Here is a 72,089-nt window from a genome sequence, read left to right as displayed (position 1 = left end):
CAACAACAATAAAAAGCAACACTCAAAGAAACGAACTGTAATATAACAATGCCCATTGTCCTGCCTTGGTACAGGAAATATTAAGAAAACAAACGACTTCATGTCATTATCATGACTTGGTACAGGTATTTTCACAGAAATAGGTCTGCTTTTCTAGCTAGATAAACGTTTCAATTGTACGACAGCGATTTTCCTTTTGAATTGATTAAAGATAACTGCAGTGATTTTATCATTAATGAGAGTTTAATTACAAAATTTGTTTAGAGTATGACCAATAAAATGTTCCAATTAGGGTTGCCACAGTGCCATTCCATTTATCCCGAACTTGGATTGATTGAATGCGACTTAAACCTAGCATGATCAACATAATAGTAGAAACTGCTGCTTTTAATTTCTAAACGATCGATTTCAAACCGCTATGGGATGCTTCTGTTTTGTCTTTAGATATATGGGTACTTTTTTATTGATGCCTGTCCTATCGTCATTATTTTGTTGTCTTAAAGGATATATCAGTCCTGATTGTGTATTTTGGGGATATGTGAAAAGTTCTAACATTTTGTCTAAGGTTTGTCTACCTCAATCCATGGATAAAAGGAGTAGTAAACCGCTGTTCGACAGTCATAAATCGATATTGAGAGAAACCCAATCAGTGTTACAAACTAAAATCGAGCGAATATAGACTGCTTCCAAACTAGTTGTTTAATAACTTTGTTTGCTGTTATAAATGTCCTTAAACCTCGTTACTAATTTGGCAGTTTTAGCTCCGATCTACATACTACTCTAAAGGAAAAAAGTTCCGGAACGGAAACTATCACTGTACGGAGTTTATTAAATAAGTTCCCAAAACGGGTGAAAAATATCATCTGGAGACGTAAAACTCGTTAGTTCAAAAGAAATTGACAATATATAAAAATAAAAAGAAAGTAGATCAAAAACACACACTAGCCTACAGAACACAACATAGATAAATAACGAGTGACAATACATAGAAATCACAGAATCTTCACGTGATTCTGCTAATAAGGTGACACCAGTGTTTGTTCTGCTAAATACAAATTCGTTGATGAGTCTAATTCAGTGAAGTTACATTCTTGGAAAAAAGAACGGGATGAATGTAATGGCAAGTTTATTCTTATTATCCGTTTCGTAGTAAAGGTTTGTTTCTATCCTCTTTTATTGTCAATGTCTTTATATATGTTAATATATCAAGCATACATAACACGATTTGTAGTAACCATTTCTATTGGCAAAACCGTTTGGAATTGACGGGCTTCAATGCTCTTCAACTTTGTACTTTATATAGTTTTTATGGGGACTAACTGTGCACCACTTATTGCGGACCTCTTTTTGTATTGTTATGAGTCAAAAATAAGCAAAGACCCATCAAAACAACATCTGATAAACAAATTTAATAATACTTTTAGATATTTGGATGATATTTTGGCTCTCAATAATGACGATTCAGCATGTATATTAATGAGATTTATCCTGCTGAACTTACTTTAAATAAAGCGAATACTAACAATGACCAGTGCCCTTTCCTCGATCTTGATATCTATATCACTAACGGAAAGCTGAATACTAAAACTTATGATAAAAGGGATGATTTTTCATTTCCTATCGTTAATTATCCGTTTTTAGATGGTAACGTTCCCTTGTCACCATCTTACGGTGTTTATATATCTCAACTTGTACGATTTGCTCGTGTATGTAACAATGTTTTAGATTTTAACGAGAGAAATTTATGTATTACTGAAAAATTATTACAACAGGGTTTTCGATATCACAAACTAGTCAAAACATTTACTAAAGCTTATCATCGGTATAAAGACATCATTCGTAAATATAGCTCAACATGCAGACTTCTAATACGTTCAGGTATTTCACATCCAATTTTTTATAGAAATATTCTTTGTAAAGCACAAAGTTGTCAGTATTCACCTCAGAAACTTACAAAACCTTTGAATAGACTTATTAAGAAGGGATATAATTACGATACTGCTGTCAAGTCATTAAAGATTGCATATTTGGGCGTTAATATTGAGTCACTGATAAGGTCTTTGCGTCGGAACTAAACACATTTATTCTACAAACAGTTGTTGGCATGACACGGGTTATGTTCTTCTCATATATGTTATGATGTTATGATACTAAACCCCTAACGGGGAGGATTGTGCCTGATGTTCATATGATGATTACATAATCTTTCAGTCAGATTAATTGAAGTCTGGAGCTGGCATGTCAGTTAAAGGCTAGTAGTCTGTTGTTATTTATGTATTATTGTCATTTTGTTTATTTTCTTTGGTTACATCTTCTGACATCAGACTCGGACTTCTCTTGAACTGAATTTTAATGTGCGTATTGTTATGCGTTTACTTTTCTACATTGGTAAGAGGTATAGGGGGAGGGTTGAGATCTCACAAACATGTTTAACCCCGCCGTATTTTTTGGCCTGTCCCAAGTCAGGAGTCTCTGGCCTTTGTTAGTCTTGTATTATTTTGATTTTAGTTTTTTGTGTACAATTTGGAAATTAGTATGGCGTTCATTATCACTGAACTAGCATATATTTGTTTATGGGCCAGCTGAAGGACGGCGGAGCGAAAATTTAAAGTGTGATTATAGTACTTTTTCCAGCCGTTCTAAGATTGTTAAATAAAGTAAGCAACATATCAACAAAGGAATAGTATTGCCGTTTATAGCTCATTGTGTGTTATTGGTTTTATCATTGGAGGCCGAACGGGAACTTATAGTTGTTAACTTCTATGTCATTTAGTGGTGGAGAAGTGCCTCATTTGATATTATACATGTAATACTACATCTTCTTGTTTTAAAATCGGAGAATGAAAATGATATGAATTCAAGATGCTGGAATGCTCTTTTGTGTTTCGATAAACATTATGGTAACCGTTGAAATGTCTTTATGTTGAAATAAGGCACTGTTCATAACAAAATGCCTGTATGTTTGTGCCTGTCCCCAGTCAGGAGCCTCTAATTCAGTGGCTGTCTTGTGCTGTGTTACTTATTTGTTTTTCGTTAATTTTTTGACATTAAAAAGCCGTTAGTTTTCTCGTTAGAATTGTTTCATTTGTGATTTCTGCGCCTTTTGTAGCTGTCTTTGTGGTATAAGTTACATTCATTATTGAAGGCCGGTCGGTGACCTATGGCTATTATTTTCTGTGTCATTTCTTCTCTAACCCCATATCCTTTTATAGATTATCGGCAATTATTTCACAACTGTGTTTTTTTTTTCAGTGACCAAGAAATTTTTGTCGATTTAAAAGATATTTTTAATTTCCTTTTATATCATTTACTCTGTACTAACACATTTCAATTAGTATAAAAATATAAAAATATAAAAAAAAACAGATTGAATTATGGATGTACACCTCTGAGGAGCCAACAATTTCTAGAATTAAACTTGTTTTCTTAACCTGATATTTGGGTTTAAAAGATTATTACAAAATAATAAGTGAAGAAAAATCATATGGTGGTGCACTTCTTTTTGTTTGCTTCGGCCCTTTGAAAATGTCAAATTTTGATGATTTCCCCATTTTACATCGAGTTTTACCTATTTTTGGGCTATTATCGTGAAAAAAATCACAGTTCCACAATTAAACTTTTTTCATACTTTCAATAAAAATGAAGTGGACCAATCTGAATAAATTTTACATAAAAAAAACTATAGGTAGGTTTTGATTTAAGAAAGTTTTATCATATTTTGACACTTTTTTATGTAAAATTTACCATGCTGACAATTTTCTATTTTTGTGATTTTTCTCAGTTTTAAGAACAAAATGCATATCATTTCAACTTTTTTGTTATAAATGATTGAAACATAAATATCTAAGAAGTTTGAAAAGACCAAAATGATATGGGATGTACAATGTCATGATTCTTGTAAAATCATTTTTTGTATCCCACACCCATGTTCTCAACATTTTGGCTTAAAATGCTGACCTGATTAGTCGTAAAATTTGAAAACTGAATTACTCAAAAACCGTTCATTGTAAATACACAAATTTTTTTCACAGAGTTATGTTTGATTAATATACTTTTAAAATTCATTGATATTTTCCACTTGTATCAAATGTTTTGGGAATAATTCAAGAACGAGATTTCAACGAGACTGAACGAGACTGAAAAGTCAGAAGAATACTTAAGACCGTTGGAAAAGTGAAAGGAGAAAACGCGCCTAACTGCTATATTGAATACTTTTTTTAAGACCAGACTGCAACCTGTCTGCTGGGTTTGACCTTTATGTCTACATATTCGACCATCATTCATAAATTCGTTGTCATTTCAGACCCATTGGTATCCTTTGGTTGATTTAGAACCCCGTGCCTCACTTCCCTTAATTTTGTTGGGTGAAACATATCAACCAAACATTTGGATGAAAATTTCTTGTTTTGTTTTTTTCAACTCGTGTCCGTCGTATTGAAATATTCATCGAATAGCCCGACGTATATATCTGGTTTACAACCAGAAATCTGCGAGAATTGTCCATGTCTATTTTAGGCAGTTAAGCTGCCTTATGCGAGCGCCCTTGATTTTTGTGCTACCCAATAAATGCTGAAAAATGTGCCATTGTTATCATCTAGCTGATTACTATATTATTTGTAACTTATTGGACAGCTTTTTATACTTTTCATTCTGGATTACAAAAAATATTACCAGAAAAACCTTAAATGATCATCGGTTTTCCCAAAAGTCTTGAAGTTGCACATAGGAAGTAGAGCACATTAGGAATCATTATGTAGTTAATTATTCCCTGAGCTTTTGGCTAAGATGTAAAGAACAAATGTATGAAATATCTTATCGCCGAAAATCTCTAAAGACAAGTAGTTAAGATTTCCCAAATTGCAAAAGTCGTAGGAATATTGTTTGTCGTCAATACCAGAGAATGTCTCTGTCAATACATATTCAAATACGTATATAATTATAACTGATCACGCTGCTGGCGGCAATTTGAATTTAAAAAAAAGACGAAATTCTTTTATCTTTTCAATTTAGGCGCAGGGGTTAAAATTAGCGGTGGTCCGAGGTCTGCAACCTTCCACTTTTGCAGTCGGACTTTCTACTTGGTAACTAGTTACGCACGACATTCCCGACGGACCTTGAAATAATATAAAAAAATAACTTTGTAAACATTTTTACCAGTTTCCTAATAAACGATCTCAAACTTATTTTCATCATTACTATTCATGACAGCGATGTTCAATTTGTTAAACCGCTAGCTTTATACATAAAATCGCCGATAAATAATGAGAAAATCCGAGTAAATTCGTATCTCACTATCTGTCAAAAACAGCATTGAAACAAAAATGTCTGCCGCGAGATTACAATAGCGGATCTGATTCCGGACCCGGATAAGGGTAATCCCGGATTTGGCTATCAACTAGAAAAATCCAGACAGGTGACAAAATACATCTATGCATGGTAAATAAATATAAACACTAGAATTGAAAACCAAAAGACATATGTAAAAGAAAGAAAAAGCAGAAAATATTTTGTACACCAATTTTAATGTGAAAATCCAATACATTGTGTGACAGCTGGAAACAGTTTATCTAACAATATATATATTCCTGGTAACAGCATAATTTTTGTTTATCAGTGATAAATGTTGGTAATGCATATTAAATGCTTTTCAAGTTATATATTACTGCAATTTCAAGGGGTATTTTTTTCTTCTCAATTTTGGTAGGTCACTTAAAATAGCTGGAAGTTTCTTATATAAAAAAAAATGTGGTATAATTGCCAATAAGACAACTATCCACAAGAGACAAAAATGACCAACACTTGGTAACGATCACGATCCCCACCCCTAAACCATATATATTCATTTATGGGACAATATAACGAATCAAAGACATATGAAATATAGGTGGTGTTCGTGGGGCCACTCTACCCCTTTCTGTTTGAAAATTTCTAATGGTCGAGATCATCAATCTTAAAATATATATATATTTATGAATGGGACAATATTACAAATCAAATGTATTATAAGGGGGTCCCTATGGTCACTGTGCACCCTCCTGTTTGAGAGCTTGGAACAATTCGAGATCATCCGAGTGACCCCTTAACCATATATACTCATGTATAAGACTATATAACAAATCAAATGAAATATAGGGGAAGTCCCTGTTGTCATCCTACCCCTCATGTTGAAGAACTTTGAAACAGTTGGGATCTCCAACTCTCAATTAAATGAAATATAGGGGGGAATCCCTGGTTGAGAAATTTGAAACAGTTGAGATCCCCACCTTTTAGTTAAACCATATATATTCATGTTTGAGAACTAATCAAATGAAATATAGGGAGAATCCTTAAGGTCACCCTACCCACTCCTTATCTATAACAAAGAAACAGATGAGATCCCCACCCCTCAACCATATATATTCATGTATTGGACAATATAACAAATCAAATGAAATATAGGGGATGTCACTGTGGTCCCCCACCCCCTCCTGTCTGAAAACGTGATAACGGCCGAGATCCCCATCCATAAACCATATATATTCATATATGGGACAATATAAAAAATCAAATGAAAAATAGGGGTAGTCCCTAGGGTCACCCCACATCCTCTTGTGTATGCTTTGGGAACTTGTTAAAGATTGAGATACCAACGCCAAAACCATATTCATTCCTGTTTGTCATTTAAAAAAAATGAATGACATACAAGGTCAATCTCATAGGCGACACATATGCAAATGCATATCACTTTGCTAGACCCTAACACCTGTCATTTTATTCCAAACTTAGACATCATGGACTTGAAGTGAAGGTGGGAGTCATTTACATTTACTAAGAACAGTTCATTCAGACCTTACCATTGATCCCTGTAGTAGTAAACATTTGTCTGATTTGTGTCTCATAACTTTTGTACTGTAGAACACAAACTCAGTTGTCTTTCCAGGGAAACAAGTCCATTCATACTTTTACAAGCTTGTACTAAAGTCAACATTTACAATGGACAGGTTAGTCAGACCTCACCATTGATCCCTGTAGTAGTAAACATTTGTCTGATTTGTGTCTCATAACTTTTGTACTGTACAACATAAACTCAGTTTTCTTTCCAGGGAAGCAAGTCCATTCATACTTTTACAAGCTTGTACTAAAGTCAACTTGAACTACTAACAAATTCAAATTCAAATTCAAATTCAAATTCAAATATCTTATTGGACAAAGCACATACGATACAATGCGTATTCCAAGATATAAGCACATTAAACATAACAATTCATGCAAATACAACATAAAGAAAACATTTCAGGTACCAATTATATATATAATATCACAGTATTACATAGTATTATACTTATGGTAGACCAACTGACATTATATTTTTATTACAAGCTTCAAAAGCTTGACTTAAATAATTACAAATTTGTCTGGTGTCAACCAGATTTACTGGGTTAAGTAAATAAATCGTTGATTTAATATCATCATCATTATTAAGGTTTTTGAAAATATCAAACTTCTCTCGAAGGTCTTTATATAGAGGACAATATAAAAGAAAATTAACTTCATCTTCCACTTTATCTTTACAAAGTTTGCAGTATCTTTCACTTGCTAAAATTTTTGGTTTGCTATACCTCCCAGTTTCAATTGCAAGTGAATGTGCACTTATTCTAATTTTTGTAAGCAGTGACCTATCATATTTCTTGATATCAAATCTTAAGTAATCTTTCAAGTCAAATGATGAGCACATTTTACTATAAAATCTTAGTTTACCTGTGTTATTAGATTAATTATTCTCAAGTTGACCCACAATCAACTAACTAACAGTCAACTAGTAGGAACAATTACGATCAACTAGAAGAACTGCAATCATTGCAAATAAGTACCACTGCTGACCCATGAAAGACTCATGACCATTCGTGGTCATGTGCGTTGCTATTGAAAACCTTGATAAAATATGAATTATTTGCCTTAATAATTATTCATTAAATGAACATAAATCTGAGACTTCTTTAACACAGTATAGTAGTCTTAGCATATATAAATGTACAATTATGTATGAATGTTTAATGTTTGTTCTTTTAAATCTTTAAAAAAAAGTTGAAGCAACATTGCCACAGTTTTCATAATTATGTTTGCCTTGGTTTTTGGTTAACTGCCTTCAGTGCTTACAGCGCTTTGATTTTACTGCAAAGTCCCCCATCAAATTTATTAGCACATAGCTTTAAGTCTGTACTATCATTTTATGAAAGACAACTGATAGGAACTTCTAATACAGCATCGCAAAAGTCCAACCCTTACACTTTACAGAAAAATATAAATGCCCCACGATGGGAATCGTTTAAAAAGTGCATATTACACTTATTTATGTTTTTTAGGCTCAAAAATGGTCCCAAAAGTTTTTCGCCTCCCTCTGCAAGGCGATCTTGTGATACTTCCCCCCCCCCCTTTCCAAAATCCTGGATCTGTCCAGGGTTTAGTTTATTTTCTCTTCTTATTACATCAATGGACTAACAGTTGTCAACAGTGGCGGCAAAATAGCATTTTTTTTCTAATTTGCCGGTGCCGGCTAAATAGAAAATTTGATATCCTGCCCGTGCCGGTCAAATAGCTACTTGGTCAATAGTTGAAAAGGCCACGGTAAAAAAAAATCAATTAATCATAACTGGAATATGTTTCGATTAATTTATGTGAAAGATTTTAACTTATTTCGTCATTAAAAACGATCCGATTCAAGCTCAAATATGAAAAATCTAGCAAATATGCGAAAAAATGTCACTTTTCATATGGTTTTTGTCAAAAACGAAAGTGGCCGCATCCGTGTTCATCCTCAACCTTTATATATGTTATGTATTATCATGAAATACAACTTCAATTTCAATAGTTTGTATGAACACGAATGCGGCCACTTTCGTTTTACACGGCAACTGTCTAAAATTTAAGTAAAATACTGGAATTGTTAAGATTTCAGTAATTTAGCATGACTTCATGGTGCTAGTACCCAATATATGTGCATTGTATTGTCAAAAACAGCCCATATTTATGTAGTAGAATCATTTTAAATTACTATCCAATAAATAACTAAAAGTTTACATTTTAACAATTTTGTAAAACTGCCATATTTTGGGGCCAAAAAAGGGTCTTACCGGACCTTCTCCTTTGAGTTACTTTTTTTTTTAGTATCCTATATATACATTTTTCATTTTGATATCTCTTTCGAAAAGTATTCATATATTATTGTTAACATTGAAATATTCGTACTTTTTTTTGTGCATTATTACAAATGTCTATTATCTAAATTTGCAAATTACTTGTCTAAAATATAAACAGAATCAATGTTCATAACTTGACAAAGTTGTCTCATGCCAATAGAAATGTTGATGGTTTTCTGTAACTAAAGCCGGAAGAAATATCTATATATTTTCCCCGGGCGCTTTTCTGTTCCCCGGGCGCTATATTTTTTTCTCCAGGAGCTTTTTCTTTTCCCCGGGCACTTTTCTTCACCCGGGCGCATTTTAGTAGGACCCGGCTATACAGCCCTTTAGAATCAAAGATTATATCATCGTATATATAGGGAAAACGGTAGTATTACATTTTCCCAGCATTAGGTTGGCCTTTTGTGAAGGAATTAAGTCACCTTAGGAGCGCTGTGATTGGATGTAAGGGTAGAATATATTTTTTTATTTATCAGGGGCGGATCCAGGAGTTCAGATTAGGGGGGGGGGGGGTGCAAAGTTTGTTGACTAGCTCGAGTACTGCATATTGTGAGCTGCCGATTTAATAAGACAAATGATCAATATAAACATATTATACACTATACCATGTGAAAACAATAACATCATTGTTCAACAAAAATATATACTCATCAATGTTGACCTTTTGTATTAGAATAACTGAATAAATGAATGTTTCGTGGCAGCCCAGGAAAAACCCTTTTAGGAAACCTGTGTCCTTTTGTCCATGCCAACGAAACTCTAAGTGTTGGACCTCACTTATCAAATGAGAAAAAGAAATACATAATTTTGTTTGTAAATATCAAAATAGAAAAGAAAGCGAGTCATTAGGACTCAAGGGCTATGAAAAGTTTTGGTACAAAAGTCTAAATACGATTACGTTTGTATAGCCAATCAACCTACATAAAAATCAATATATTTATCAAATACAAAATTATGTAAATCTTTTTTCCTTAAAAAACCCTTAAAAGTACGATGTTCACAGTACGAAGTACAGGCTAGAATTAACTATATAAAACAGTCACTTTACAACCTAATTTTTTGGCGCCAAAAATTCCTACGCCTACACGTACATGTATTACACATGCGCAAGAAGACAATCAATTCCCGTTATACTTATGTGCCTCGGGAATTTTTTAGTCTTCTTTCCACTTAATTACAAACTTCTTTTTGAAGTTTTTTTTTTGGAAATATTCTTCTAAAGGGGTGCACTGTATGTATTTCGAACTATTGTGAGGTACAGTCAGCAAGAAATTAAAGTTTCAAGTAGAAACCACCTAAATCCAACCGACAACAATCTACAATCACTAGTATCATGGACGGACAGATGTAAAACAATATGTTCCTGTTCCGCGAAAAACCTCTCAGTTACGATGACAAGGTCTCCTACAAACTTGAAAAATCTTCAACAATCTCCTATCATTCACCAATAACTTATGCACTACATGTAAGAGATTCATTCTGCATATCTATGATTGAGTTTATAAAGTTGCAGCCAAAACAAAAGCTGAAGATCATGCGAACATTTTATTTTGATTCTGGGTTCCTTTGCAAACCAATCTACACTCAAGACACCAGCACTTCTAAAATAATCTATTTATCAATATCAGGTCATAAATATATGTCAACCAATCCTTGAAAGACATTGGTGCTGGTAGTTGTGATAAACAGAAAAACAGAAACATCACAAAAATAATAAGCCCTTGTTTGCAGATCGTCATTGTGTCTTAGCTATTCAACATGGTTTCAATTATGTGAAATGAAACCGGTTCACTTAAGAATTACTTTAACACTCCATAACACCATCCTCGACAAACTTGGTTAGGACGATGGAAATGTAAAGAGTTGACAGATAGATGGGCGGATCGACGGAAGCAAAGTGAGACAAGACAGATCACATCAGACCAACGACCAATACTAGATACTAGAATTAGATTTTGCAAACGAAAATTTCCACTTTTTGCCGTGATTTTCAATTGTCCGTTCATAATATGTTTTTACTTTTTGGATTTTCTGAGGTTGTGCCAGACTTTATATATACTGTGTTCGCCACAAACCACTAAAATCAGAATGAGATGCATTTACGAAGTTATTTTTATTTTGTGGGGATACCGGCCATGCATTTAATACGGTATACATAATTCGGCACTTCGATTATCAAAGAAATTGATTATAAAAACGGAAAATACAATGTAACAATTTTTTGTACTTTAACTGCTAACGTTTTGTTTTTCATACAGACACCTTCCTTTGAAGCATATAATATTTATAGAACTTGAATAAATCGAAGGTCAGTTGAATAGTAAACACGTTGATTCTGTTACTAAGTTACTTAGTATAGAAAGTCCCTGGTTAAACTGACTGTTTTATATACTTTGAATGTTAAGAAGGAATGGTCTATTCTGATACTGAAACAAGTTAAAAACAACCCATACTTTGCAAATTTTAGGGGGGGGGGGGCGCACGCCCGCCACCACCCCCGCCTAAATCCGCCCCTGTTTATCAATGAATAACTGCAGTGTGTAAATTTACAATATAAACTTTAAAACCTATTGAAATATTTTCTAGAGAATTATTCGATAAGGCTTCCAAAATTTCATAAATTTGGTGCAAAATGACGGTGGGCATGGATAACATAAACCAGCTCCGTTGGAAATTGGTCATGATACTATTTGGCTTCAATTTTTAGAATACAGTAATAAAGTACTAACACCACACATAACTGTTTTATCCAGGTTTTTATTATAAAAACTGATAATTTTAGAAAATGTTAGTATTGTCGCCTATGGCAGAATAAATAGTACCGTTTTCCCTATATTATACAGTCGATGCCGTCTTTGCCCTTTATTCCCTTATCACTAATTCTTTGAGTAAAGGTAAACGTTTATACTGTTGCTTTGTAGATTACACTAGAGCTTTTGATAGTGTCACACATTACAAATTGTGGCAAAGATTAGTCAGATGTGGTGTAACTGGTAGACTTTTAAATGTCATTAAATCTATGTATAGCAAATTAAAAACCTGTGTAAAACTTAATGGAAAATTTTCTGAATTTTTTGAATGTACAGTTGGTCTAATGCAAGGGGAATCCTTATCTCCTCTGTTGTACTCATTATATGTCAATGATATGGAGATAGAACTTATTACACAAAATTGTAAATCATATGAACTTAAAATGTTAAATTTGTATTTGTTAATGTACGCTGACGATATGGTTTTATTTAGTGAAAGTATTACTGATCTACAAAAGATGATCGATGCTGTAAATGTTTATTCAAATAAGTATGATTTGTACATAAATTTTTCAAAAACCAAAATTGTAATTTTTAGAAACAGAGGGAAAATTAGACCAGAAGAGCAATGGTATATTAATGGAAAGGCTATTGATGTATGTAACGAGTTCATGTATTTAGGAATTTTATTTTATTATATTGGTAACTTTGCAAATACTCAAAAGAAACTATCAGAACAGGGTAAAAAGGCTGTGTTTAGTATATTCAATAAAATACATGATGATTATTATAATCCTGAAACTTTGTTGTCATTATTTGATACTTATGTAGCAAGTATACTGAATTATTGCTCGGAAATATGGGGATTTCATATGGCACCAAATATTGAAAAAGTTCATTTGTATTTTTTAAAACGTATTCTTAAAGTCAAAATGAGTGCTGTAACTAATATGGTTTATTGTGAATTAGGTAGATTGCCAATGTACATTGAAAGGCAGTATAGAATGGTCAAATATTGGATTAAGATTTTGAGTACAGAAAATTGTATATTAAAGAATAGCTATGATGAGATGTATGACAGAAGTTTTATTAAAAAGAACGATAAACACAACTGGTGTTGTAAAATTAGAGATATTTTGTTAATATATGGATTTAATTATGTTTGGTTGAACCAAAGTGTAGATTGTAAAGATATTTTTCTATCGCAATTAAAAGAAAGAATGCTTGGTGCATTCATTAGTGAAGCAACATTTGTATAGATACATGTATTGTACACACACATTGCAATTTTATTTAGATAGACCTGTAAATTATATATACAAACCATACATTTGTAAATATCGTATATCAGCTCATATATTAAGTGATTATTGTATTTTGTCACCTAATTTGTTTTCCTTTGTTTCTGATTTTCACATTTTACCTTTTGATCATATGATAAGTGATGTGCATAATGCTTTACACATTGAATTACTATGTAATCCAATTGTTACATGTGACATTGAAAATTTTGATAAAAACAATATTGTCAAACCTAAATGGGATAATAATAACTGTCAACTGTTTAATGATGCTTTAAATGCTGATAATATCAATGACTTGTATGAGCGACTTGATTCACTTGATGTTACATCTGTTACCAAAGATATGATTAATGACTTTGTTGTTGAATGTAATGATATTATTATTCATGCTGCTACTGATAGTAATATGTTAAAAGAAATAAATGTTAGTGAGAAGAAATGTAGAAAAAAACCTAAGTGTAAGGTTAATAAACCATGGTTTAAGGCAGATTGTAAAAGAAAAAGGAGTGATTATCACAAAGCCAAATGTTATAATTGGCGTGTCAAAACTGTTGATAGCATGAATAACTTAGTCAGATGTAGTAAAAATTATAAAAAGGTATTGAATTGTCAATATAATGAGTATAGACGAAACTTTGTCAAGAAACTCCGAAATCTTAGTCGGAATGATCCAAAGTCTTACTGGACATTGTTAAATAGGTCAGGAAATTGTAATGGTAAAAATAAGGTACTTGAAAAAGTGTCGAATGAATGTTTTTTTGAGCATTTTAAGAAGTTAAGCAATGCACAAGAGGACAATGATTGTGATTTTGTAGATGTTGATAGAAATACTGTTACTAATCTGAATATTAATGTAAATGCTGTTATCACCGAAAAAGAGGTTGAAAATGCAATTAAGAACTTGAAAAATAACAAATCATGTGGTACAGATTTAATTTTGAATGAATTTTTAAAGTATTCAAGCCATAAAATGCTTCCTATATTTGTGAAGCTGTTTAATATTATTTTTGAAGCTGGTATTGTGCCAGACTTATGGTCGATTGGTGTTATATGTCCAATTTATAAAAACAAAGGTGATGTCACTAACCCTGACAATTACAGGGGGATTACAATACTTAGTTGTTATGGTAAACTTTTTACAGCTGTACTAAATAACAGACTTAATGTTTATCTTGAAAATATGAATGTTCTCTGTGAAGAACAGGCAGGTTTTAGAAAGAATTATGGAACGTATGATCATATATTCAATCTTAAATGTTTAATTGATTTGTACTTACACAAGAATAAACCACTATATTGTGCCTTTATTGATTATCGCAAGGCTTTTGACTCCATTAATAGAACAGCTTTATGGAATAAGTTACTGCAAAACTGTATTGATGGTAAAATGTTTAATATTGTACATGCTATGTATGAAAATGCTAAATCTTGTGTACGACAGGGTAGTCAAATGTCAGATTATTTTCAAAGTAATGTTGGTGTTAGACAGGGAGAAAACCTGTCGCCTGTACTTTTTTCGCTGTTTCTTAATGATTTAGTCCAGTTTGTATCTAATGCATATGATGGGTTGTCAGATGTTTGTAATGCTGTTCATACTGCTCTTGATACTGATGAAATTTCTGTCTATTTAAGATTGTATCTATTATTATATGCTGATGACACTGTTATACTTGCTGAATCTAAGGCTGAGTTACAAGCTGCACTTAATTCCATGTATTTATATTGTAAGACTTGGAAACTAGAAATTAATGCTACAAAAACAAAAGTTGTTGTATTTAGGAAACGTAAATCCCCTGATAAACCTGTATTTACACTGAATGGGGAGGTTTTGAATATTGTTGATGATTTTGCTTATTTAGGTATTATATTTATGTATAACGGTTCCTTTAAAAATAACCAGAATAAATTGTTAGAACAAGGTAGAAAAGCCATGTACAGTATGTTAAGAAAATGTAGAAGTCTAGGATTGCCTATTGATTTGCAATTACAAATGTTTGACACAATGGTAGCACCTATATTGTTATATGGGTGTGAAGTGTGGGGTTATAGTAACAATAATACTTTTGAATCTTTATTCTTACAATTTTATAAGATTATTTTAAATGTTAAGAAGTCAACTCCAAATTGTATTATATATGGAGAACTAGGTAGATATCCTATTGATGTATTTATTAAAAGTAGGATGATTGGTCTATGGAAAAGATTCATGTGTAGTAAGCAAGATAAGATTTCATCTATTTTGTATAAATTGTTATACACCATGCATAACAGAAATATGTACCATTCAGAATGGATACGTTGTGTTGAAAATACTCTAAATGAATGTGGTTGTTCTGAATATTGGTTAACTCAAAATGTGTCTAAATCTGTCAACCTAGCTAAGATTGTAAAGCAAAGGTTATGTGACCAATTTAAGCAGAAATGGTGTGCTACTGTGTATGAATCACCTAAATGTCTCAATTATAGAATTTTTAAAAGAAAGCATTGTTTTGAAAAATATTTAATAGAACTTCCTACAGATTTAAGGAAATCTTTATGTAATTTTAGATGTGTTAATAATAAACTGCCAGTTGAAAAGGGCAGGTTTTGGGGAATAGCAAGAGATGATAGAATTTGTGATATTTGTGACTGTAACTCATTAGGTGATGAATTTCATTATTTATTCCAATGTTCTTATTTCAAAAACGAGAGGAAAATGTTATTGCCAAAAGAATTCACTACAAATCCAAATGTTGATAAATTTCATGCTTTGTTTAACTCAGACAATTATAATGTAATATTCAAAGCTGCAAAGTTTTGTAAAATCATACTTTCTTTAGTAAAATGATTGAAGTTACTGTTTATATAATATGTTCGTCTTCCATATATTTGGAAATGTATATCATGTATATATGTTAACTTGTTCATTTAATCAACCTATTTTGTTATATTGTTTTAAATTGTATTCAATTGTATTTGTTCACATACCCTGGTTAATATAAGGGTCTTGAGAAATAAAAACTTGAAACTTGAAACTTGAAGAAACAGGTAGATATTATAATGTTGATAAAAATAATAGACTATGTACAAATTGTAATACTAGCTCTATTGAAGATGAATACCATTTTATACTTGAATGTAAAAAATATAGTCAGATTCGAGAAAAGTATATAAAAAAGTATTATTGGAGAAATCCTTCTACATTCAAACTTATCCAGTTGTTATCTGTCAGAAATATTAAAGAATTGAATAACTTAGGTAGATTTCTAAAATCTGCTGAAAAACTTAGAATTTAATCGCAGTAAATAATATTTTTGTTCTCACTTTATTTAAGTATCATATCATTCTCCGCTCGTATTTTGTATTTTGTATTATGTATTATGTATTATATGTTCTTTCATGCACACCTTATATTTATATTTACTATTAATATATCTCTTGTGAAATTCTTATATTGGTGTAAAATTGTGTATATGTATCCTATAAGCTGTATTGCTTTCGGAATAAAGTATTATTATTATATGTAGACTTATCTTATCTTATCATATTACGGAAATTTACGTTTCTCTTCCGAAATGTTTTATTTTTAATATATTATTGGTTCCCTGTTGAGGAAGAGATTTTGTAGGTTAGCTGCAAGGATAAATTCTGTAGCAACAAAAACCAGATTTAGACGCTTTCATCGACGAATATTCATCGGTGAAGGAAAAAAATCACAGGTATATATTTTTATTTTTTCTAATGGTATTTGATCACAGAAAATAGGTTTTCTAATTATATCCTACAACAAGTTTTAACGCAGAATTTCATTATTTAATTCATACAATAAAAATAGAACCGGCAACCAAGCGAGCTGTTGATGTTTGTAAACAAATATTGCGCAACATATATATTAAACCCGGTCAAATATTGGGTTTGTGTTTAGATTGGACCATAATTTTATTGACCCTAATTCAAAAGAAAAAGGACAAGTTGCATTGTCTAGGTGACATTTATAAAAAAAATCATATTAGATATGTTACAACTGAGACTATTAGTTATTTATAATTTAAATGCTAACAGGACTTGAAACTAAATGATCTGTTGAGATTTCATTGCCCTGATAGATGCTGATAGCAGATTATTGATTTTTTGTTTTGATTGACAGCTTTAATCCTGTCATGTAGATAATTAGCATTCAGTACATTAACTCGAATAATTCAAGCCCTTTCCGTGTCTGATTTTCTCCCAATGTAGCCATCGTAGATCAGCGGAATATAACGACTGAATTATTCGGGTTATCAGTACATGAAAGTAATTAATAGATTTCGGCAAACAAGTCAGCATATATAGAATGCCGTTGGTGGATTGAAATAAAGAATAATTATTAAAAATAGTATCTCAATATTAACTCAATTAATTACAACATCTTACTTTATTATACAAAACATTTTATATTTTTATTTTTTCGTATTTTCTTAAAAATTGTACATTTTTTTAATCTATGTCTTGTAATTTTCCTCCTGTGACATAATCTTCAATTTGTTGAAGGCGATCACTATACATTGTATGGTGGAATACTAGAAAAGAATAGATATTGTTAACAAAAAAATAATAATTAGCAGTTTAATATACAGTGTATTAATCACAGGCACTTGTTTCTGTCAATATGGGGTTTACTATCAATACCAGTATAAAAAAAACGTTTTTTATACTGGTATTGATAGTAAACCCCATATTGACAGAAACAAGTGCCTGTGGTATTAATGATGAAATTAACAAGATAAGTCTAAATGCAGGCATTTTACTTGACCGCTAAGAAAACAATGTGTCAAAGGTTAACAGATCATAGATAATCCTGATAAAATCAAGAAGTGTGCAATAAAAACAATGTTGAAATTTCAATTCCTAATTAATTTACATAATAAAAGTAAGTTACCTGGGTCTCATGAAAATATTGGCACACTGTTTTGAACTTTTGTGAACTTCATGTTTACACCAAAATTTCAATATGGTTGTGCATGGTCATGATGGTCCGGCCTAGGCCTACTTTTGTAGTTCTAATAGTGGAACCTACATGTAGTGTACATATTTTCATGAAGTCATATGCTTAAGTGCACACATAAAAAGGATTGGGCAATTTTTTAGGAACAGTAAAATTTATTTGAACCAAGCATGTGGGTTCTGGTTGTAATGAGAAAGAGATTTTTTTTCCACTTTTCATTTCATATAAAATGATTCAATGAAAATAGGCAATTAATCCAAACTATAACCTATACATACAATGTATGATTTTACAACAAAGCCAACTTGCGACTCAGTCCTTTTCTATCAAAAATTATGAGAAATTTTATGAATCATATACCGTACTTGTTTCCACATCGTCCCCATGCTACATATTATTTTCATCCTGAAAGTTTTGATCTTCATAAAATTATGCTATTTTTTACACTGTAGGTGGTATTTGGGGATAAATAACAACTGTTAAACATGTTAAAGATTGATATATTTTATCCTTATAGTAAATATCATGTTTTAATATATAAATTTAGGATTATCTTTTCTAATAAAGTTTATAAAACAAAAAAACAAATTACAGAAATTATAAGATCAAGGGACGCTGTCACTGTCAAAACAATATAGCATATTGATAAATTGCGCAGGTAAAATTTCATGATATAGATATTATTAAACTGATTGGTGTAACGGTTTCCAGGCCCATTAGTATATAATAGTCCAAGTTTACAACTTGCATTGAATAAACTATACTATTACACAATTTATGAAAAGGCAATGTCTGGCCGTACCCGCATGCAGGTATGAATAGTCAAATTGCCATTTGTAGGCTATATATATAATTAGAAGATTGACAATTCTGACAAAGTGCAACAAGTACAGGAAAATTCATCCTTATGTGTCATGTGTGTACATGAGCTGAAGTCCCTCCTGAGTCCAAAATAAATGTCTATCATGTCTATCATAGTGTGTGGTTTGTTTTGAGAAAAATGTACAAAATACATGCATTTGAGACATACACATATATTTGTAGGGAATGGAGAAACATGTAAAAAAATAATGAAGAATAGAAGGACACCTTAATACCTTTTTAGCTCACCTGGCCCAAAGGGCCAAGTGAGCTTTTCTCATCACTTGGCGTCCGGCGTCCGTCGTCCGTCGTCATCCGGCGTTAGCTTTTACAAAAATCTTCTCCTCTGAAACTACTGGGCCAAATCAAACCAAACTTGGCCACAATCATCATTGGGGTATTTAGTTTAAAAAATGTGTGGCGTGACCCGGTCATCCAACCAAGATGGCCGCCACGGCTAAAAATAGAACATAGGGGTAAAATGCAGTTTTTGGCTTATAACTCAAAAACCAAAGCATTTAGAGGAAATCTGACATGGGGTAAAAATGTTTATCAGGTCAAGATCTATCTGCCCTGAAATTTTCAGATGAATCGGTCAACCTGTTGTTGGGTTGCTGCCCCTGAATTGGTAATTTTGAGGAAATTTTGCTGTTTTTGGTTATTATCTTGAATATTATTATAGATAGAAATAAACTGTAAACATCAATAATGTTCAGCAAAGTTAGATTTACAAATAAGTCAACATGACCGAAATGGTCAGTTGACCCCTTTAGGAGTTATTGCCCTTTATAGTCAACTTTTAACCATTTTTCATAAATCTAAGTAATCTTTTACAAAAATCTTCTCCTCTGAAACTACTGAGCCAAATTAATCCAAACTTGGCCACAATCATCTTTGGGGTATCTAGTTTGAAAATTGTGTCCGATGACCTGGCCATTCAACCAAGATGGACGCCACGGCTAAAAATAGAACAGGGGTAAAATGTAGATTTTGGCTTATAACTCTGAAACCAAAGCATTTAGAGCAAATCTGACAAGAAGTTAAAATGTTAATCAAGTCAATATCTATTTGCCCTGAAATTTTCAGATGAATTGGACAATCGGTTGTTGGCTTGCTGCCCTCCAATTGGTAATTTTTAAAGAAATTTTGCCGTTTTTGGTTATTATCTTGAATACTATTATAGATAGAGATAAACTGTAAACAGCAATAATGTTCAGCAAAGTAAGATCTACAAATAAGTCAACATGACCTAAATGGTCAATTGACCCCTTAAGGAGTTATTGCCCTTTATAGTCAATTTTTAACAATTTTCATTAATTCGGTAAATTTATGTAAATTTTTACCAAATATTTTTCTCTGTTACTAATGGGCAAGGTTCATTATAGATATAATTGTAAGAAGCAAGAACGTTCAGTAAAGTAAGAACTTCAAACACATCACCATCACCAAAATACAATTTTGTCATGAATCCATTTGTGTCCTTTGTTTAATATGCACATAGACCAAGGTGAGCGACACAGGCTCTTTAGAGCCTCTTGTTATGTTTACAGTGTATTAAAATGTATTAAAACCACATCTTCTTTTAAAATTTTAAGGCTTATTTTGCTTATGCTAGGGGAGTTTGATATGTTATTGCTCAATTTGTACATTATAAACCCTTGCAATAAGAAAAGACTAATGCTGAACTGGCCGATTCAAAGGTAGAATTAAAACCTTCTACTAACATTCTTTTTTATGCCCCACCTTAGATAGTAGAGGGGCATTATGTTTTCTGGTCTGTGGGTCCATTCGTTCGTCTCGCATCAGGTTAAAATTTTTGGTCAAGGTAGTTTTTGATGAAGTTAAAGTTCAATCAACTGGAAACTTACATGTAGAACACCATGAACACATGTTCCCTATGATATGATCTTCCTAATTTTAATGCCAGATTAGAGGTTTTACCCCAATTTCACGGTCCACTGAACACAGAAAATTATAGTGCGAGTGGGGCATCCGTGTACTTGGGACACATTCTTGTTTTAGTGCTGAATTTGCTACACCTCAACCTGGTGTACACACTTTGTAGATTATTATGTGAACAACACTCATCCATACATTTTGCATTTTTTTTTTAATTGAATTTTCTATTCAACAGGCACATACATTTTAAAAATGGGTAGTGGTTCATCAAAGAAAAATAAAGAAACAGCCACAAAATCTAGTGGTAACAATACATCAGAAAATGCAAAATCTGATACAGCAGTAAAAAACCATGAAAGTGAAAGTACCAAACAAAATGAAGAAAAGAAAATCTTGGCAGAAAAACCAGATGCAATGCCAAAGCAGACAGCTATGGCAAAAGAAACCAAATCGTCTGAGGCGAGCAATCAAAGAAAATTATCCAATGGGGATCATCTGAGCTGGATGGAAACTGATTTGTCGGAGCTCATGGGTGGATTAGAATTAAGTGATGACCCTTGTGTTTGGGAACAATATGTGGATGATTTGATATGTAAAAGGAAACCAGAAATTACTCCAGAAAAAGAGGTATGGAAGATATTTTGTTAGATGATGATTTTTATACATACATGCATGTATGCATGAACTTTTACATGGATACATGTAGGTATTAATCATCTACATGTAATAATATGACAATACTTTTGAAATATAGAAGAAAAAAAATCTTGAAAACATCTTATTTTCTACTGTTTTATTCATGACAGCCTCAATTCTAGGATTTGAGATTAATTAGAGAGACTCAATCCTAGAATTTGTACATGTTAATTATGATATTTTTTGGTAACTTCAAGTGCAGGGTGTGTCTTAATACACAAAGATAAGAAGATGTTTTTTAATTACCGATGAGACAACTGTAGCAGCTATGTAAACCTAATGACATAGAAGTTAACAAATATAGGCCACTATACAGCCTTCAACAATGAGCAAAACCCATATATCCTATAGTCAGCTATTATAAACGGCTCTAAAATGACAGATGTAAAATTGTTCAAATACGAAAAACTATCGGTCTGATTTAAGTTCACAACAATGAATGAAAAAACAGAAATGATATAAGCAACAGTCGTCAACCAGTCACTTGAAACATACAGGTTCATGTCTTGGGAGAAGCACATGACAGAATATGGCTCGGTTTAACAGGTTTGTAGGAGCTGATCCTCATGGATAAATTACTGCACATGAACATGTGTTTTTAGCAGCAAAGGAAATCATAGTGAGACTTTTTTTTTGGTGATTATATAAAAACCGCAAAATTTTATAAACCAACTTATTTAAATGCGGATACTTTATTTCGCGTTTATCTCTTTCAAACCCATTTCATGGTTTTAAAAATAAATTTACTTGATGGAGATGAATAAGGAAAAAATACAAGTTTTACATATTTGCGACGATTTATATTTGTTTTATTTTTCTACTCCCACAAGTCGTGAAAATAAATCACTCATGGAAATTAGTTGGTTTACAGTATAGTGAATTTCTGAATTTAAATGTACATATACGGTGTATAATATTTTTTTTATTTTCAGAGGCGAGGTTGGAAGACCATTAGACTTTTTGTTAGTACATTAATATACATATTTTTCAGAGGTGAGGTTGGGAGACCATTAGACTTTTTGTTAGTACATTAATATACATATTTTTCAGAGGCAAGGTTGGGAGACCATTAGACTTTTTGTTAGTACATTAATATACATATTTTTCAGAGGTGAGGTTGGAAGACCATTAGACTTTTTGTTAGTACATTAATATACATATTTTTCAGAGGCGAGGTTGGAAGACCATTAGACTTTTTGTTAGTACATTAATATACATATTTTTCAGAGGTGAGGTTGGAAGACCATTAGACTTTTTGTTAGTACATTAATATACATCTTTTTCAGAGGCAAGGTTGGGAGACCATTAGACTTTTTGTTAGTACATTAATATACATATTTTTCAGAGGCGAGGTTGGAAGACCATTAGACTTTTTGTTAGTACATTAATATACATCTTTTTCAGAGGCGAGGTTGGGAGACCATTAGACTTTTTGTTAGTACATTAATATACATCTTTTTCAGAGGCAAGGTTGGGAGACCATTAGACTTTTTGTTAGTACATTAATATACATATTTTTCAGAGGCGAGGTTGGAAGACCATTAGACTTTTTGTTAGTACATTAATATACATCTTTTTCAGAGGCAAGGTTGGGAGACCATTAGACTTTTTGTTAGTACATTAATATACATATTTTTCAGAGGTGAGGTTGGGAGACCATTAGACTTTTTGTTAGTACATTAATATACATATTTTTCAGAGGCGAGGTTGGAAGACCATTAGACTTTTTGTTAGTACATTAATATACATCTTTTTCAGAGCCAAGGTTGGGAGACCATTAGACTTTTTGTTAGTACATTAATATACATATTTTTCAGAGGTGAGGTTGGGAGACCATTAGACTTTTTGTTAGTACATTAATATACATATTTTTCAGAGGTGAGGTTGGAAGACCATTAGACTTTTTGTTAGTACATTAATATACATATTTTTCAGAGGTGAGGTTGGAAGACCATTAGACTTTTTGTTAGTACATTAATATACATATTTTTCAGAGGTGAGGTTGGGAGACCATTAGACTTTTTGTTAGTACATTAATATACATATTTTTCAGAGGTGAGGTTGGAAGACCATTAGACTTTTTGTTAGTACATTAATATACATATTTTTCAGAGGCGAGGTTGGAAGACCATTAGACTTTTTGTTAGTACATTAATATACATATTTTTCAGAGGTGAGGTTGGAAGACCATTAGACTTTTTGTTAGTACATTAATATACATATTTTTCAGAGGCGAGGTTGGAAGACCATTAGACTTTTTGTTAGTACATTAATATACATATTTTTCAGAGGTGAGGTTGGAAGACCATTAGACTTTTTGTTAGTACATTGATAATGATATACATATTTTTCAGAGGCGAGGTTGGAAGACCATTAGACTTTTTGTTAGTACATTAATATACATATTTTTCAGAGGTGAGGTTGGGAGACCATTAGACTTTTTGTTAGTACATTAATATACATATTTTTCAGAGGTGAGGTTGGAAGACCATTAGACTTTTTGTTAGTACATTAATATACATATTTTTCAGAGGTGAGGTTGGGAGACCATTAGACTTTTTGTTAGTACATTAATATACATATTTTTCAGAGGTGAGGTTGGAAGACCATTCGACTTTTTGTTAGTACATTAATATACATATTTTTCAGAGGTGAGGTTGGGAGACCATTAGACTTTTTGTTAGTACATTAATATACATATTTTTCAGAGGCAAGGTTGGGAGACCATTAGACTTTTTGTTAGTACATTAATATACATATTTTTCAGAGGTGAGGTTGGAAGACCATTAGACTTTTTGTTAGTACATTAATATACATATTTTTCAGAGGTGAGGTTGGGAGACCATTATACTTTTTGTTAGTACATTAATATACATATTTTTCAGAGGTGAGGTTGGAAGACCATTAGACTTTTTGTTAGTACATTAATATACATATTTTTCAGAGGCGAGGTTGGAAGACCATTAGACTTTTTGTTAGTACATTAATATACATATTTTTCAGAGGTGAGGTTGGAAGACCATTAGACTTTTTGTTAGTACATTAATATACATATTTTTCAGAGGCGAGGTTGGAAGACCATTAGACTTTTTGTTAGTACATTAATATACATATTTTTCAGAGGTGAGGTTGGAAGACCATTAGACTTTTTGTTAGTACATTAATATACATATTTTTCAGAGGCGAGGTTGGAAGACCATTAGACTTTTTGTTAGTACATTAATATACATATTTTTCAGAGGTGAGGTTGGAAGACCATTAGACTTTTTGTTAGTACATTGATAATGATATACATATTTTTCAGAGGCGAGGTTGGAAGACCATTAGACTTTTTGTTAGTACATTAATATACATATTTTTCAGAGGTGAGGTTGGGAGACCATTAGACTTTTTGTTAGTACATTAATATACATATTTTTCAGAGGTGAGGTTGGAAGACCATTAGACTTTTTGTTAGTACATTAATATACATATTTTTCAGAGGTGAGGTTGGGAGACCATTAGACTTTTTGTTAGTACATTAATATACATATTTTTCAGAGGTGAGGTTGGAAGACCATTAGACTTTTTGTTAGTACATTAATATACATATTTTTCAGAGGTGAGGTTGGGAGACCATTAGACTTTTTGTTAGTACATTAATATACATATTTTTCAGAGGCAAGGTTGGGAGACCATTAGACTTTTTGTTAGTACATTAATATACATATTTTTCAGAGGTGAGGTTGGGAGACCATTAGACTTTTTGTTAGTACATTAATATACATATTTTTCAGAGGTGAGGTTGGAAGACCATTAGACTTTTTGTTAGTACATTAATATACATATTTTTCAGAGGTGAGGTTGGGAGACCATTAGACTTTTTGTTAGTACATTAATATACATATTTTTCAGAGGTGAGGTTGGAAGACCATTAGACTTTTTGTTAGTACATTAATATACATATTTTTCAGAGGCGAGGTTGGAAGACCATTAGACTTTTTGTTAGTACATTAATATACATATTTTTCAGAGGTGAGGTTGGAAGACCATTAGACTTTTTGTTAGTACATTAATATACATATTTTTCAGAGGTGAGGTTGGAAGACCATTAGACTTTTTGTTAGTACATTAATATACATATTTTTCAGAGGTGAGGTTGGAAGACCATTAGACTTTTTGTTAGTACATTAATATACATATTTTTCAGAGGTGAGGTTGGAAGACCATTAGACTTTTTGTTAGTACATTAATATACATATTTTTCAGAGGCAAGGTTGGGAGACCATTAGACTTTTTGTTAGTACATTAATATACATATTTTTCAGAAGTGAGGTTGGAAGACCATTAGACTTTTTGTTAGTACATTAATATACATATTTTTCAGAGGCAAGGTTGGGAGACCATTAGACTTTTTGTTAGTACATTAATATACATATTTTTCAGAGGTGAGGTTGGAAGACCATTGGACTTTTTGTTAGTACATTAATATACATATTTTTCAGAGGTGAGGTTGGAAGACCATTAGACTTTTTGTTAGTACATTAATATACATATTTTTCAGAGGTGAGGTTGGAAGACCATTAGACTTTTTGTTAGTACATTAATATACATATTTTTCAGAGGCAAGGTTGGGAGACCATTAGACTTTTTGTTAGTACATTAATATACATATTTTTCAGAGGCGAGGTTAGAAGACCATTAGACTTTTTGTTAGTACATTAATATACATATTTTTCAGAGGTGAGGTTGGAAGACCATTAGACTTTTTGTTAGTACATTAATATACATATTTTTCAGAGGTGAGGTTGGAAGACCATTAGACTTTTTGTTAGTACATTAATATACATATTTTTCAGAGGCAAGGTTGGGAGACCATTAGACTTTTTGTTAGTACATTAATATACATATTTTTCAGAGGCAAGGTTGGGAGACCATTAGACTTTTTGTTAGTACATTAATATACATATTTTTCAGAGGCAAGGTTGGGAGACCATTAGACTTTTTGTTAGTACATTAATATACATATTTTTCAGAGGTGAGGTTGGAAGACCATTAGACTTTTTGTTAGTACATTAATATACATATTTTTCAGAGGTGAGGTTGGAAGACCATTAGACTTTTTGTTAGTACATTAATATACATATTTTTCAGAGGTGAGGTTGGAAGACCATTAGACTTTTTGTTAGTACATTAATATACATATTTTTCAGAGGCAAGGTTGGGAGACCATTAGACTTTTTGTTAGTACATTAATATACATATTTTTCAGAGGCAAGGTTGGGAGACCATTAGACTTTTTGTTAGTACATTAATATACATATTTTTCAGAGGCAAGGTTGGGAGACCATTAGACTTTTTGTTAGTACATTAATATACATATTTTTCAGAGGTGAGGTTGGAAGACCATTAGACTTTTTGTTAGTACATTAATATACATATTTTTCAGAGGCAAGGTTGGGAGACCATTAGACTTTTTGTTAGTACATTAATATACATATTTTTCAGAGGCGAGGTTGGAAGACCATTAGACTTTTTGTTAGTTCATTAATATACATATTTTTCAGAGGCAAGGTTGGGAGACCATTAGACTTTTTGTTAGTACATTAATATACATATTTTTCAGAGGCAAGGTTGGGAGACCATTAGACTTTTTGTTAGTACATTAATATACATATTTTTCAGAGGTGAGGTTGGAAGACCATTAGACTTTTTGTTAGTACATTAATATACATATTTTTCAGAGGTGAGGTTGGAAGACCATTAGACTTTTTGTTAGTACATTAATATACATATTTTTCAGAGGTGAGGTTGGAAGACCATTAGACTTTTTGTTAGTACATTAATATACATATTTTTCAGAGGCAAGGTTGGGAGACCATTAGACTTTTTGTTAGTACATTAATATACATATTTTTCAGAGGCAAGGTTGGGAGACCATTAGACTTTTTGTTAGTACATTAATATACATATTTTTCAGAGGTGAGGTTGGAAGACCATTAGACTTTTTGTTAGTACATTAATATACATATTTTTCAGAGGTGAGGTTGGAAGACCATTAGACTTTTTGTTAGTACATTAATATACATCTTTTTCAGAGGCAAGGTTGGGAGACCATTAGACTTTTTGTTAGTACATTAATATACATATTTTTCAGAGGTGAGGTTGGGAGACCATTAGACTTTTTGTTAGTACATTAATATACATATTTTTCAGAGGTGAGGTTGGAAGACCATTAGACTTTTTGTTAGTACATTAATATACATATTTTTCAGAGGCGAGGTTGGAAGACCATTAGACTTTTTGTTAGTACATTAATATACATATTTTTCAGAGGTGAGGTTGGAAGACCATTAGACTTTTTGTTAGTACATTAATATACATATTTTTCAGAGGTGAGGTTGGAAGACCATTAGACTTTTTGTTAGTACATTAATATACATATTTTTCAGAGGCGAGGTTGGACCATTAGACTTTTTGTTAGTACATTGATATACATATTTTTCAGAGGCGAGGTTGGACCATTAGACTTTTTGTTAGTACATTGATATACATATTTTTCAGAGGCGAGGTTAGAAGACCATTTGACTTTTTGTTAGTACATTAATATACATATTTTTCAGAGGTGAGGTTGGAAGACCATTAGACTTTTTGTTAGTACATTAATATACATATTTTTCAGAGGTGAGGTTGGAAGACCATTAGACTTTTTGTTAGTACATTAATATACATATTTTTCAGAGGCGAGGTTGGACCATTAGACTTTTTGTTAGTACATTGATATACATATTTTTCAGAGGTGAGGTTGGAAGACCATTAGACTTTTTGTTAGTACATTAATATACATATTTTTCAGAGGCAAGGTTGGGAGACCATTAGACTTTTTGTTAGTACATTAATATACATATTTTTCAGAGGCGAGGTTGGACCATTAGACTTTTTGTTAGTACATTGATATACATATTTTTCAGAGGCGAGGTTAGAAGACCATTTGACTTTTTGTTAGTACATTGATATACATATTTTTCAGAGGCGAGGTTGGACCATTAGACTTTTTGTTAGTACATTGATATACATATTTTTCAGAGGCGAGGTTGGACCATTAGACTTTTTGTTAGTACATTGATATACATATTTTTTAGAGGCGAAGTTGGAAGACCATTAGACTTTTTGTTAGTAGTACTTTTAAGGACATGAACAATGAGCGTGACTATCTCGTAAAGGTAATATTTCCCCAGCTCAGAGAATGGTGTGAGGAAAGAAAACTGAGGCTGGTGGAGTGTGATTTAAGATGGGGAGTACCAAAGGATGCAGACACTAGGGAAACGTTAACAACATGTTTGTCCGAACTAGACAGGTAATTTTCCGAGTGCTTGGCTAAAATTTACTTGGGCGAGACCAGTATGTCAATATATATCGCAATTTGATAAATCTCAGTATTTCATTGATACAGTTTTATTGAGTGCTAGCAAAAAATGGTGAGTTTCTGGCCAGGATATGTCTTGGTGCGTTACCAAGAATCCTGAATTATTTAACAGGAGTTATATGAGCTATGATGAAGTAAAATAACTTCTAAACACCTTCAAAACCATATTTATATTATTTGGGAAATGTCACAATTTATTTTTGGTACAGTTAAAGCTACACAATTGTGTCAACTATTTTTTTTGCTTATAACATTATTAAGCAAACATGTAAAATAGATCCTTGTCTGAACAAGCTGAAGGAGCTAAGAATATATTTTTGAAAATATTTGTCAGAAATTATTCATATCAAAGATCATTTCATTGATACTGTTTTATTGAGTGCTAGCCAAAAATGGTGAGTTTCTGGCCAGAACTTAATTATCTTGGTGTGTTTCCAAGAATCCTGAATTATTTTTAAGGAGTTATATCTGAGCTATGTTAAAGTAAAATAACTAATAGGTCTCCTTCAAACCCACATTTATATTAAATTTAAAATGTCACAATTTTATTTTTGGTACTCTTTAAGCTACACAACTGTGTCAACTATATAACATGATTGAGCAATCATGTAAAATAGATCCTTGTCTGAACATGCTGAACGAGCTAAGAATATATCAGTCAGGGGCATTACTTAAACAAGTAACAATTAAAATTACCTATACAAGTAATGTTGAAAACGAGGCTAATTTAAATATAACTGATATAAGTTATTTTTCTGAATATTAATTTTATAGCTGTCCAAGAATACAGATTTTACTAGCTTTAAATAATTTTCACAGTTATCTGGTTATTTTTCCCTTGATATATAAAAACTAATTCTTCAGAAACACTAATTAACTTTCCGACGCACTTATCTTTCATGACGCTTCTGGGTCAAAGATTGGTCTCTTGGGACTATTAAATTATCATTTTCCTCTAAAATCTTGAAGGTAGACTGATATAAATAGATAGATACTTGTGAATTAATTAAGACCTGAAGTTATTTATAATTTGTAACCTAAATCAATTACATATGTGCCTTAGATAAGTGTTATTGCTATTTTTTTCAAAAATATTTAAAATAACTTATTCAAGTACAGTGTTCTCCCCAGGCCGTTTTAGCGTCGCGGTACCGCGACGCTATATTTTCTTCCCGCGACGCTATAATAATTACCGCGACGCTATAATAATTTCCGCGATGCTATAATTATTTTGAGGATGTTATTTTCCTCGTTTCTCTAATGCAAAGCCATGTCCTAAATTTTGAACTTTCATCTAATTACCGCTTATAATCATAAAAAAATATATCACCTTTGATCCCTTCAAGTCGGACAATAGACAATTAAGAGTGATCAAATAGGTGTTAATTGCCCTTTGGGGATAACTGTTTGAATAGGAATACCCCAAGCTGTCACTTGTGACATGATAAATACCACGTGGTTTGCAAAATATTACAGTAGTATTACTTTCTTTCTCTTCCTATCACTTTTTGTAAATCGAGAGTGAAAAGTTTGATTATGAGCTAAATAAGTTTTGGTCTTTCTTTGAAAATGATCATAATTGGCTTTAGTTTATGTTTCATCCATTTAATGCATTAAAAACGCCATATTCATTCCAAATCTCTTGTCAAACATTGTTTATTTTCGTATTTTTCATTGCTTTCGGCGGCCATTTAATATTTTAGTGTAAACTACTGGTCGAAACCGGACCAGATATGACAAAAATCCGTATTTTCCGATAATAATTACATTTGCACAAATGGCACAGTAGACAGAAAACAATGATACCTAAAGAGAAAACTTAGCATTAACAGACTTTTTGTTGGATAACTTTGTTAAGAATATATATCATTTTTATAAAAAGAAACAACTGGGACTGATTCATTGAATACCATGAACCAATATATTTCATAGACATGATAAAGATTTTTTTTTAACTGGGTAGGTAGGGTAACTGGAACCACACATATATTTTTTTTTTGGCCCAAGAGGAAAAAATAATTCTGGAACTATAAAAAATATAGAAAACATAAACTGAGAATACTGTTATCATGGTTATAGTTTAATTGTATTCTCAGTCATGAATTCAACAATATTGACACAAAGAATAGGGTTGAAAAGAATATTTTATTCACCAAATAAGGACCTATAGCATACAAAAAATATAATACATTTTGTAATAAACAATAACACATATATATCATAATGGAAATGGAGCATTGCCGCGACGCGACAAATTACATTGAAAAAAATACATTGTTTTTACGCCAAATGTGATGCTATCCAAAATTTCTGGGGAGAACACTGAAGTAATATTTTTGTCATTATTTTCAAAGTAACCCTTTATCTCTATACTCCTCTCAAATCTGATAAATTCTTCATTTTATGATATAAAATGTTGTTTCAAATCATGAAAACTACATTTAGTCTATGTTTCTATTGAAAATTAAATAACTCTATTAAGTAATTTTATTATTTTTAAAATAAAAAATTACTTATATAAGTAATTAAAAAAAATAACTTGTTTAAGTAACGCCCCTGACTGATATGTATTTGAAAATGTTTGTCCGAAATTATAAAATGGAGTTATGCCCCTTTTTCTAGTTTTGTCTCTTGAACAATATTTTTTTAATTATTTTTTGTAGATGTCGAGAAGAGAACATATATCCCTATTTTCTTAGTTTAGTATCTGAAAGATTTGGTTGGGTGCCAAAAATAGAAGAAATTCCAGATGACATCAGGGCAAGGTAAGGCAACTTCTATCTTTTATTCAGGCCAATCAATATGTGATTCTCTGGATAATAATTAAGGCATAATACCAATATTCTATAGGCTTATATAATATTGCAGAATTTTGGAAAACACTGGAACCAAATATCCAGTAAATTGCTATTTTCTCTCCCACAAAAATTTATGAATTGACATACAGTAATTTGATTATTATTTCCAGATACAAATGGATGCCTGGGATGTCTGTAACCACATCAGAGATTATGGTTGGTGGATATTGGGGACAAAATAGAAATGTAAGTTAAAAAAGATGGCAGGGTAGTAGACTTGCTGAATACTGCTTACCTTGTTCCGAAAGATTGCAAACAAATTCAACATATCAGATAATTATCACGGTTTATTGAGTCAACTTTTGTTCTGGTACATGTATGACTATGAAGACAATTTTTTAAATCTTTTTATCCATTTAGTAAGAAAACACATATAGATTTAGGGGGAGCTTTCATTCAAAGGAGTAATTTAACCCTTATGGGGTCGGCATGACAGTTATTAATTTGTCAGACTTGTCACTATATTTGGGATGAACAAAAAAATATTCAAGTTACATGTAAAATACCGTATTTGGGCATGTATAGTCCGCACTTTTTTTCATTAAATATGTAGTTTGTACAAGGGGTGCGGACTATACACAGCTATAGACGGTTTTCGAAATTTATTAAAAAAAAAAATTTTTTTTTTTTTTTTTAATTTCGTTTTTTCTGCATTAACAATGTATATTGGAGACGTTTATTGTATTAACTTCATTTTATTCTTATTCTTTTATTCTTTTTTAACTTTTCTTTTCAAAATTGATTTTTTAACTTTTCTTTTCAAAATTGATTATTGAAAGTAAAGGTGTGACATCCTGCATAGGTAATCAAGAGAGGTAATTAAGGATTAAGTATGGGTGTGTAGCAATTAAATAATGATGTAAAGTTTTGACAGGTTTTAAATATTATAATCCCAGGCAATAAAACAACATGATCAAGGAAAAGATTATATAAGATTAAATAGTTTTAAAATTTTGATTACTGCTAATTAATTTAGATAAATGTTTGATCTCTTTTTTCTTTTGTTCCATAATATTCAAATTATTTCTGTTATATTATATATCAGCTTGGAAATACTTAGACAAATGTTGATTTTAAAATGAATCTTTTTTATTAATAACTACTTATATAAAATTATTAAATATTAATTACCTGATGAAAAGTTCTAACATTTCAATTTTTTATGAAATAAATAAAACTTAATTATTTTTTTTGATAAAATACATGGAGAATTATAGGTCTCTTTCAATGTATTTTTACAGTGAACTAGACTTTTACAATAAATTTTTTTTTTTTTTTTTTTTTTTTACAAAACTTTTTTTCTCGATTTTAAGGGAATGTAAATGGGGTGCGGACTATACATAAATGCGTACTATACACGGCCGAATACGGTATATTAAAAACTTGTTTAACCATACTTGTCCGCAATATTTCAGAAATGGTGCAAGAATGATATCATTGTTAAATTAATATTTTAAATTGGAGTTATCTTTCCTGTTGACATAATTGTAGTTGAACTTGAACCAACTTGTACATGTATTGCTTTCCAATGCTTGATAAAACAGTATGTTTACCGTAATTGTTTGTACTGGTAAAAGAGGGACGAAAGATACCAAAGGGGCAGTTAAACTCATAAATTGAAAATAAACTGACAACGCCATGGCTAAAAATGAAAAAGACAAACAGACAAACAATAGTACACATGACACAACATAGAAAATTAAAGAATAAACAACGCGAACCCCACCAAAAACTAGGGATGCTCTCAGGTGCTCTGGAAGGGTAAGCAGATCCTGCTCCACATGTGGCACCCGTCATGTAAATTAGTAACTTGCGGAGAAAAAAATGCATTTTGCCTTCATTTGAATATTTCTGATTTTAGGCTCTGTTTTTAATGAGAACACCAGATTATTTGGACCATGTGAAAGATGAGAAAGTGAAATCTTATTTGACTGAGAAAAATGATGACCATAGACATTCATTAAGTACACTTAAAAGTGAGTATTATTGCCTTTTTATTGGTACTGTATTTTGAAAATGATGAAATATAAGTAAAGCATTCATTTTAAACTTCCATTTTAGGACCTGTCATACAAATTCATTTATATTTTCATTCATAAATAATCATGCATTAAGAAATCCCTTTATCATTTTACCTGTCCTTAAATGTACATCGAACTTCTTGGGATTTTTTTTTAGACAATTCTTCAGAACTCCATTTGTCATTTCACTGGCATGTTTTAATAGCTGTAGGTGCAAACACTCTAAAACTTTTTAACTTAACGTTTAATACCGTGAGAAGTAAACATGGTGCAGTGCATGAAATAATCGTCAATGTCAAACCTCTCAAACAACACTCCAATATTCCACCAAAGCAATTTGTTAATATTCCCGAAAAAGCATTTTTATACTCCCGTCAAAATTACGGGACGTATTATGGTATACAAATGTCTGGTGTCTGTCCGTCTGTCCGGCGTAAGCATGTCACACCGTAACTTTAGAACGACTTATCCAAATTTCATGAAACTTAATATAGTTGTTTCTTATGATGGTCAAATGATCTGTATACTTTTTGGTGAAAATAAGATTAAAACTTTTTGAGTTACGGCACTTTATAACTAAAACAGGGGGGTGTTCACATGTCACACCGTATCTAAAAAAAACATTCTTGATTATAGCTTAAAACTTTAAACACTTCTTAGTTATATTAATCTTAATATCTGTATACTTTTTGGTGATGATTCAAAATTTCATTTTTGAGTTATTGAGTATTTTGTAAAAAAGGGGGAGGGTTTTTTTACATGTCGCGCCATATCTCAAAAACGATTTATGATTATTGCTTAAAACTTTATACATGTCTTTGTTATATTAATCTAAAGATCTGTATACTTTTCGGTGATGATTTAAAATTTCATTTTTGAGTTATTGAGTATTTTGTAAAAAAGGGGGAGGTTTTTATCACATGTTGTGCCGTATCTCAGAAACTGATTTATGATTATTGCTCAAAACTTTACACACTTCTTTGATATATTAATCTAAAGATCTGAATACTTTTTGGTGATGATTCAAAATTTTATTTTTGAGTTATTGAGTATTTTATAAAACAGGGGAGGTTTTTTTTTTACATGTCACGCCCTATCTCAAAAATAATTTATGATTATTGCTTAAAACTTTACACACTTCTTTGTTATATTAATCTAAAGATCTGTATACTTTTTAGTTTTGAATCAAAATTTTATTTTGATTGATATTTAGTTTTTGTAAAAAAAAAAACAGGGTGGGGGGTTTCACATGTCCCGCCGTGTCTCAAAAACAATATATGGTTATTGCTTAAAACTTTCTCAGAAACTATTTATGATTATTGAATAAAACTTACACACAAGACGTCGGGCGTATCATGCGCTCATGGCGCAGCTGTTTATTGTTCGTAGGATACTGATTTTCAGATTTCCTTGGATGTTTCAAACCCTCAAATTTAGAATCCAACAATATACATATGAAACCACCTCAAATTTGTCAACTCTTTAAACCACAAATTAAAACTCCAAGAGCCAATATTGTTCTTCCAAGAAGTTTATTCCCACAAAGATGAGTACTTGACAGATCATTGTCACATGACAGTATCTGCTTAAAAATATATCTTCTGAGATTCTTTTAATGCACTTTATTGTTCTTACAGCAAAACTGAGGACAAAGTATCCAAAACAAGTCCATGACTACAGTTGTACATATGAAAAAGAGGCTGAAGGAAAACTTTACTTGAGTGGGTTTGAAGAAATGGGACAAAGAGTGCTTCAGCACTTCAAGACGATGTTAAGTCTTCAGTATCCCACTGATAGTCTTGGTCTGTCACCTACACTGAAAGACGTCCTAAAATTGGAACATGAGACTTTTATGTTTCAGCGTTCTCAGGTAATTGATAATGATATACACATGTTAAAAAAAAATGTAGCATGTTCGATAATTTCACTGTTTCAGAATATAATGCATTCTGGGAAATGTTTTTACAAGCTTCAATAAAAAGTTGTGATTGACTTACAACATACTAAATGACAATGACTTAATAACATTGACAATAGAAATGAGAAATGTGTCAAAGAGACAACAACTGAACCATAAAGAAGACAACTTGTACATTTCAGCTTGGGGTACAAGCACAGAATTCGAAATCAACAACAATCCTTTAGTTTCTGAAATCTTGAATTAGCTAACTATCAGTAAGGAACAAAAGAAAAAGATGCTAGTAGCTGCAGGTCACTGTACAGCCATCAGCTATGACCACAATTTGATGCCTTATTGTGCACTGTAAAAGAATCAAGGATGAAATAATGAGAAATAATTCAAAGGAAACTGATTGTCCTGAAATTTACTATAAAAATTAAAGAAAAACAATGATTATGATTTTTATACCTTACATTTTAAATAGTAATTATTTGATTGGCTAATACAAAATCACATGTCATAAATAAATGGATGTTTTTCCAAAAGTTTGACAGGAACAATGAATAACTTGACAAATTGAAGACTCCATAGAACAACCTTGATGAATAACATTTTCAGCCCCTTATTGTGTGCGCGAAAGATCAGAACTAATGCTGATCAATAGAAGACCAATATCGTATAGCATGTTATTTTACGCTATTTTCAAAAATTCGTTAATTTAAAAGTATATGCAAAGGTATTGATAAAAGATTTGAATCCGCTAAATAAATAACCGCCAAAATATTTTGTATACTTTATTCACAACCCGCTGTACAGTATCTTAATATGTGTTTCAGGTTTTACTAGGAAGAGAAGAAAGTGTTCAGATGATACACAGCTATATTGATGACACAGTTAAAGAACATGTTCCATTGGTACTTGCAGGTTTTCCTGGGTCTGGTAAATCAGCCCTGATAGCTTATACTGTGAAACAGTGCCTTACAAATAAGAAATACAAGGTGATTATAAAGTGTTAAGAGAAAGAGAGGTGAACTGAAATTTGGAGATGCAATGAGTTTTAGTAATCTCAGCAGGGGTCAAATTAAAGCTTTTTAGTGTACTGGCCAGCCGGACCAGTGGACTTTAGATCAACTGGTCTGGCTCAAAATTTACTGGTCCTGCAAAAATGACATTCATCTGATAACCACAAAAATATATGACAGATGTTTAGTTTTATTTTTCTCAGCTGCTTTCCTCTTCTTTATTCCAAAAATAGCACCCCCAATACCCTAAAAATAATTTCTCAGGTTTATTTTTTTGTAAACAAACCGAGATAGAGATGCAATCATTGATTTTAACGAAAAATTTCTACTGGTCCGCCACCACCAGCTGACAAAATCTACTGGTCAGACACAAATTTTACTGGTCTCGGACCACCAGACCAGCCCTAATTTTGACCCCTGAATCTTAGTCAGATGACCTCTCCTTTACTTCTTAAGACTTTTGACTTACGGTCATTTTGATCATTCAAGAAAACATCAATGAATTTAATTAGTGATTGCTAAATGAACTTGTAATAAGTTTTCAACAATACCTAATGTGATTTCAGAAATTTTTGTGAGGATTTTAATATTGTGAGAATTGCTCGAAACATTTTTTTAAAAACTTTTTTTTTGGAAAGCGTTATTTGTGTGTGTCATTTCTTTCAGACTGATAAGTTGTTCTGTTCAAATTTCTTTACACATTTTCAGGCTTAAATCAGAATATGGTAGGTACGAAATCCTAGACACAACTATTTTTTTTATGCCTGCCATAGATGATGGATCAGCATTAAGAGTTACCATTGACCATCCATCCTTTCGTCTTTCCATCCCTTTGTCTCATTTTAATTGCAAAACTTGACTAGGGGCATTCATGTCAACCTTTTAATATAAGTGTTTCAATAAACACTATTGTGATTCTGACTGAATTTGATGCTGACCTTTTGCAAAACTTATAATCAATGACTCGTACACTGTGATGTCAAAAGGTTACAAACAAGGATCTGGAAATATTTTCATCTAAATTGGGTCATTTTGAGATTACTTAAAAGTTGGTGCCTTTTAAAAAAAAAAGATTGTCAAAATCACATTACTGAGTATGCTCATACTCGTAGCCTCAACGAACTAGTTTAACTGTTGCATCGCATTTACTTCATGAATTTTCCTACCATTTTCCTAGAATCGTTCAAGAGCAATTAAGGGAAAGCAACAGTTTAAAAATGAATTGATTTTAATGACTCAAAACGATAAGTCTCTGAGACATCACTAACGTTTATTTCGATTTTGAAGACAAAATTAAAACTGGATGTTTTGCAAAACAGTAATATGAGCAATTCCGGACTCATTTCTGGGGTTAGTTTTGTTTATCAAATTCACAGGAAATCATTGGCTTTTTAATTTTTTACCTTTGATAGTGTTCGAATATTAATGGTAATATATAGTTGCACTTGCTTAATTTAGCATGAAATCATTTTGAATTTACGATTTAGTGTCTTATCTGCAGAAGAGAATTTCGACATGCGTATTACATAGTAAACAAAGCACGTGTGTTGGTAACAGTAGTGACAAAATACTTTGTTCAACGTAAATTAAAACAAGTTTTAATTTAATTTTAAATCAGAATTGATAATTGTCTTAAGTAATTAAATAGTGAAGACAGTTGTTATGGAATTTTAATTTGACCTTGCACTTATGATTATTTTACTCAGACTATTATTTTACTCAGACCTTGATTTCAACCAATCAGACACTGGATTTGGTGTATAGAGCACAAATTTGCTTATCCATGGTACACAGTTATAAAGTTATATGACTCAGAGCCGTGACTCTTGAGTTATCACTCAGAGCCTTAACTCTTGAGTATTGCCATTTTTTCTTCACTATAATATGTATGAATGAAAAGTAATGTTATATATATAAATGAGAAAATGTTAATAATATTTTTAAATGTAGTGAAGTTAGATTTTTTTGTTAAAAAGTAAGACAAATAGAAATTGTTTAAAATATTATAGCAGCAAGTAAGAAAAACATATAAAAAATAGAACATGTAAATTGGTCATTCAATTGATATAGTTTCGGTTGTTTTTTCTATGGTATTTTTAAACATTGTGTATTTGCAAATTTTATTTTTTAGGTATTTTATCATTTTATTGGAGCAACTCCAGGATCCACAGATTTGTTCCAGATCTTACAAAGATTTTTCTTGGAATTTATGCCCGAGGGAACTAAGATGCCTGATGACTTGCAAGAAATGAAAAGATATGCTCACACCATGTTTAAATATGCAGCCCAAGTGGCTAAGAAAGAAGGTTACCAAAAGATTGTTGTTTTTTTGGATGCTCTGAATCAGATGGATGATGATGGTAAACTTCATGTTTTGTTGAGCCATTTAAAAAAAAGTGGAGGGTTTCCAGCACATTCAAGTCATATGAACTACTCCAACAATATGTTCCAATACAAAAGCATTAGTTGGTAGTCAAACAAGCAAGGAAGGTTCACCTTTCTTTTTAATTCTGATAATCATTACTGAAAAAGATAAAATTTTTGCAATGTAAGTCTTATCTTAAAATAAATACTTGTAAAAATTTACTACTTCAGACAAACAGTATTTTGTTAAAGACTATTTTGTTAACCAGGGTTTGAAAGATAAAAAAGAATCCTCCAAAATACCATTCTAATGTGATAATCCAATTAGATGAGGGTTTTTTCAGGAGCCCTATACTTGTTCTGGCTACAAGCCAGGTCTAGAAATACAAAAATCATCCTACCCTCCCACATATGTTTAAATGGAATTGTCCAAATAAGCTGTTTTCTTTCTTTCAGGAGATGCCCATTATCTGGTTTGGTTACCAAAAAAGCTGCCCGAAGGAATGAGGATCATTGTTAGTACGTTGGAAGGAAAATGTCTCAACTCCCTTCGTGATGATCCAGATAGAAAAACTGACGAGAAGAAATCAATTGAACTGTCTGTTGATCCACTCGTTAAAAGTATTCGGAAAAATATTGTCACTAAAATACTTGCTGAATATAACAAAAGGCTAGACGATGAACAAGTAAGTCTTAAGAAAAATGTTGAAATACAAAAGAGGGTCAATATAGGGTTAGCAAAATAGAAAATAATGACCAAAAAGTGCAGAATAAAATAGACCAAAATAGAAATAGAGAACAGAAAATAATGAGATGTTAGAATATAGACAAAATTTGAGAATGATAGGCAAAATAGATATAGTCTAATAGTCTAAAATATTAAATAATTAAGAAAAGCCCCTCATAAAATAAGATGTTGTATGATAACCTTTGAGACAATTGTTCATATGAAGCAAAATAATGAAGTTGTTAACAACTCGTAATTAATATTCAACAAGGTTTCAATTGTTAATTAATTATTATATAAAAGCAGTGATTCATTTATATTTTTATTTCAATAATATTTAAGGCAAAGACATTTTCAGGATGTTTTACTGTTATTTTTGCAGCTAGAGATTTTAACAGATAAGCCAGATGCTGGAAGGCCATTATGGCTGACTGTGGCATGTGAAGAACTCAGAGTGTTTGGTGAATTCAGAAAACTGACACAGAAAATAAGAGATCTACCTATTGACATGATTGGACTTCTAGAAGTTGTAAGTCATTCATTGTTTCTGAATCCAAAGGATTGTGTATACTTTATTATAAGAACATTATTAAATGAAATTCAATATGAGGACTACTGTGGCTTAATTAATATCCATGGGATACCAATTTTAATGGATTCTGTTGGTTTAGAAGAACCACAAATTTCAATACTCAAAGAAGCAGAAATTTTCTAAAAGCTTATTTGTAGGCACTGGCAAAACCACAAAATCAAAAATTGGTACCCATGAAAATAAATGAATCCACAGTTTGTAGATGTCTGAACCTTTTACAGCTAATATCCTAATTCTTGTAGAGTAAAACTTGTTGGCTTGCTTGCTTTGTTTGTATAAATGTTTACTCAAGCTTTGTAATTAAGATTGACATCTCCAAACAATATTTATAAGGCATCATTAAACCTGTATATATATATCATATTTAAATTTAATTTGATATTATCCCAATATAATTATAAAATATACAAACAAAGCCAGCAAGCTTACCGAATTCTTCCTTTATTAGGAAATAAGCTGTATAGCTTGTACACAGTATGGCATTTACGCATAGTTGAAAACCTTACACTGACCTATGGCTGCTAACTTCTTAATGCTTAGACCTTAGTTGGAAAGTTTCATATATTTGCAATCGTACCATATCTTCATATTTTCAAAAAGTTATAGGTGTTTGTCGGACCTTTTGCTTATTTTGTAATTGCTAAACTTAACTGCAATTACAGACTGTTAATTCATAAGTTTTTACATGCATTCATTTTCATGCAATTGTTGAACAATATTGACAAAAAAGCATAATTATTGTAATTTATGAAAATGTTATATCCAAATTTAGAATGCAAGTTTTCATTCTGTGAATATTTTTGTAATAGATGAAAAAAATTAATCTACAAAAATGAATCTGTTCTTTTTAACAAAAATCAAGACATCAAGATTTGGACTTCTAGAAACAGAATTGTTTGAACTGCTGGCCATGCAGCCCAGTATACCTGGAGCAAAGATTGTAGATGATTTAGCTTTTGAAGGCAGACTTCCAATGGCAAAGGTTAAGTATTTAAAAAGATATTAAAGTTTCTTTACAGCTGATAGCTTTGAGTGTGTAGGTAAAGGTAATAACTTTGTTAAGCTTGCATGCTGAGCTGAATTATGAAGGTTATTAGGTTAGGTAAACTTACTAACCCTCCTATAATAGTTGACTAGACAAACAATAACCAATCTATTAGTCTGTAGGACTAGACAACTTCGAAAGGAGGGTAGTATATCTTACCTTACCTAATAATGACTTCACAGTTCAGCTAGGAAGCAAGATAACCAAATATATTGTCTTTACCTACGCACTCAATGCAATCAGCTGTAGAAATAAAAGAAGAAGATATGTTATAATTGCAATTTTGCAAATGAGACAACTCTCCAAAAGATACCAAATGACACAACTTCACCACTATAGGTTTCTGTACAACCTTCAAAAATGAGCAATGGCCATGCCACATGTAGTCAGCTATAAAATCCCTGAAAAGACAAAAGTAAAACCATGAAAAAAGTTCATATTTTTTTCAAATTTTTTTTGGAGAAAATAGTTCAAAAGGACCATTGTTCTCATTTAAATAAAACAATGACTTTTACAAAGTTAACACTAATTTATTTGTAATGTTATCTCCCTTTACCATGGTCTTCCAGGGCTCTTACTCGATAGATATCCACTTTCCCATGATCGATACCCCTTTAATTGATAGGTACCACTTAAGTTAAATGGACGACTTCTTCTAATTGACAGTGGGCTTTAGTGTATGTTGGATTAAGACAGTTTCTTCGTCCATGTGGGAGCTCGGGAGAAGGACGATTAGATTTCCACCACAGAACCATGAGTAAAGCTGTCAGGAAGATGTACCTATCGGACCAAGTGGCACAACGTTGGTGGCATCAAAGACTTACTGAATATTTTGACAAATGGTTAGAAATTAATTATCAGTATCTTTTTACATTATAATTTTTATGGGATTACTATTTCTTTGTGACATTTCACATTTATTTACACAAGAAAATCCAAATATTTATTAATGAGATATTGTTTGTATGAAAAATAAGTAAGTAGTATGAAATATATATATATACATATGTTGATAAACAGCTCAAACATAAGGGGATAATTTTTTTTTATATTTATGCCCCACCTAACAATGCTTAGAAAGAAGAGAGGCGTTATGTTTTCTGGTCCGTTCGTCAGTTTGTCTGTCCTACCTAAGGTTAAGGTTTTGATCAATGTATTTTTCGGTGAAGTTCATATGATATAACCTTTCTAATTTATGCTCAATTAACATTTTTACTACAATTTCACAATCCACTGAACATAGAAAATGATAGTGCGAGTGGGGCATCCATGTTCTTGTTTTAAGAATACAGTGAAACCTGGGTAAACCGAACCCTGATAAAACCGAATTTCAGTTTAAACCGAACAATTTTCAAAGTCCCACAAAATTTTCCTATCATTTAACGTTAATCTAACCTGAAAAAACGAACCCTGTCAACACCGAATTTCAAACGCTTTTTGAAGGCTCGTTAGTAAATTTGTATCTAAAAATGACCTGTCAAAATCGATCGATACCAATCAAAACAATAAAATATTATTAATGATTTGCATGATTTAATTAAACAAACACAGGATGGCAGAGTATCCTGAGGGTATTTGTGGTTTAATTAACTTGTGAGTTGTTATTACAAACTAATTAGTATGTCTGTGTCTATGTATAAAGGGATTTTTTTGTAAAGAAACGTTAAACTGGTCAGCTATCCCCATCGCCGATATAAATGACAAGAAAGGAACTTTCCCTCAGATCAATTAAATGCACCTTACTCAAATAATTTTAGGCCACAAAATCAGTAACTGCCATTTTGTAGCTAAACTGTTTAATTAAATAATAGCCTTTCACTAGATTAAACAGTCGTGCAACACAACAAGGTCAATATATTTCGATTGCTGGATTCCCTTTAGAGGCCCTATATATTTGATTCGATTGCTCCCGAAGACTTCCGTTAACTATTTAGCAACGATAAAGACAGAGAATAAACTGGACCCTGCTGTTGTTTCACTGTTATCGAGTGCCAAAGTATAAATCAGCAAGTTACCAGTTTAGTCCGAGAACTCAAGTGTACAATGACAATCCCGAATTATCTACAGAATCGTCATTTGACAGTGACCGTGAATCTGAATTGGTCATTGAATCAATGGATGAGGAAACAATTATAAAAAGCAAAATCGCTCTACATCAGACATCTCCCATCGAGGAATGTGATTGACGGAGTGGCGTTAATGATTTATAAACAAAAATGTAGCAAAACGTCTATCTTCATCTTTATATTTTTACATTTACATCTAAATCAACACAAAAATGAACTGTCGTCTGTTGTGTCACCTATTATTCCTTGTCAGTATTAAAATGCCAAAATTATTTTGGTGTCGACTTCCGTTTACCTCTACAATCGGAACACCTGTGAAAACCGAACAAAACGCAAAATCCCGCTGGTGTTCGGTTTGGACAGGTTTCACTGTATAAATTTTTATTGATTGATTTGTGGTGCTTATGAGTGTTTTGACATGGCTAGATAATATACTATTTTATCAGTGGGAAATATTTAAAATTTCAGAATTTTGTGTTCTCTAAATTCAGTTATTCACAAATTTTTTCACCATGTAATCAAACTTTTGCATACTTTCCATATCCCCCTGTCAAATTATGACTCCCATCATGATTAGATTTTGTATTTCTTCAGTACTGACATGGAAAGAAAAGCAGAAGAGTTGCCTTATCATCTAGAATGTTCTGCTGACAAGGAAAAATTAAAAGAAGTTCTGTTGTCACAAGATATGTTTAAAGAAATGTACAAAGACAACAGTAAACAGCAGTTAATGAAATACTGGCGTTTCATTGGTGGATACCAAATTGCATCACAATCTTATTATGATTCTCTAAAGAGATTTATCACGGTATATATTATTGCAGGGTCAGATCCAGCCATTTTTAAAAAGGGGGTTCCCAACCCAGGACAAAGGGTGGGGCTCCAACTATATATTTCAGTCCCCATTCAAATGCATTGATCTTCCAAAAAAAAGGGGGGTTCCAACCCTCGTAATCCTCCCGTGGATCCATCACTGATTATTGTCAAATTTATTATCAAACTTGTTATTTTTTATAACTCAAGTACTGTCTACATATTATGTCCTTCTTCTTTTCTTTAAAATTTGTAAATCGTCCATTCTGCGGATTGGTTTGATGACGACTACTTATCAAGGCATCCATTTTTGTTTTCTATTGTCATTTTTTCCTATGATGACCGTTTTTACTGACCCTGATTGGTCGTAAGTTAAATGTAATTAAAAATTAAGATATTTTTCACTGCAAAGGAATTATTTTGGTCACCAATTTGCAAAATATAGTCTTAATTTTTTTTCTCAGAAAATTTACATTGCAAAACTGTTCAGAATATCAAGATCTACCAATTTTCTTTATTGACCAAAATTATCAGATTAATCCATAAATGAGAATTTGCCCTTAAGGTGGTACCTAACACTACAGGGAGATAACTCTGTAAAATGGACGGGCGTATTGCATTTCCGCTAATTTTTCAAAGTCCCAATACTACGTTTCCGCAAATTTAAAATATACGTTTCCGCAATTTGTATTTATTACTTTTCCGCAAATTTACCTGGTAAATTATAAAGATTTGAATGTACATATGATAAATTATATTTTTGTTTTTTTAATAAAGAAAATGTTCTGATCTCAGTATAGCTACAATTTACTAGATATGACTTCTGACTCGGGTAAGGATAAGTTAAACTTCATTGAGAAATCTTTGGTTTGGCTTACTTGCCAACTGACACGATTGATGAATGCTTTGTTGAATTAATTGCCGATGCTCCCTCTGACGATAAATACATGAGGTCTGCCGATTAAATATTGGAATTTTATGTAGATGGCAATGGAGATTTCCACCAACTATTTGGGCATCACCCCTGACCCCGAGGAAAAGAGAACAACGAATGGTGTCGAGTCTTTTCCTGCCCACCTGAACCAGCAAAATATTCTGCCAGAACTGACTTATGAACACATATCAAGATATTTTTGAACATACCTTTATGATAATAGGTATTCCTTATTTATTTGCGGAAAAGTAATAATTTATTTTTTCCAGAATAGTTACTTTTTTTGCGGAAAAGTAAGATATTTATTTGCGGAAACGTAAACTTTTTTTTCCGGAAACGTCATCTTTTTTTCGCGGAAAAGTAATGCCACTTTGCGGAAACGTAAAACGCCGAAATGGACTAAACGTTTTAATTACGTTGTGTTGTTAAGGGAATATTAAGCTTCTCACTGATGAAAATAAGTGTTTGTCAAACTGCTATATTACCAGTGAAATTTTTCTGATAAAACAGTTGGTTCAAATTTTTTGAAATTTTTATATTTTTGTGGAAGGGTCAAAGTAAATACTTTATAAAAAATTTATGAAAATTAAACGAGCCAAATTATTTTTAGTTAAAGTGTTGGGTACCACCTTAAATGCATGTATGACAATTTTTGGTAAATTTTATAATTTCTGTTTTTAACTTGAAATTATTGTAGAAACTGAGGTTGATAAAATTTATAATCAAGAAATAGAATTAAAAAAGTGCTGTTGATGAAATTATCTACTGGCTATTTATTAGAGTAAAAGCACTTTAATTACTATTCTGGAAATTATTCTTATATCTCCTTCATGTATAGCTCTTATCTGATTGGATACAATTGTTATGCCCCACCTACATTATGTTTTCTGGTCTGTGGGTTCGTTCGTCCTTCCCTTGGTTCTTTGTTTGTCCATCCGGTTCATTCAACCTGCTTCAGGTTAAAGTTTTTGGTCAAGGCAGTTTTTGATAAAGTTGAAGTCTAATCAACTTGAAACTTATTTAAATGCCATATTAGAGTTTTTACCCCAATTTCACATTTCACTGAACATAGAAAATGATAGTGTGAGTGGGGCATCCATATACTTGGGACACATCTTATTTATTAAACATTTCTATAAGCTTTTGAGTTATAAGGTAGCTGGTGTGTCTAAATGTCTATGATAGATTTTTCATAAACTACTTAAATAAAAGACTTCTTGGTCAATGTACTTTCAAATTTTGATATAAAAGTGGGGGTCCCTGAACTTATTTTTTTGTTACAATTCATTAAAATTAATAAAATCACAATTATTTATAAGGGTTATAGATAGGGGATACTTAATTTTTCCTTATTGAGGTAACATTTAACAATATAGAATTGGTTAAAACTCAATGAAATAACTGCTTTTCATAAATACTTCCATAAATAGAATCAACAGCCTTATTTTCTTGAAAAATCTCTTAAACATGAGTTGTCAGATTCTATATAAATTATCTTATTTAAAAAGGATTTTTTTTCTGAATACTCTACACAACACTTTTAAAAATATTTTGATAGCTAATTCTTTAAATACAATTTTTAGATGTTTCTTTTGTATATTGAATGATACCATAAAAAAAATCACAACATCCCCAGAAGGATTGCTAAGAAATAAAAACCCAATCTATCTTCAATGACAAAACTCTAAAAAAAAATCTAAATTTTAGATATAATAAACTTGAAGATAACAGTAACAATTATCTGCTAGGAATTTATTCATGTGTGTTTTGTTTTATTTTTTCATAATTGAATATATTTTGAAGATGAGATAAAAAATTGGATTAGAAATTAAAAGAAAAAATTGACTTTTTACTGAAAAGAAATATATAACTTTTAAACTTTTTTGTTTTGATATTGCAGGATAACAATTTAACAGAAGTTTTAGACTGGGCTCCCATACAATCCAAAACAGCCTCATTCCTGGTAGATATTGGAGAGTATACTATTGCAGACGACATGTTGAATGAGGTCATCACAACACTCGTTGAAAAGTATGGCAAGGATTCTAAAGAGTTATGTGAACCAACTTATTTCATGGTCAATCTTTTGTTAAAAAAAGGTAATTACTTGTATGGACTTTTCAACGAAAATGGATTTGGTCTGGCGTTTCAAAAAAGTACTGACAGTTTTCAGTTTAACTCCATAGTGCATGATAAAATGAGAAAAGTTCCGAAATTTTTTAGGGGAAACAGGCTCGCGATGATACAAAGGAATATCCAAAATGGCAAATACGACGACAGAGAGGGGAATTTGTGGCAAATTCAGCAAATTCATTTAAAATGAGGAAAAATGTTAGATTATACAAAAAATACACTTTCTAAGAACCAATCAAAATCCAGCATTCCTATATAAGGTGCAATTGATATAAATTACACATAGATGAGAGGATGATAGAGCAGACATAATGTATAATACATAATACTAATATGACATACATTCACCTCCATTTAACAAACAGCTTTGCAGTATGTATATGGAGCACATCCAGGATACAGAGAGTGTTGTGTTAAAGGATTAAAACTCTCGGAACTCTGTGTGGCAGTGAGTAATATTATATTATAGCAAATTAAACTTTAAGGAGGAGGGCTTTTTAATGATCCAAGAAAATCACATTTTTGAGTCTATGGCTATACTTCAAGTTTGACCCAAAATATAGGGAAATGCATCAATTGTATAAAAGAAATTAATCCATACTTTTGTGTTAATTTAAACTGTTGACAAAAGTTTGATCGATTTCTGTTATTCAATAAAATTGAGAATGGAAATGGGTAATGTGTCAAAGAGACAACAACCCTACCAAAGAGCAGATCATAAACAGTCGAAGGCCACCAATGAGTCTTCAATGCAGTGAGAAATTCTGGCACCCGGAGGTGTGCTTCTGCTAGCCCCGGAACAAAATGTAATACTAATTCATTGATAATTGACGTCATACTAGACTCCAAAATATATAAAAGAAACTAAAATTAAAAATCATAAAATACTAACAAAGGCCAGAGGTTTCTGACTTTGGACAGGTACAAAAATGTGATGGGGTTAAACATGTTTTTTGAAATGTTGACTTATTTTGTATTATATCTTGTCCCACTATTTGTACTTAATTTTCAACCTATGATAAAAAGTAGTTAGTATGATGATAAATGTTCACTTTTGTACTCATACTTTGAATAACAATATATAAATAACACATAGCTGAGAGGTTGATATAGCAGATTGTTACCAAGAGAAAACATAGTCAACCGTGGTATTGTGTTATTTAATTTATTATGCTGAATGTCCTATTATTAATTTCTTTTTCAGATTAATTTTTCTTTAAAAGTATTTTCTATGACATCACATACATACTTTACTAGGTTTGGGAAAAAAAATTAAGTAAATATAAAAAAGAAGATGTGGTATGATTGCCAATGAGACAACTGTCCACAAGAGACTAAAATGACATAGACAATATGTCACTGTACAATTTTTTTTTATTTTGACAAATAATAAAATCTGAGGTAAAACGTAAAATTTAAGCATTGTATTTAATTACTTGATGTAAATTCAATCCATTGTCCTTTAAATTATTGATGTTTGATTGGTGTGGATGAGAGGGTAACATTCTCTTCTTTAAGATGCCTCAACCAATTTGTTATAAAAAACCTTATAGATCCTTATACACAATGCTTATTATTTTAAATAACCACAAAACACAGATTTGAGAGTTATTCCCCTTTCCAAATTAAAAATTGCTGAATTTTTCGCTCCATTTTTTTCTTGAAGTTTAACCAACAAAAGAAGTTTAACCAACAAAATGTTATGATACTTATACACTTATTATCACAAAACTCAGATCAAATGTATATGAACTCTTACCTTTCTTGAGTTATGTTCCTTTATAATGTTACATGCAATCAGGGGGCATCATATGTGTCCCATGGAGACAATTTCCCCATTTATTTATTTTTCTTTTGATTTTTTTAATTTCTTAGAAAACTAAGATTCCTTTCATATTTATCCCTATTAAAATATCACAAGGATTTCTTAAACATTATCTATCTGTGTTTTGTGGTTATTTAAAATAATAAGCATTGTGTTAACCAAAGAAACAGAATAAGTTGACCAATAAATTTCAAGTATTTGTAGAATATGCAAATCAAATAACCATTATAACTAATATCATTATTTTATTTTTTTATTCAAGGTAAATAAGAAATATTTTTCCAAGGATAAACAATATCTTGGACGTGTTTTATTGTCCTGTGGATACTTTGAAAGAGGAACAAGCTGTTTGGAAGAAGCAATGAATATGTTTGAGAATATTAACGACCAGCAGGGGTTAGCTGTGGCATTGTATATGTTGGGTGAAAAGAACCAGTATCACAGTGATTTAAGTAAGTCTATTTAATTAACATTAAAGATGTTGGCTCCCTCATTAAAAATTAAAAAAAAATTTTTTTTAAAGACTACCATAAATTGATAGTATATAAATATAGAAACTTAAAAAGCAGAAAAAAAATGTCAGTGTCGTGTGTTTTTAAACATAATCAATTGAAATTTAGGTTGAAAAAGAATAGGGGCTAAGGGGTTATAGTTTTATTGGCACTATATAGATATATATACTGCAGATGTGCTATTTGAGCAGTCAAATTGCATTGGCTGTATATTTATATGTGATATACACTCACTGACCATATATCACCTTGTTTATGACGTTGACAATGCTTTTCTCTACAGTTTTATTTATGATGTCAATAAAACATACAGGTTCACGTCAATTTTACATTGTCCGCTCACAATTAAAGAATGACGGTTTCTACCCTAAATACTTCATTTGGACAGTTATAAGAGTTGCATTATATAAAGAATAACCATACATTGTCTCGAAATATCAATATGTTATTTGTACTCGGCTCGAAACAGGTAGAAATGCTTGGCATAGCCTCGCTTTCTACCTGTTTCTAAGCCTTGTACAAATCACATTGATATTTCGAGACAATGTATGGTTATTCTATATAAAAAACGAAAGGATCCCAAATATAAAGTTAAAAAAAGAGCATGATCCTTCACTCATACTGTAAACCAAGTAATTTCAGGAGTGACTTTCATGAGAAGAAAAATCTGGTGGCAAACACGTTAGAACATCTTGATGTGAAATGAATATATATGAATATGAAACCTGTTTTGTTCTAGTCAAGTTGCATTTTTTACCGGATTTTTGTGACAAAAATGTTGGTTATTGATTTGGGGATGTATGGCGGTTGGGCAGCCGGGCAGCCGGGCGGGCGGGCGGCAACCAAATGTTGTCCGTGCATTTACTAATAAACTGTTCAACCAAAGGTTTTCAAATTTTAATATGTTGTTACAGACAACAAAATGAAGGTCAAGTTCAATATTGACGATTTTGACTTTTACCATTCAGGAGTTATGGTTCTTGAAAGATTGAAAAATGGCATTTCCAGTCGTGTCTGTACATTTACACATGTACTGTTCAACCAAAGCTTCCCAAATTTTAATATGTTGTTACTGATGACAAAATAGAGGTCAAATTCAATAATGACGATTTTGACTTTTACAGTTCAGGAGTTATGGTTCTTGAAAGATTGAAAAATGGCATTTCCAGTCGTGTCCATGCGTTTACGCATGAACTGTTCCAGCAAAGCTTCCCAAATTTTAATATGTTGTTACTGATGACAAAATGGAGGTCAAGTTCAATAATGACGATTTGGACTTTTACTGTTCAGGAGTTATGGTTCTTGAAAGATTGAAAAATGGCATTTCCAGTCGTTCCCGTGTGTTTACGCATGAACTATTCCAGCAAAGCTTCCCAAATTTTAATATGTTGTTACAGATGACAAAATGGAGGTCAAGTTCAATAATGACGATTTGGACTTTTACCGTTCAGGAGTTATGGTTCTTGAAAGATTGAAAAATGGCTTTTCCAGTCATGTCCGTGCATTTACGCATGAACTGTTCAACCAAAGCTGCCCAAATTTTAATATGTTGTTACTGATGACAAAATGGAGGTCATTTTCAATAATGACGATTTTGACTTTTATCGTTCAGGAGTTATGGTTCTTGAAAGATTGAAAAATGGCTTTTCCAGTCGTGTCCGTGCATTTACTCATGAACCATTCAACCTAAGCTTTTCAAATTTTAATATGTTGATACTAATGACAAAATGGAGGTCAAATCTGATATTGACGATTTTCACTTTCACCGTTTTCACCGTTCATCAGTTATGGTTCTTGTGATATTGGCAGGACACAAATAAATGTTAATAAATCAGGTTTGCTGTCAATGTGACAGCCTCTTGTTATTGGGTTTATTCACAAGTTTAAGCAGACGTGTATTGTAAAGAAGTAGGAAATACCAATTTTCAAGTATTCAGTCTGACCAGGTCTAGATTGAGTACGAAACAACATTTGTATATTAAGCGTTAAGGGAGCTGAAAAGACACCTCAAATTTGCAATTTTATCGTATGACAATTAAAGCAAACTCGATTGATAGATTGATTGTTGTTTAATGTCACTTTTAGCACTATAATTACATGATACATGTTATGGTTTTTTATGGTGGTCAGTTATTATGGGTTGAGCAAGATACTCCTTAAAATTTGTTAATTTGATGATATTTGTTTGTACTTAAATAGGTATACCAACAGAAATGTTTAAGAAATCTATGGGACTATGTTCATCGATGTTTGGTAAATTTCACCTCAACACGGCCAGGTGTGCACAGCTTCATGGACAGATGTTATGGAATAATTGGGTAACTTATTAAGAGTGATGTAAAGAGGGGGGAGAGGGGGGGTATCTGCATGGAAAAACATTAAATAAGATTGCAATTTCACAATGAATGAACTATTACAAACTTCTTGCACATTGATCTTTTAACCAATTTCATGAAACAAGGTGAATAACCAACCTTTTTCAGGGCTGCATGTGAAATAAAAATGGCAAAACAGGTTGTATGAAAAATAACCCTTTACCACCCTCTATTAAATTAAGTTGAGTTCTTTATTTTACCACTGTTTATGTCCTTGCTGCATCAGAGGGAAATAGGAGTTTGAACTCAGAATTTTTGCCTAAATATACTACTGCAACAGTTTGTAATCACAACTCCTGTGAAACCACACAACATAATTTCATGAAACTTTGTAATTAAATAGAAGATAATATGTAAATAATTAATGTGCCACATGCAAGAAAATGTTTACCAGTCGACTGAGTTTGTAGAGTTATGAGTCTTTGAACTAAGGAACCAGGTGAGATTTTTTGTCCATTGACAATGTGGGTGCTCACAAAGGGTGTTTAATTAAAACTTTGGTGGAAAGTTGTCATATTGGCAATTATACCTCATCTCCTTATTTTCATATATTGTACGTGCAATTAGTTATAACAATTTCAGGAAATAAAAACAAATAGCGCTATCAAATTGCATCCCGTTGAATTTTTCACAATGATAAAAACATCATATATAATTATTTTGAATTTATAGTATTTTTGGGGTTAATTTTTTTTTCTAAATTTGCAGACAACAAATCGTAAACCCGAATTCCTAGAAAACTGTTTAGTTCTGTATCAACAAGAAGTGGAGATTTTATGTGAAATTCAAGGTGACCTCCATCCAAACACAGTACGTTCTAGAGAAGATGTCATAATAATCCTGCAGAGTCTTGGCCGGGATGAAGAAGCTAAAAAATATCAAAATCAACAACCAAAAGAACACTCTGCACTTTAAAGATATTATGACCTGTTCTCTTTAACGTTCATATAGTTTAAATTGATTCTTTTGGCCTTTTTGAAATTCTAATATATGTTTAAGTATACTATAAATCCAGTATGATTGAGAATATGGGTCAAATCAGTGAACCTTATATATATCATATATTGGGATGTATTTTAGAAATGTAATAATCAGGACGTAATGTGAACTTTTTCACCTTTCTATTTTTATATAAGTGGAAGTAAACAGTTTTAACTCAATCTGTTCATCCATCTGACAATCCGTCCATGTGTCAATCTGTCCCATGAATATTTTTCATTGCATCTTTCTCAATATCAGGATTTCTAAAATTTGGTTTCAGGCATTATATAAGTCAACTTTCCAGTCAGGTGGGCGGGGTATCATCAGTGAGCTTCTGCTCACGGTTTATTTCTTTTTTTTTCAATTTTAAGCTCACCTGGCCCAATGAGCCCCCTTTTTAATTTCAACTATGCAGTCTTTAAACTAGTAACCTTGATACAAGAATTACAGAGCAACTGAGCAGGGTGATGACAGTAAAGATATCTATCAATTAGTTTGATGTTAGTCAAAAAAATAATCATTCCCTTGTTCTTTCAATGATAACGGTGCATTTTTATAAGCATTTACATTGATAATATTTAAAAAGTATACACAGACCTCTGTATCATCCATTTTATCAATATTCCAGGGTCAGATCCAGCCAATTTTAAAAAGGGGATTCCAACCCTGGATATAAGGGGGTGGTCAACCAAATGTCATCATTCAAAAGCATTGATTGTCAACAGAAGGGGATTATGTCCTCTGTCTCAGCCCCTCATCCGGATCTGCCATTGTGTTCCTATAATGTATTTTTATGACCCACTTAGGGGCATTATGTTTTTTTCTGTCTGTGTGTCCATTGATTTTTTGTTCACCTGTTCATTTGTCAGTCCATTTCTCTGTTAGTCCATCTTTCCGACTTCAGGTTAAAGTTTTGGTAAAAGTTTATTGGTCAAGGTAGTTTTTGGATGAAGTTTGAAGTCTTATCAACTTCAAACTTAGTACACATTCCCTATTATATAATTTTCTAATTTTATGCTGAAATCGAATTTAGACCCCAGTATTCATGGTATTACTGTCCTCAAAGAAATTACAAAGAAATGATAGTGTGAGTGGGGCTTCCTTGTACTATTCAAATTCTTGTTATAATTGTGTATAACTTATTATTGTACTTGTTTATATGTATGTTTTTGATCTTTGTAGTGTCTCGGGCACCAATAATGTATTTGTATCATTGAAACAAACCAAATATTTGTTATGAAGTATTATGAGCAATCAATTTCAATCAGGAATATGGAAAATTTTGTTTTCCAAAAAATCTGTGATATTTTTTTTTATTTTTGTGTTTGTATATATTACAACATTTTTTACATATGTGATAATCTTAATTATATATATAACTGATAACTTATATTATAAAAGACTGACAAAAAATTCCAGAGGGACATTCAAGCTCACGAGTTGGAAAACAAACTGACAAACAATATTCCACAAAACTCATCATATAAATCTAGACTCAAATAGCAACACTAACCAAAAATGGGGGTGATCATATTTGCTCAGGAAGGATAAGCTTCACAAATGTTGTGTTGCTAATGTTAGTACAGACCATGTAATAAGTCTATTTCAGAAGGTCACATTCAGAAAATTTTAAGTCTGAGAAAATACTATTGGTCCAGCAACTCTTAAGACAAATGTACATGAAGGCACATAAGACAAATCATAAAATTTTATCACTCTGAACAAAATACTGATAATGGCCATGCTACTTTCTACTTTCTGTTTTAACAAATGGTGTGATCTATAGATGATACACACCTTCAAAAATTAAAAGGCAGACATTTCATTGGTTTATTTTTATATTATCAGAAGAGAAAAATGTCTTACACTATAGCATGTGAAACTTTAGTGATTGAACTGTGATCAGTTATTTTTTTCTTTTTGTTATTTTGCTTTTTACAAGTATTTACAAGACAATCAAATGTATTTAAAATCTCAGGTCACTCACAAGACAATTGTACTTAAACTTTACAACCTTTAAAATTTGTTTACTAGTTAATAGTTATTAGTTATTTAAGATTTATATTTAGATTGCAAGGTATAATACAAATTATCTGTGATAATTGCTATTGATCTTTTTCCTAATATACAATAATAATTATTTATCACTGTTTTCTTAAATTTTACTTTGTTCTTTTTGTGCGATAGTTTTCTAATCAAGCTTTTTAATTGAGAGGGATTTTTCTCCGTTGAGTAGTGTGAGAACATGATGACATCATATGCTAAATTAATGTCATTGATGATGCCCAGGAAAATAGCAGTAAACAGTTATACTATTGGTTTTAAACTCTAGAAAGTTTCTAAGCTACATCTGATCTCAGGGCTTTCACCATTTGGTGAGATTCTAACAGATTATGAGTGAGCAAAAAATCTGATTTTTTTTTATAAAGGGTGTGAAGACACATTGTCAAATTTGTTATCATCAAAGCCAACACTTTCAATCTTTTTTAATGATTTTTTTTTAATTGTATTGAATTAGTGAACTAAATGTCCTGGAGCATTTTATTTGTTGTGATAAAATGTTGTATATTTATAGCGGTGTTGTTGTAAGAGCAATTTCTGTAAACATATTTGATTTTTTGGGGAATTTGAAAAGATATGGATATTTTTAATTTATAAGTGAGGAAACTGATTTGTATACTCTATGTTTTCAACACTGTTTTAACTACAATATATCTGAAAACTATGATCATCAACTTATTTTTTGAATATATATGTTCTTCTTTTTTTATAAGAATTTTAAGAAAAAAAGAGTTTTTAGAAGATCTTTATTATGTTTTATTCTGTTTGTTAAACTTTTTTTTATATATACATTGAATGTAGATTTATGTCCATTAGTGTCTATGAAAATAATGCAGTGTTAACATTGATGTGCAACCATGAAAATACTGTCTATATTTTATTGTACAACCATAGAAATACTGTTTATATTTTTTGTAAAACCATGAAAATACTGTTTATATTTAAGAATTGAATGCTTCTTTTTGTAAATTTATTGGGGTGTAAAAGCGTTGACCGAAGTACATTTTGTATGAAGCGCAGAAGCGCTTCATTCTAAAAATGTACGAACGGTCAAGGCTTTTACAACCCTATAAAGTTACAAAAAGAAGCATTCAATACTTATAATTACATTTTTTAGCTAGGATTATAAAAACACGATTTTCATGCAGTTTAATTTTTAAATTCACCTGTGCACTTTATTGTGGGACCTTGTGTCATCATGAATGAAATGTTATTGTCTCATGCAATTGCTTACGGAATAACATGCGATGTGCAATTAGCCAATCAGAATAACGTATTATAATGAAACATACATCTAATGTAATTATTTTATTGTACAACCATGAAAAAACTGTTTATATTTATTGTACAACCATGAAAATACTGTTTATAATTTATTGTACAACCATGGAAATACTGTTTATATTTTATTGTACAACTATGAAAATACTGTTTATATTTTATTGTACAACCATGGAAATACTAATTATATTTTATTGTACAACCATGGAAATACTGTTTATATTTTATTGTACAACCATGGAAATACTGTTTATGTTGATTAATGCCTTTTATATTCAGGATGTGTTCCTGAAATTTTCTAAGTCATGCATTAGTGATTCCCTATATAGATACGCAACCATGCAAAGACTGTGAACATTGATGTGCAATAGTATATATTTGTTATATACATACTACATTTCTATTATTAGTGGTGTAGCCAGGGTTGAAATGATGTGGATGCCTTTGCTGAGCGGATATTTTTTCAGACATTGTTCCTATATTCACATGCTCCCCTAGAATCCAACACTGATTAGATTTTTGTTTAATTTCAAAATACCCACCAATTCATATAATTATACTTCAAACAAAATTTTAATGTTTTTTGAAATTCCCGAAATTGAATGATACAGTCCTTGGATGGTGTAAACTTCCCACTAACACCATACACCATTACACCATAAACCATACCCCATTACACCATACACCTTGTACCATTACACCATACACGTTACACCTTTGCACCATACACCTTACACTTTACACCATACACCATTCCCCATTCTATCTACACGATCCGAAATTACCCATAATGCAATTAAATTTTAAATATTAAGATTTTTATTATGTTTATGCTAACAATCCTAAAAAATGAAATAAAAAAAACTTCGTTTGCAACCAATGAAAGGTCGTACATTATCATTCACACCATTCCCGATCGCACGTTACACAATCACACCATTCCTCATACACCATTACACCATTCCCCTTACACAATACACTATAGCACCATACACCTTACACTATTGCACCATATGCCATACACCATTACACCATACACGTTGTTTTAGGAAGTTTACACCATCCAAGGGCTGTATTCATAATTTATTTATTTGATGTAAAAGATTCCCACCAATCATATATACAAGTTGAAAAAAGTGTTATTAAGTTTAAAGCAATTAACTTTTAAATAACGCTCCAGGATTTTTACATGTTTTAATGTTTTTTTGATACAACATGTACAAGTTTATATATTTATTTGCAATACAGGGCACACATTCCAGCTTGAACAGAAGCTTTAATGAATTATTTATCTGTTTCTATTATTGTTAGTATTTGATGTTTCTTTTCTCTTTCTGCTATAAATAAACTTTACCTTTTTAATTTTATGTTTTGTGTATATAAAGAAAAGGTTGGTTATACATCTATGAGACAGCTACCAAGAGAGAAAATTACCTCAAGATAATTAGAGGTCTTTTTCAACTAGAACAACATGCAAATCTTTCCCAGTTTGCCGTTTCAGAATCTAATGCATCCTGGGTAATATTTTCAAAAGCGTACACCAAAGCGATTTGATTGGTTTAAAACGTTATAAACAATGGAAATTCAACCAATGACATAACATTATTTTTACTTAGGGGTACGAACAATGAAATTACCCATGATGCTGAAACGGCCAATTGACAGATGTCAATGCAATATGCCTAGCTCAAAATCACCCCTTTAAAAAGTCTGAAAAAGTTGTGAATAAATAAAAAAAAAAATGATGTGCCACAAAAAAATAAATAAGTCGATGGTCAATGTTAAAGAAAGTGGTTTCAGTTGACAACCTCATGTCCTATGGTTACAAATTTTGTCCCCTCTATATCATGAGAACTGTTATGATTTCAAAATTTATACTTGACATGTATATTAACTAGCACCAGAGGAGATGTCATAATGTATGTGCAACTTCCTAGGTCAAAGTGCAAGGTAAAAAAATGGTTTTAATTGACAACCCCATGTCCTATGGTAAAGATTGTGTACGCTCTATATCTTGAGAACCGTTATGATTTCAAAATTTATACTTGACATGTATATAAATCAACATCAAAGGGTGTGTCATCATGTATGTACAACATCCTAGGTCAGAGGTCAAGGTCAAACACTTTGGTTTCAGTTGACAACCACACAGAGAAGGTTCCCATCTGATTGATGTCTAGTAAGACCGTTTGTTTTCCTGTATAAAATGTTTTACATTTAGGGATCCTTTATAGTTTGCTGTTCGGTGTAAGCCAAGGGTCTATGCTGAAGGCCGCACATTGCAACCTAGATAGAGAGTTCTCTCATTGGCACTCATTCCATATATATATTTTTTTATATATAAAACCAAACAACATCAAACGGATTATAAACAATACAAAAGTGTTTTTTGTTGAGCCTTCGACTTTAGTCGAAAAAGCGAGACTAAGCGATCCTACTTTCCGTCGGCGTCGTCGGCGGCGGCGTCCACAAATATTCACTCTGTGGTTAAAGTTTTTGAAATGTTAATAACTTTCTTAAACTATACTGGATTTCTACCAAACTTGAACAGAAGCTTGTTTATGATCATAAGATAGTATCCAGAAGTAAATTTTGTAAAAATAAAATTCCATTTTTTCCGTATTTTACTTTTAAATGGACTTAGTTTTTCTGCGGGGAAACATTACATTCACTCTGTGGTTAAAAGTTTTTAGAATTTTAATTACTTTCTTAAACTATCCTGGGTTTGTACCAAACTTGGACAGAAGCTTTTTTATGATCATAAGATAGTATCCAGAAGTAAATATTGTAAAAAGATAACTCCATTTTTTCTGTATTTTACTTTTAAATGGACTTAGATTTTCTTCCAGTTAACATTACATGCAGTCGGCAGTTTAAGTTTTCAAAACATTAATTAGATTCATTAACTATCCTAGATTTTTACCAAACTTGGACAGAAGCTTCTTACAATAAAAAGATAGCATCAAAAGGATTTTTTTATTGATTTTTTTTCCTCATTTTTTTGTTGAGCCTTCGATTTACATCACAAGTAGGCGAGACACTGGGTTCCGCGGAACCCTTACAATTTTTTTTTTAAATTAAGATAAGTGGAATATGCACATGAACTACAACCTGACGAGAAGGCAACTGTGAGTAGTAAACTGCTGTTCTCAAGTCATGAATCGATTAAGCGAAAACAAATTCGGGTCACAAAACAAAACAGAGGGAACAAAACTATAAGAAGAAAACAACAGAAACACTAAACTGCTACAAAAACAAACACCAACATATGTAGACACGAACAAATTGATAACAACTGCCCAACTCCTGACTTGGTACAGGACATTCTTAAATGCTACTTGGATGTAACAATTTTTTACTACGATATAATTGGAAATAAAACCACACCTACCTCTGATTCAGCGTTTTCATGTAATTTTATTCGAATTTGAAGCGTACAGGTAACATAATAACATGTCGTTAGTAAGTTTTCATTTGTATGACGCTTACGTCACGTTTCAACATGACATCTATGTCCTCTTTCACGGATTTTTTTAATTTGTCAAATTAAGATTTTTTTTCAAGTTTTATCGTATTTTTTCTTTTTGTAATGCATAAGAATCGGAATAACAGTACTGTAGTGAAAGAGTTGCCACCGTCAATTTTGATTTGACGGTCGCAAATCTCAGTTTTACTGTCTCGGCTACTCATCAACAGTAAAATTGAATTTGTGACCGTCAAATCTACAATTGACGGTGGCAACTCTTCAACTACAGTACTGGTATTCCTTAATTTTAAGATCAAATGATGGGATGAACCTGGTTTGAAGGCTAGCCAAACCACTCACTTATATGACAATGTTGAATTCATCCCTAAAATGACAACATTATGTGACAAAAAGAACATCATTATAAACAAAACAAAAAACAGTTCGAATCAGGCTCAGAAACTGTTCGTCAACAGTAGACAACTACATCTATGTTCATTGTATATAATAAGTTTTGATAAAGGAAAAAAACCCAACATCAGGATGAAATTTGAAAAAAATAGGCAGGAGAAAATAATTCCCCAATAATGTGGTGAATAGACAATGATATAGAAAACGACGAGCAAATCAATTACGGCAGAGATATAAACAAGATACATGTAATCAAATAATCAAAAATACAATTCTAGATAATCAAAAAAACAAAAATACAATTCTAGATTATCGAATGATCAAAATTACAATAATTCTAGATAGTCAACTCATCAAAAATTCATGAAATATTCGGTCTGGTAATTAAATGAAAACAGCCAAGTTATCACATAATGAAAAGCCATAAGGAGAATCAGAATAATCATGAAAAATAAAAGAAATTACAATGTAGTTAAGCAACATTGATTACAGAATAAATTCATCATATAATTTCATAAAAAAAGTGGTAAAATCATTTTAGGAAAATTTTAAAGAATAAGTAGAATACCTTCAGATAGGAAAACCCCCAACAATGAGATGAGGGTACACGACAATAAAATAACAGATATCTGTCATGCTAAAAGGGTAAAAGCATTATACAAAAATTGTTGAAATATTTACAGAAATCTCCTTGCGAGTAAATTGTGATATACACATAATAGCCTTCTTTGTAGAATATTTGGTAATAAACTTAAAAATATAAGTTATAATATCTTTTATTTTATAAATTACGGATGATAATCATATTCATCATTTATATGTTGACAACCGTGTTACCTTATATTTATATTCCTCTAACCAAATAAGTGTGATTCAATAACGCATCAGCGAACATACTAACATGGTTATTTAAACTCATTCACAATGCTTCTTAATGAAGAATTGGCTTTAGCTTTTAAAAGACATGAACACAAAAGTGTAAGTTAATGATATAATAGATAAGCGTTGATTTAGGAAAAACAAACAATGCGCCCACAGGCTCATGATTTCTAAATTATATTTCTAGAATCAACGCTTATTCATTGCATTTATATTACATATCTGCATAATTTGCCTAAGGGTCATACAGTACTCAAATATGCTAAGATGAGATTAGCTTTGCATAAGGGATATGACAGAAAAAACAAAATAAAGATGTTTTGATTGATTGGTGTTTAAGTGGGTAAACATTGGTTCAGGGAGATAACTCTTTAAGTCAGTTATACGTTTGTAAAAGTCAAGTTTCATCAATGTATTTTACATGAAACAGATTGGAAATAATCTACGTAACCTTGAAGCTTAGAATATATTTATGAAAATGGTTGACTCAAACGTACTGATGATTTTTTAAGACTTACCTCCTTATTGTCCGAATTCAGTTATATTGACTATTTCTTGTCGGTCAGCTTTTATTATTAGAATATGCTGGACAACTGACATTATATTCCGAGTTAATTAATATTGAACTAATCACATCTGTCACGTGCGTGGTTTGAACTACTAACCTCCGTAATGCCAGGCTTGTAGTTCCAAGGGGACTTGCTTCTGTCCAGTTGAAGTTCGACTATCATATTCATGGATAGTAACAAGTGCCTGTAACTGATACAGTAATTAGACTACTTATAGACTGATCGCGAAAGTCCAGACCCTAAAATGGTTGGTATTTTCTGTGGTGTTGATTCTGTTTATCTTGAGTATTGGAGTATGTTAAGCAGACCTGATAACTTATCAATATTGACTTCAAAACAGTAAATAACAAATTTTGATAGACAATTTCGAGAACTAAAATAAAGTTGGTAGAAAACATCTAAACATAATTGGGTTTTTTATTATGTTTTTGTATGATCACTGAATTTAGCTTCAGGATGTTTGTATAATCCGTGGAACTTATGTAGAATAGCGACATCGCAGGTATAGTAATGTTGTTATTACTACATATACAATGTTAGGTCAATGTCATAAAACAATAAATTTTGTTATTTGAGACTGAGAAACTGAGGAATGGGGAAAGGTTTTCCCCTGCCATTCCCAAATTTTGTACCGAATACAAAACAAGTTTATTTTTTTCTGACATTGACCAAATAATATACTGCAACTGAAATTATTTCATTGATAGCTATTTGCCTTGTAAATTACCCATGATGAAATTTGCGTCCGTCGTCCGTAGTCGTCGTCGTCGTTGTCGTCGTCTGTAGTCCGGCGTCTTCTGTTAACTTTTACAAAAATCTTCTCCTCTGAAACTACTTGGTCAAATTTAACCAAACTTGGCCACAATCATCATTGGGTTATCTAGTTTCAAAATGTTTCCGGTGACTCGGCCAACCAATGAAGATAGCCGCAATAGCTAAAAATAGAACATATGGGTAAAATGTAGATTTTGGCTTATATCTCTGAAACCAAAGCATTTAGAGCAAATTTGACAGAAAAAAATTGTTTATCAGGTCACTTTCTATCTGCTCTAATATTTTCAGATGAATTGGACAACCTGTTGTTGGGTTGCTGCCCATGAATTGGTAATTAGAGCAACAAAAAAAATTGTGGTTCGGTTTGCTCCTCCATTGATTTTATACGTCTATTGGGTCAAGTGAGTCCCGTTGCCACATCGCGTTATCTGCCAGCCTTCACTGTTAAAAATAAATAATATAATTTTGCATGAGACACAGTTTTTGCTTGATCAAACAAGTTTATCTTTTATTAAATCCTCTCCTATCTACATATAGACGAAATGTTAAAATGTGTATACAGTTCAATTGATAGTGTATCTAATTTCTTTAAACGTACGTAATTTGTGTGCATGTTTTTGTATTGTATTGTTTAAGTGTTTTATCCATGATCAAATCGAATTTAATAAAACATTTTCATTATAAGTGTATATAAAAAAATGATCGTCTAAGTCATGACAAATAAAAACATTGACAGATGAACCTGTTAATAAATGTAAAAGAATAATGGTCAATGCATGTATATGTCGATTGAAGGTAATGTGGTTTTCGTTTGAGTCAATTCATTTTAAATATCAGTTTTATTCCACATTTTATGAAAATCTTGACGAACCCATTTTTTACCTCGGCAATATCAATCATCAAACACAAACAATGGGGGAAAGATAACGATTATTTTCATGACTTTCATAGACACGATGAATAACTGAAAAGAATTTCAGCGATGAAAACAATCTGGGGGGTCTTTCTTGAGTATTTTAGAAACTTTCTGTTTTTGGCTGATAATTATAATTTTTCAATATTTGGAATGAATAAAAATTTGTCCTCACAGAATGCTCTAGTTCTAATAATCTATCCGTATCTGTAAGGCACATACGTCATGTTTCCCTATACATTATGCTCATCACGTTAACGTGTGTTTTCCATGTTGTGTCATGTGTACTCTTGTTTGTCTGTTTGTATTTTTCACTTTTAACCATGGCGTTGTCAGTTTATTTTCGATTTATGAGTTTGAATGTCCCTCTGGTATATATCGTCCATCTTTTATTTTTTTGTAATAATTGACCTTCGATATAAACAAAAATGTTCATCAGCGGGGGATTTTTTATGGTCCTTATGCCACGTTTTGACTCGGATGATTATGAAAGAAAATAAAAAAGGAAAAATATATATATAAAACCTGAAATATTTTGAACCTTTATAAAACAACTTTCATTTTCTTCACAAGGTACATACATTTAAATGAATGGAGAAATAAAACGCAAGATGAAATATGTAACAGTACATGTAGTCAAAATTATGGGGCACAGGACGTTTGCGCTTTTTTACCTGTAAATCTATAGGACATTTGCGCTTCAAACACTATGGACATTTGCGCTTTAAATTTTGATTCACCTGTATTAAATTGACCGGACATTTTACCTACAGTCGTATACCTGTAATTTGCAATGAGAAGTAAGCATTACGTAAATAAAATCAACTTATGTTTGGCATGTTAGTTCACATTAACAAAGTCTTAGACATAGAGTTTAAAGTTATAGAGACTCACACTTTTAATTTATTAAAGGTAAACATGTTTATGTCATGGTGGATGTTCATATCGTTTGGTAAAACTCTCAAAAATGAAGATCTTTCCTGGAATTGTACTGTGCAAAAGTGTAATGCTAAAAAATAAAACGAACAATGGGAATACTAATATTTTAAGTCAGAAAAATGAACATATTCACTCAAAAACAGACAAAACATTTAATTGTTGCGCAAATTTTATAAACCAGATTTATACCAGACTGAGTCATGGATTTAAAAATGGGAACTATATTCCCCTTGTATTTTTTGTGTTGACTGGAAAGTCTCAGGAAATTACTATCCTACCGGGCCAAACCCCGGAAAAGAGGAGGGCAGTCATAACAATTAAATATTGCAAAAACTCAAATGTCATATGTAAAAGCGCAAATGTCCGTTTACAAAAGCGCAAATGTCCATTGAAAAAAGCGCAAATGTCTTATGTATTGAAACGCAAGTGTCCAAATAAAAATGCGCAAATGTCCTATGTCAAAGCGCAAACGTACCGTGCCGAAATAATGATAGAAAAGATACTGTTGCCACATACACAGGCAAATTTCACTCACATCAATTTCACGTGAATTTAAATTCATGTGAATCTCACGTAAAATTCACATCAATTTCACCTCAAACGAGCTTATACGTAAAACTCACGTGAAAACATTTTTTGTCAGTTTCACGTGATTCTCATGTGAAACTCATGTATATTTCAAATGAAAATCACGTAAACATTTTCATGTGAAATTCACATGAATTTTTAAAATAGGGTATTTCAAATAACATCTAAATTTGCAAATTTAATTAAAATCATGAAAAATATATATAAAAAAATTGTAAATTTCACGTGAAATTCATTGAAAAATTTCACATCAGATTCATGTGAATCTCAATTCACGTGAAATTCACATGAAAATATTCACGTGAGTTTCATGTATAAGCTCGATTGAGGTGAATCTCACGTGAAATTTTTCATGTGAATTTCACGTGAGATTGATGTGAAATTCATGTGAGCAAATTTTGCCTGTGTACATGACATAGCCGTAGGTTCATAAATTTCAACTTAGTTTGTAGCAATAATTAGGTAAATAGTAGTTTGCACGTTCGATATAGCCTATACAGATTTGATAATCTTGCATTGCAATCACGCACTGTTTTTGTTTGTTCAAACAATTTTATCGGAAGATTAAATCCACGCCTCTCTTCATACAGACGAAATGTGAAAATTGAGTCTTGTTTGCACTTTCAGTTCAAATGTCTGAGTTTACTTTATTGTTTTCAAATCAATGAAGGTAAGTTTTGTGTGTGTGTATCCTATTAATATGTTTAAAAATCAGATTAAAGTTCCACATATAGATCTGATCACATTAAAACCGATCCTGATTCGGGTCGTATATCTAAAAAAAAACCAATGCACATATCTAGATTCGGGATTTCAATTTCAGTCGGTATGCAATTTATTTATTTGATTTGATATAATTTCAAATCCTGTATTGTAAATGCTATTTCAAATTTGTATTACCCCTAGCACTGAGACATTCTATAGAAAAAACATGAAGAACAAGTGTACAAAAACACATAAAAAGGCACACTGATTTAATATAATCCTAATAAATTAATTATGATCTTCTTAAATGATATTAAAATAATAAGACAAAACAAATATATTAATTCACACAATATTCATACTATGACTACAAAGTCGATATGATAAAATCACAATGGACTGATTGTTGGCTGATTCTTTATAATGTTCGGTTGAAACGTAATATAATTGGTTTGATTAAACCATTTATGAAAGGAACCAGGCTTTTTTATATGCCAGACTTGCGTGTTATATTCATTAGACTCATAAGTGACATGATCGAAAGAGTTAGAAAACCAAAACAAGTACAAAGTTGAAGAGCAGTTGTGCTAGATACGACTTAGGTAATATATGCATAGGATTATAAATTGTCATTAAACAGTTGATGACTTTTTCTTAATTATTCAAACACTAAAACAATCATTTCATTTCACTAAGTTGCAAAATAAAAAAGAAAACTAAAAAGAAAACTAAACTTAAGGTTGCGAGTCTTCTTGACAGTGTAACATCTATCTCTTATTATGTCGCCAAATTGACAATAGATGTTTTCAATTTTCGTTTTTTCTCAATGATATTTAAACATGATTATATTTATTTTTGCCTTTGTACTTTTGAAATCATTTTATTTTAACCAGATTAACATTGACATTTTGTTGGCGTAATAAAGGACACATGAACAGTGAAGAACACAGACGCTTTCTGTCTTGTGTTTAAGATTGTTTTTTAAATTTCCTTTTACCTTAAAACTCATCTTCCCTCATAAATTTAATATGAGCGTGTTCTTAGTAAAACCATTGTACGATTAATATGAATATATTCTATGCACAAAGGGACAAAGCAGACAAACTAACATTTGTAATAGTGCATGTATTAGAGCAGTAAGGTATGCTGAAATATTGAAGACCTATAACATATTTTTTTATATTGAACATTTGTGATAAGAAATTTGAAAATTTTATACCATTTACTTTGTATGAAACAAAATAATGTGCAGCGGTGAACATTACACAATTTGTTGTTTCTTCTGATGAACAAATTTGATACTTTAAGAAGTGCAGTGTTCTTTAATGCGTAGCTGTAGAATGATCAAAGTATGTTTTAAGGGCCGTCTTAAAATTGCTTCATAGTGATTATTTTACAAAAGTTTGAAGGCATGACTTGAATGAAATGACAACCAAACGAAAACGATGGTCATTTACCTTATTTTATTTTTCTTATGTGCGTGATGATTGTTAGTCATCAATTTATACACAGCATCATTCCTTTAGTATTTTGATGTTGACTTTATACAGGAACCTCTTAGGAAGAAAGTTAAGAAGGTAACAATATCCGTTAACTTTACTTTTCTCTATATACGTGATGTTTTCTTACTAAATAACTCAAATTTGGTGACCTTTGTTGAACGCATCTATCCAATTGAACTGGAGACAAAGAACAAAACCGATTCAGCTAAGGTTGCCTCATATCTTGACTTGCATATAGAAATTGACAATGAGGGTCGATTGAAATAAAAAAAAAATACAGAAAAAAAGAAATTTCCATTTCTATGAAGAATCATTCCAGGCACGCCTGCATACGGAGTATATACAGTCCTTGGATGGTGTAAACTTCCCACTAACACCATACACCATAACACCATACACCATACACCATTACACCATACACCTTGTACCATTACACCATACACGTTACACCTTTGCACCATACACCTTACACATTACACCATACACCATTACCCATTCTATCTACACGATCCGAAATTACCCATAATGCAATTAAATTTCCAATATTAAGATTATTATTATTGTTTATGTTTACAATTTGAAAAAACAAAATAAAAAGAACTTCGTTTTCAACACTGAAATGTCGTACACCATCATTCACACCATTCCCGATCACACGTTACACAATCACACCATTCCCCATACACCATTACACCATTCCTCTTACACCATACACCATAGCACCATACACCTTACACCATTGCACCATACACCATACACCATCACACCATACACGTTTTTTTGGGAAGTTTACACCATCAAAGGGCTGTATCTCCCAATTTATACGATATTCCGCAGCTTATATTTCTTATCATGATTTCCTTGATAGAGGGTTGCTGCTCACAATGAAGCTATTAAACCAAGAGTTTCAAACGGGGTAGTTAAGATCATCCCTGGGTTAAGTTTTTTAGGACGCCATAACGAGTTGTTTGACCGTTATGGAAGAACGTTTCACAGATGATATCGGACATGTTCAAAAACTAAAATCCCCTTTTCATTTTACGAATGTGACCTACCGAATTATACTATTTACCGGGTGTTAAGGTGGTACTTAACACTACAGGGAGATAACTCTGTAAAGTCAGCGAAACGTTTTTATTACGTTGTGTTGTAAAGGGAATATTAAGCTTCTCAATGATCAAAATTGATGTTTGTCAAATTGCTATATAACCAGTGTAATTTTTCTGACAAAACGGTTGGTTCAAAATTTTGAATTTTTTTATATTTTTGTTTAAGGATCAAAGTAAATATTTTGACAAAATTTTAATGAAAATTAAACGAGCCAAATTGATTTTAGTGAAAGTGTTGGGTACCACCTTAAGTAACATTAGCAACACGACGTACATTGTATGCCACATGTGGATCAGGATCCACAGTTTTGAAAGGGTTCGTGTCGCTTAGTCTTAAGTTTTATATTTTGTGTCTGGTGCACTTTTATTTCTCTGTTGTCTTTTTAATTATTTGCCATGGCGTTGTCAGTTTTTCCGATCTATGAGTTAGACTGTCCCTCTGGTATGTTTCACTTCTCTTATCTTAGACATTTTACAGTGTTGCATTGGTAACATCTTAGATTAAGATTTTCAAAATGAACGATTATTTTTTTTTAAATATTATGGAATTTCCCAATTTAGGCTTGCTGTATAAAGAATTCTTAATACTATGATATTAAATAATAGGTCTAGTAATATAGCTACTGCTATCTCATGTTATTCAACACTATGCCATCAGTTAAAACATTAATCTCACGAAGCATAAATATAAACAAAAGATAGCAATATGTCGTATTATGTATACTTATTACCGTGTTAATTTAACGTGTATGGACATTTATATGACTTCAACGTAATAACGACATCGTTTTCGTTAAACTGATCTAACTAAATTAAATGTTGATTGTCGCTTATTTGCTTTTGATTCTAGAATTTAGATTAAACTCATGTATTTTTACCTGGGGTTGAGATTCGACGTGGAGCATTCATGTTTCATTAACCTTTATATATCTCAAATTCAGTGTTTTAATGTTTTTTTGTAATTCATCTCTCATATCTGATAGCGTCAATGTGTGTTACAAATGGAAATATTCTACTGAAGTTTTTTAAAAGATAGCCGTGTCATTCATTGTATCATATTTGTCTTCTTTTTGCAGGATATAAAAGACAAAAATGGACGAACAAAGCAAGGTAATAAAGAAATGTAATCATTAATGTTGCCTTACAGAGTTATGATTTAACATATTGTGAACAACAATATAGCAATGATTCTCATTACATTCATCATTTATAACTGCATAAAACACTAACACCGAATGCATGTATTCATATATAAACGAGACACAGTGTATGGCGGATTGAGCACACCCTCTTAATCATGCACCATTTCTTGTAAATCTCTGAAGTTAAATCAATCAGTAAATATCACAGCAAACAACATGACCAAAAAATTAATGACGTTAGATGTATCGGGAACACTTGAGTATATCTGTGATTCATGTTTGAATTCATTTGTTTATTATATTTTGTTTTGCATAGAATGCTATTTGTATTTTCTGCTATTTGGTCCTTTTTCTATTTTTCTGTCTATAAACCTTTACACATGTTACACGTGTTCATGTTAGTACAACACCTGCATAATTCTTGTGGTCACGTCTTGGAGAAAAAGGACGGGATTGTGGGAAACGACCATTGTAACATATACGTCGTCACCTGTTTTTATAGATGTCTATATTTAACCGTTTTCTTTTGTGGTGTACATGTACATTTGACATTTATTGTTTACATTGTAACATCTATAAATTTGATAGTAATATCAATCGTCTCACCAAAACACTTTAGAAGTATAGCAATGTTCACTTAATTGATTCACGTACAGATACACATTTTCAATATTATTGAACAGTTTGTAATCGATGCATTCCAACACGAGACACAGTAACTATGTTTAATATGAAGGTAATATAAAGGAAATTTTCAGAATGTTAACTATTCTTCAAGACATAAAGTGACAGTGAAACAATTGCAACATTATCACGTATCTTTACCGATTAAGAATATTGATAAGCATCAGAAAGGAATGTTCTTGATAACGTTCTACCTTATTTGCTTCACTTACTCTGTTACAGTATAGATTCAGGCTTTTTTTCAAATCCGGTCTGATTTAATCTCGACACAAGGACTTTTACATTACTATATTTTGCATCTTTGTTCTTTTGTATACAATCAAAATTCAATCTTTAGATATCATTCATATATTCTTATCATTATTAGTTCGTGCTTTTTTTGTAATTAACATGTGGTTGATGTAGAATAATTCCCCGATAATTTAATCTCATCTTATGACAATGATTATACATATCCATAGTATTTTCAACTTGCAAGGTTTGATGATCTATTTAGCAATAATATTTAATTTACTTTCAATTTTCTGATAACAAAATCAATACTAATACCAATAATACAATAATCAATGAAAACAAAAAATCAATAATAGTAAATGTATTGCTTTGCCCGACCTGCCCTAAAATCTCGGAATGGGTTCTGATTGATTTTAAGCCTATGTTTCTACATTGAATTTGATCTTCAAACTAGTATTAGTAAATGTGAATTCTTTTAGATCGATATTTTATGTTTTTGTCTTATTGTTTATGTTTTATACACATGATCTTTAGCATCTTTGCTAGCCAAGTGTCATGATCCACTCCCGTTCTTTTCACCCTTGGCGGATTGAGATAAAATTTAGGAGACACAAGGTAAGGAGTTAAATTGGTTGCAGTCGAAACTCGCTGCATCCAATCAAAAAGCGCCTATAACATGATCACGTGTAAATGTAGAAAGTGTTTGTAAACAATTGTCACGTGTTTATTGTGCAACAAGTCTTTATATCTCTATACATACCACTATATTTAGTGACAACTTGAATGTTTTAATCAACTTAAAGACGTTCTTGTGTATGTTCCATGCACATATGCATGAATTTGGACGTATATTTTCATTTCCGGCATTACCAAGTGTATAGAATTAAGAAGCTACCGTGTTTTTACCTCCAAATTAAAGAGTTCAAGTGCTTCATGTACCACTGGTCAAGAATAATATATTCGGAACGGGCGTGACCTTATTCATCCGATAGATGGCGCAACATTATAATCACAAATGTTGGCTTAATCTGCCAAGGGTGAAGAGAACGGGAGTGGATCGTAACTCTTGGCTAGCGAAGATGGATATTTAGTTGAGACAATTTGTGTTGTTCAACTTTTAGACAAACGTTACAGTTTTTATCTTTCATTTCATTACCACATGCAAAAGTATGTAAGTGTGTTCTATTTGACGTTTTATAGTTTTTTACTGTCTTGTCATTGTAACATGCTAAACTTGAATACAATACGATTTAATGATTGTACATCTGAGAAAAACTGTTTGCTTAAGATAGATAAGTGACCTGAATGTTACTAATTTCGTCAAATTTCTATTTGGATATGAAACCTCAAATAAATCATTTATCAACATTACTGGTTACATAACACATATTTTCGTGAATTCCGCAAATAATGTTGGATTCACGTTCATGAACAACCTAAAAATATATCCCTCAGATGCTGTTTTATCAAGTATATCTTTGATGGACTTGAGATTTTCTAAAAACGTAGGCGAGATGTAGCTCGGATAAAAATGGTAACAACTGTGATAATTTTAATGCCATCTACGCCATATAGCGTGTATAGGTATATGTCATTAAAATAAAAAA

At 31.6% G+C, this 72,089-nt stretch overlaps 1 protein-coding gene across 1 annotated transcript; it reads left to right on the top strand.

The window, feature by feature from the left end:
* The first annotated feature begins 16,825 nt into the window (after window positions 1-16,825).
* On the top strand, window positions 16,826-55,939 carry LOC134694206 (TPR repeat-containing protein DDB_G0287407-like). Its single transcript, XM_063555203.1, has 19 exons — window positions 16,826-16,931; window positions 21,192-21,583; window positions 28,774-28,988; window positions 31,721-31,822; window positions 32,026-32,101; window positions 33,777-33,891; window positions 35,574-35,806; window positions 36,673-36,834; window positions 38,990-39,218; window positions 39,679-39,908; window positions 40,332-40,478; window positions 41,404-41,523; window positions 42,253-42,428; window positions 44,247-44,460; window positions 47,300-47,498; window positions 47,898-47,980; window positions 49,620-49,809; window positions 52,069-52,187; window positions 52,953-55,939. Exons 2-19 carry the CDS (start codon window positions 21,209-21,211, stop codon window positions 53,157-53,159), a joined length of 3,192 nt encoding a protein of 1,063 aa, XP_063411273.1. The 5' UTR covers window positions 16,826-16,931; window positions 21,192-21,208; the 3' UTR covers window positions 53,160-55,939.
* Window positions 55,940-72,089: the final 16,150 nt, after the last annotated feature.

Source organism: Mytilus trossulus, chromosome 13 (assembly GCF_036588685.1).
Source record: "Mytilus trossulus isolate FHL-02 chromosome 13, PNRI_Mtr1.1.1.hap1, whole genome shotgun sequence".
Lineage (NCBI taxonomy): Eukaryota > Metazoa > Mollusca > Bivalvia > Mytilida > Mytilidae > Mytilus > Mytilus trossulus.
The sequence above is the reverse complement of the archived record's forward strand: the minus strand, read 5'-3'. Positions and strand labels throughout refer to the sequence as shown.

Bases quoted from the DNA above. Each gene is read 5' to 3' on its own strand.
- LOC134694206 (XM_063555203.1), top strand. From the start codon at position 21,209: ATGGGTAGTGGTTCATCAAAGAAAAATAAAGAAACAGCCACAAAATCT. The intron at 47,981-49,619 runs GTGAGTAATATT...TTTTTATTCAAG, and splicing joins TCTCGGAACTCTGTGTGGCA to GTAAATAAGAAATATTTTTC. The intron at 52,188-52,952 runs GTAACTTATTAA...CTAAATTTGCAG, and splicing joins AGATGTTATGGAATAATTGG to ACAACAAATCGTAAACCCGA.